At 36.9% G+C, this 72,089-nt stretch overlaps 5 protein-coding genes, 1 long non-coding RNA gene and 1 pseudogene across 7 annotated transcripts in view; 4 read left to right on the plus strand and 3 right to left on the minus strand.

The window, feature by feature from the left end:
* LOC149389377 (SEC7-like guanine nucleotide exchange family protein) overlaps positions 1-8,010 on the minus strand; it is an 8,705-nt gene extending 695 nt beyond the window's left edge. The window contains exons 1-11 of the mRNA XM_089621834.1: positions 6,799-8,010; positions 6,136-6,453; positions 4,990-5,323; positions 4,345-4,767; positions 3,743-4,035; positions 3,248-3,521; positions 2,476-2,984; positions 2,005-2,326; positions 1,458-1,815; positions 694-1,364; positions 1-218 (exon numbers count right to left, since the gene is read on the minus strand). The exon at positions 1-218 is cut by the window's left edge and continues 695 nt beyond it. Of these exons, the coding sequence (XP_089477960.1) occupies positions 1-218; positions 694-1,364; positions 1,458-1,815; positions 2,005-2,326; positions 2,476-2,984; positions 3,248-3,521; positions 3,743-4,035; positions 4,345-4,767; positions 4,990-5,323; positions 6,136-6,453; positions 6,799-7,802 (4,724 nt within the window). The 5' untranslated portion in view covers positions 7,803-8,010. The remainder of the gene's footprint in view (positions 219-693; positions 1,365-1,457; positions 1,816-2,004; positions 2,327-2,475; positions 2,985-3,247; positions 3,522-3,742; positions 4,036-4,344; positions 4,768-4,989; positions 5,324-6,135; positions 6,454-6,798) is intronic.
* Positions 8,011-14,841: 6,831 nt separating this feature from the next.
* ERS (glutamate tRNA synthetase) lies at positions 14,842-19,866 on the minus strand. 2 transcript variants are annotated; one of them, XM_089623682.1, is made up of 14 exons: positions 19,558-19,866; positions 19,357-19,475; positions 18,920-19,041; positions 18,636-18,815; positions 17,432-17,550; positions 17,303-17,351; positions 17,105-17,206; positions 16,826-16,928; positions 16,600-16,663; positions 16,265-16,379; positions 16,017-16,117; positions 15,738-15,894; positions 15,074-15,329; positions 14,842-14,953 (listed from the first exon to the last, which is right to left on the minus strand). In XM_089623682.1, exons 1-13 carry the CDS (start codon positions 19,797-19,799, stop codon positions 15,111-15,113), a joined length of 1,692 nt encoding a protein of 563 aa, XP_089479808.1. In that variant the 5' UTR covers positions 19,800-19,866; the 3' UTR covers positions 14,842-14,953; positions 15,074-15,110. The 2 variants fall into 2 exon arrangements, with proteins under 2 accessions (XP_089479808.1, XP_089479807.1); XM_089623681.1 differs by having other exon boundaries at positions 14,842-15,329.
* Positions 19,867-20,803: 937 nt separating this feature from the next.
* Positions 20,804-22,073, plus strand: LOC149389379 (uncharacterized). Its single transcript, XR_016301020.1, has 3 exons — positions 20,804-20,982; positions 21,073-21,159; positions 21,828-22,073. It is a non-coding gene; the product is annotated as an uncharacterized LOC149389379 (long non-coding RNA).
* Positions 22,074-23,208: 1,135 nt separating this feature from the next.
* Positions 23,209-24,369, plus strand: LOC149389380 (uncharacterized). Its single transcript, XM_089622613.1, has one exon. It carries the CDS (start codon positions 23,209-23,211, stop codon positions 24,367-24,369), a length of 1,161 nt encoding a protein of 386 aa, XP_089478739.1.
* A 576-nt stretch (positions 24,370-24,945) lies between these two features.
* On the plus strand, positions 24,946-27,230 carry LOC149389381 (uncharacterized; annotated as a pseudogene).
* A 15,992-nt stretch (positions 27,231-43,222) lies between these two features.
* LOC149389382 (pentatricopeptide repeat-containing protein At1g62350-like) lies at positions 43,223-44,283 on the plus strand. The gene is made up of 2 exons (XM_089624044.1): positions 43,223-43,557; positions 43,647-44,283. Exons 1-2 carry the CDS (start codon positions 43,234-43,236, stop codon positions 44,064-44,066), a joined length of 744 nt encoding a protein of 247 aa, XP_089480170.1. The 5' UTR covers positions 43,223-43,233; the 3' UTR covers positions 44,067-44,283.
* A 370-nt stretch (positions 44,284-44,653) lies between these two features.
* Positions 44,654-46,323, minus strand: EXPA20 (expansin A20). Its single transcript, XM_089624032.1, has 3 exons — positions 45,937-46,323; positions 45,551-45,869; positions 44,654-45,078 (listed from the first exon to the last, which is right to left on the minus strand). The coding sequence occupies exons 1-3, from the start codon at positions 46,085-46,087 to the stop codon at positions 44,775-44,777; spliced, it is 774 nt and encodes a 257-aa protein (XP_089480158.1). The 5' UTR covers positions 46,088-46,323; the 3' UTR covers positions 44,654-44,774.
* Positions 46,324-72,089: the final 25,766 nt, after the last annotated feature.

Consider the following 72,089-nt stretch of genomic DNA (forward strand, 5'->3'; position numbering starts at 1 on the left):
AAGTTGAGGTAATTCTGATGAGACTCGTTCTCAAAATGGACCATCGGCGGAGGAGTGAGTTCCAGGATAGTGCATACTCTCTGAAGCTTCTTCTGCAACAATATATCCGAATTCAATTGGTGGGCGTGCGAAGCGATGGAAGAGAATATTTCCAGAACGATCGACGTGTTCAACACCGACAGTGATTGTAGGTGTGTTCTTTGGAGATCCGTAACAACCTGAGAGATCAAAAACAACATTAAGTTACAGATCTGAGATGTCAGGACAGCTCAATATTTGTGGTCAATTCGGATAATAAAAGCTTAAGCTCAATTTTCTCTCGCCTTTTTTTGGAACCTGGTTTTTACTAAAGAGAATCAAAATGGTGAGGAAAAGTTCAGAATTAAAGTAGATATCACGAATCAAAGTAGGTTCCTTAATATTTTTCACTCTTGTTTGGATGTGTTTAGAAATTTTGAAGGAAATAATGGAAGTGTAAATTAAGAGAGAAATTACAGGTGTACAAAATAAGGAAAAAAAAAATCAAGTTTTTCTTCATAAGTATTCTCGATCAAATTTTTCATTAGTCCGAACAAAGACGAGAAAAATCTTACGGATTAATTTTTCCCCTTTTGTATTTTCGAGATTCCAAACATAATTTCAACGACGGAGTACGAATAGTATGCCTATTAAATGGTATTCGAGAAAGAGAACCTGTATGACGAGAAGCTGCGTAGAAATATGACTCTTTAACCTCGAAACTACATAAGCCGCCGTTTGCAGATTATCGTCTTCAACGTTTTCCAACTCGTTATCCGACATGTCCATGTCCACATATAATTGAGAAACTCCAGGCACAGCAATACTGTCCATATTCCTCAGGACCTTATTAAGTCCAGGCATTGCAGATGTGCTCGCCTCTTTAAGAGACAAAAAGATCTGCCTCCACTCTTCTTCTGAGAATCTGCTGCCCAAGTCGTCTGAAAGGCGAACAAGCGCAGCGTAGCCAGTGCCTGAAGGACCCTGAACAGGGCTACTGATGAAGCCAGTGAGAATTGAAACCACTCCCGGAAGTTGAGACCTCACAATATCGAAAAAATTGAAAAACAGATCTATGAGACATTCAGCCGCGACCGAGGTAGTCTCGGAATCCCACATGCTTCCCTCTGCGTGCGATGTCTTTGGTGAAGCTGAATATTGGTTGTCTTCTGCATTCTCTCTCTTATCGGTTTCCGATTCAAATATAGGGAAGATGACTGAACTAAAAACACCAACCCAGAACTGGGACGAGAAAAGATGACCGTGATCCTTTAGAATGTTGAAAAGGACTTCCAAGGAACTTTTCCTTATTGCTGATCTGGGATCGGATGTCAGTTTCGACAACCCTGAGATAGCATTGACAATATTGTGTGAATTTAGTATATCGGTCTGTATGATACTTTGGAATGAAGAATATAGATTTGGAAAAATTAAATTACCTATTAGCAACGGAACCCAAAAGGACATAGTACCCTCTTTATCACTGAAAGTGTCGGCATCTGAATCCTCTTGTTTTACTTCGGGAGCGGAATCATCACCTGTACTCTTCTCATTAGAAACGAGTCCTCCCTCTGCAAGTTTGACTGCGCAATACCGTAGAAATGCAATAGCATTGAGGCTAACATCACTGTTAAATTTGCTAGTGGTGAAGGCTAGGAGACATTTAACGCAATCCGTAAAAGTCAATATCTCTGTCTCGGTTATGTATGAGAAGTATTCTCGTACTATTTTCTCCATTGTTTCAAATGCTAATATGACAACATTTTTCCGCTCATCAGCAGCAGCGGCTGTGAAAATCTGAAAAATGAGATCCATAATGTGAGAGAGCTTATTTTACACAGCATTTTTTTTCTCAAAGCACAGACATTCAATAAAAATAAATTTGACATGTATTGACTTCAATAATGCAAGCTATAATATATTTGTTAAATGGGCTACAATAAAATTAACAAATCAAAAGTCCTGGATTCAAAGATTTGTGCTTACCATGAAAACACTTTTCCAGCCAGATTTCACACTACTGACACGACTAAGTATCATTTGTGAAACACATCGAATTATCAACTCCCTGATCTCCCCAGAGCTGCTTTTTTGCATAACAATCACAAATGGTCTCAGAAATTCATTCTGGAAATTGTAATTAGCAAGCTCTTCACGCTCCAAAAATTTCATAGCAAGTTGACGCAGTGAATCCATCACAAATATTGCAACAGAGAGATTTTCCGACAAGCCAACTGAAACAAAGAAGTCTGAGAGAACATTCCATATGCGAGACCAGACTAATCTGATGCGGTTCATATTATAATGCCTGCACAGATACACACATTACATATATAGTCAGATGTCATATAACTCTAAATAAATAAATTAAACTATATTCAGAAAGTTCGCACAACAACGGTGAAAAAGAATGATGATGAAATGGATATTAAGAACCACAGTGAGCTTGGAACTTACGCAATTTCAACAATTTTTGTAAGGCTAAATACACGAGGATCCATTGGAGACTGCAGCTCTGAAATGGCTACTTTGCATAAAGCCTTAACGAACGCCACAATTGCTTCACTATTCAACCTTTGGCTATTAGCAAATACGTGATTTAACTCAAAATTGCCAATTTGATCCAGCAAATTTAAGTTTAAGATGAAACTACTGATCTTTTCTGGTGTTATCGGTCCAGGCGATTTGCCTCCAGTACTAGTGCTATCATACGACCCCCCACGAACCACTGCTACTACAGCTGGGTTCTGATTCTGAAGAGCCCCTTTTCTCTTTAGAGATGGAAAACCCATTGACCTTGATATATATTCCTCTGTTTCAATATTTGATCCTGTCAAAAAGGAAGCATCGGTTGGCGCACCCTCTCCCAGCAGTTGAAGATGTTCGATTCGGGAAAGGCAAGTCAGTATGTGCTCCCATGCTTCCTCAAGATAGTTACCATCTTCAAGGGCAATTGCAATTATGGCCTGCAACAAGTGATATGTGAGTAATGCAGTACACAAACTACCAAGCAAATCATTGACCCAGCTAGTACACCTAAGAATTATAAAATAAAAAAATAACTTCAATTAAGCTTTGTTGGTACGGGAAGGAGAATAAAAAGGATGAACAAGTATGCAGCTAATTTGACCCTTTGGTCCTCCAGAGGAGCATCGATTTGCTCCATTATTTTGTCGAAAAAAACAATATTCACAATCGCAGCATTGTTATGCAATAAACATGCACTAACCTTTACTGCATCAACATTTTTTTGCTTCATATCGGCAGCACAATGAAGATTAGTAAACTTGGCCATGGATGTCACAAAAGCATCCCGCTGGGTCTGCATCCCCATTACTGCAGTTACGTGTACAGCATGTCTGAATCCCAGCAAGCAATGAGAAATGGAAAGTCTGTCATCACTTTGGTCGAGAGTCACACTTAGTGCAGCCAGCATCGGACCCCAACAAACCTCAACCATAAATCTTAATATAGCAACATCTGTAACAGCATGATACACAGACCTGTGACAGCACTAGGATTAAAAACTGTCCCAATACATAAATGAAAGGTTCATACAACAGGACTAAGATTGAATACATGGTAAAGATCCTGCCAGCACCTCCTCTCTCTATTGCTTAGAAAAGGTTTTGTGAATTTGCAGAAACACATTTACTTGACGAGAATAAAAAAAGTCATAGATCAAAACATCACAATTTCACACGTTTGAGTCTTCTTAGCTTACTCTGATTTTCCTGATTTTGCTTTAAATTGCTCCTGGATGTGCTTTATGAGAAGCCCATTTGCACCCAATGCCTTTTCTTCTGTCTGCTTCCCCGTCACTAAATTGAGTATACCATCTAAGCCTAGTAATTTATTAAAGCTGTTTGCCTGTTTGCTTGGTGGTTCCGAAGAGTCGGCACTCATCTTGATTTCGTTTTTAACAATATGATCGTAAAGTGAGCTAAGATACTCTTCAGGTAAATCCTTGCCATCATCGATTCCTCGATTGTTCCGGAAAAAGTCAGTCTTTGTCATCTGCAAGGACAATGAGTTTTTGAGAATTAATTTAAGAATAAAAGCTCGATTGTTTTTTTTTTTTTTAAAGATATATGAAGTATGATTTTTTCGAGAAGAAAGCAAAGTCTTCGAATATTTCTCACGAAACTAATACAAGTTTTTAAGAAAAAAAGAACAATATATAAAGTATTAATTATGTCTTTAAATTTCGTTACAGCAAATGAGTAGCAAGTCCATTTCCGCTGAAATAGTAAAAGTACACCCAGTCTTGCATCGAGTAAATTTGAAATACCACATTATACATTCAGAGTGACTTGGTCCATGTACCTTGTCTTTAACCATGTTATTATGTGCATCGGTATTGAGCATAATAACAGAGTAAGCAAGAACATAAGCTGTATCTGCACTGGTAAATGAATTCGGATTGCATTTACAATAGCGCTCAGCAAATTTCTCCATGATTCGGTCAATCTTTTGCGCCTCTCCAGGTAACCTAAAGCCCCGAAGAAAATACCTTATTGCTTCACCAAAATGCATTCCCTTGAAATTAAAGGAATCTACATAAGCATGCATTACTTTCAGAGGGAAATCGTCTCTTTCGCCTAAGTAGTCACCAATCATTGTCTCATTGAGACCATTTGTGTTCTTCAGGAACAAAGCCACAGCTTCAGCAGAGCTGCCTACTTTTTTAACATTTATCAAAAACTCAATGCCCTTAGAAGGTTTCCTGTTGAATAATGAGATACCTTTCTGCGCAAAACCAAAAAGAACGGAAAAAAAGATGTCAGTAAACAGAACAAGACAGATTTCCCTATAAATAGATAGAAGTAGGAAATATAACAAACATGCATAAAAAAATTATGAGGATAGCTATCATTTTGGCTAATCAATGGCCATTTGTAAACTTATTTGTTTGCAATGATTTTGAATAATTTAAAAGCATTATAAATGTGGCAAGAGTACAGTCGTAACCTGCATTTCAATTTTAAAAGCTCGACGCTGCTCAAGGGTAATCGTGTCTGAAGCTTCAGAATTTACATCCGCATGCAAATCATAATCCAAAGTAGGTACTTCTTCACCATTTTGAATTAACTGATTCTCAACTGAACTATCACTCTCATAACTCTTAGATGGGTATGAGTCGCCGAGTCTCAATTGTTGGTTCATCCAGGCTCCCATTGATTTAACAATGCAAACCAAGCACTTGACAGATTCAAGCCGAAAGGTAATATCCTGTGCAGGAGATAGAGAGGTAGAAGAACCAGTAGGTGGGCCCAGTGCAGTTTTCAGAAGGCCATTGACAATCCTGCAAGTATCTGGTTTATTTATAAGGGTTTTAATACAGTGCACATAGTGGATTCTAGTATATTTTACTGAAAACAATGCTCATATATATTGTATAGAAAAACAAGGCTTTGATCAGACTTAACACACTTTTAGCAATTTCAAGCTCCATTACAGATAACATGCTAGGAAGAGAGATTGGAAAATAAATATGAGTGAACTATGTTAAAGCTAAACGGACATGAGAAAAATTATTACTTTTCCAGTAGGTTATTTGGTATGATAGAACAGAGGAAAATATGTGACAAATGCAATTACTATTTTTCTCATTTATACAATTATATTAATTTTTTTTTTTTTTTGTGTGTTTATCTTAGTTATAAGATATAATCTTTTCCTCTTTACCAAACAGGTGAATTTACGTTTCCCATCTTATTATACTTCCAACAATTTTCTTCCACCCTCTTTTCAATCTTAATCAAAAAAAGTGTTAGTGTTAGAGGAAGATACGACAGAGATTGATGCATGTACTGGGTGCTGACTTCCAAGAAAAAAAATTGATACGTATTAGAGTGAAGTCATAACATTCACATTCAAATCTCAAAGAATGAGAGATTCGAACATAGTAAACAGCGGTATAATAGTTTCTCCTCCATGATATAAGATCAAAGGAAGCTCCTATCCAGGGCTCTTAAACGTTAAAGTCATTCACATGCAGACAATAAAACCACCCCAAAATATGGCAAAAACTTACCTATTGGGGAAATTCTAACTAAATACTCAGATTTGATGACTAGACACAAAATAAATAAATAAAACAGATCAGGGAAATACCTTTCAAAGATGTTTGGAGAATCTACATCACAGTCATAGTTAACAAAGATGTCGATCATTATCTGTGGATCTTGAGATATCTTCTCCAGTAAGTTCAGGACAGTCATCTTCTGTAGGAAACTAGGCTGGAGAACATTCTCAAGTACCCGGAGAACAAGCATGGGAAAAAAAATACCAATCTCAGCTTTTAAACCTGATCTGAATTTTGACAAGAAGTTGATGAAGATCGAGCATTGAAGCTGGAAAATAACCATAACCGATAACGCACTGTTCTTTAACAACGACAAGCAGAGCATCTGCTTGATAGCACTAAGAAACCTGCATCACCAAGTATAAAGAACGAATGAGTTATTGACACTAGTCTTAGAACTACTTGATATGCACAAGCTTAAATAAAACGGAGTTCAAAACCTATGGTGTCTTGAAATCAGTCCACCATAGATATCAGCTACACCCAATCTAAATTTCCATGAGCTTGTTCCTAGGCAAAGAAATTCCGGACATCACATAACCAAAATAACAGCTGGAGAGTCTCAAAAGTATGTGAAACTCTCATTACAACCACCGACTGAGCAAGGTCTAAACTATTTCTTTAAGAGATTGTCCATTAAGTTTGTAAAAGTTTCTAAGCTACTGGTTCAGCGAAAACAAGTAGAGCTATACCTCTCATTGGTGCGCCAAATGGGCCCGCCACTGTCCATAACGACTTTTAGCAATTCCAAGGACAAAATCTTTCCTCTCAATAGAATCTGATCATCCGGGTGATCTGGCGATGAGAATTTCATCGAGAGCTTGCACAAATTCTTGAACAATAGAAACCCGTCCTCCCTAATCTTCGACTCCCCATCCCCATATTTTCCATCCTTCTCATCACCTTTCCCGTTCTGAGATTCCTGTGGTAGAGGAACAGCGGCTGAAAGATCACTCGCCGGAACATCGTCGCTTCCGTCCATGGCCTCATTTACGAAATTCTGGCAGAACTGAATAGAACTTCCTTCGTTCAAAGTCTTGTCGGTGAATTCGAGCAGCTCGCTGACCGAGACCCTCTTGATCGTGACGTCCATAGAATCTTCCTCGACTCTGGTGAAGACGATCACCATGATCTGGGCGAGGACGGACTTCGCGCAGATCTGGTTGGTCCCGTTGAGCCCGCCGAGGTAGACATTGTAGCAAGTCCTCACCAAGCTCACCAGGCACTCCCCGCGGATCAGCACCGCGGGGGAGCGGATCGCGGCGAGCACCGCGCGGAGGACGCCGAGCTCCACGGCCTCTTCGCCGAGCCCCGCGCACCCGCACGCGGCCTCGAGGACGGCGGCGGCTCCTCCGCCGCCGGATTCGATCTCGCCGCGGAAGAGGCCGAGCGAGAAGAGCCTGGCGGCGCATTCGAGCGCGGGCTCGGCGACCTTGGCGTGGCCGGAGGCGAGGGCGAGGAGGACCGGGTGGAGCGCGGCGTCGGCGTCGGCGGCGGGGAGGCCGTGCAGCGGCGAGGCCTGATCGGCGGCCGACGAGTCGCCGGAGACGGAGTCGAGGCGATCGAGAGCGGATTTGCAGGCGGAGACGAGGTGCGAGTGCTTTCGCCACGCGGCGTTCTTGATGATCTTGTCCAGCGACGGCCCGATGACCCGCCCGCACCGCGACGGACCGCCTAGGGTTTGCGACGCCGACATTGGAGGCGAGATCTGCTTCGAGACGGTGTCGTTTAGGTGGTGCTATTCACATTTGTCGAAATGAGACAGATCATGAAAGAAGAAGAGAAAAGTAGTAATTTGTTTGCGTAATCGCAAAGTTTCTCCCTTCTTTCTACTTGGATTATTGGGAAATGGTTTGTCAGTTTGTCTTAATTATTATTGTGATTAAATCTCTTTTTCTTTTAATATATTTAGTATTATGGATCTATTACTATAATTTTAGTCAGCTGAGTATGCGCGTCCTGTCACGTGAGCTCTAAATGTCACACGATGTTTCATTGTTACTTCCGGCCAAGATAAAAAAATAAAATAAAAAAATTAAACAATAGCCCGATTTTAGTTCACTATTTTTTCACCCCGGAAATCCTTTACTGCCGCTTATGGCGGCCTTCTCAAAACCGGGGAGGAAAGAGGAGATCTCCATGGTGGGCCGGCACAAAGGATTATTTGAACTTAGGTAAGAATGAAAAAAGTTAGAATTTTTTAAATACATATAAAATATATATATTATAAAAAATTGGGCATTGTACATAATAATTCCATTTTTAAGACATGTTTTCCCGAAATTAAGGGTTTTTTTTTATAGTTGAGAAAAATATTTGAGCTTTTTTCACTAAAAATATGAGGCACTAAGCCATGGACTGAGTGGCCTAATGATCGGACCGGCCATGTCTCCATGGCATGAAATTCAGGCGAGCGCAGCTCTCCAAGTCTCGTACTTGCTTTTCTTGTGGATGATTATCTCAATTTCTTACAGATCTCCTTGTCCTTGAGAAATGTGATAGCCTTCAAAGCTATGTGGAAGCCTTGGCCTTTGGATAGCTCATCAACCAATCGAAGTCGGATGTTTGTCTTGACAAACAAGTGGATGGCATTTTAAAGGCCCAAATCAAGGGGACAGTTAACTAAGTGCCGTCAAAAATACTTGGGGCTCGATCCTAGCCTTCACGGGACGAGAGAAGTCGTAGTAAAGATGAAAAGGTTGAAAAGGAGTCTAGGTTTCTCAAGTGGGAAAAGAAGTCTTGATCAAAGCGGCCTCAAGAAGTGTTCAATTATACTCTTTTACATAAACTTTTAAAATTCTATGTATTCTTTGAATTTATAAAAATTAGTAAAGTACTAATTTTAATTTCATTAGATAAAAAGATCAATATAAAATACTATAGGTTATTAATACAAGTAAAAATAACTTAAAAGAATAGTACAAACAAAAGAAAATGGAGAGGGATCTCCACAACTATATTTATTAATGAATATTGTATATAGTTATATATATAAAATAACGAAAGTATTAAATATTAAACACACTACAAAATCTTGGAAGAATTTGGTTCAACTAGTCAATTCCCTAATTTTTTTAAAAATATTTTAGCAAAAGTTTTATTTTATTAAGAAAATAACACACTAGGCCGAAGTAAATTAAATTAATTAAAACAGTTCATTGAATTTACTTCGACTTAATGAGCTATTTTTTAATAAAATGAAATTTTGACTATTTTTTACAAAGAGAGTGGGGTATTGGACTACTGGCTTAATTGTCTCAAATCTTTCACCTATTATTGTTTTAATTTGGAAGATTTTTATTTTAATCATATAACCAAATATCTTATTTCTAAGATATCCTGACATTATTATTCCTTATACAAGGTATCTACAACTTATTATAAATATTTAATAATAATTAGTTGGAATTTAACATAATATATTTTAATACAAATATAATACTGATGTGGGAGAGGATACGAATAATCTAGAAAAGTCTAGCCAAGTCAGAAGTTGTAATTTCTTCACTGAGTGGCGTATTTGTAAATTTTATGTATTAGAAGAATAAAAATTAAATTTCACAATAAGGTGAATAACGAATTCTTATATTAATTTTTTATTATATATTAACTGAATATTATCATCGTTATAATTATTAGAATATATTTAAGCATTATTAGTTTTTTTTTGTTTGGCTGATGCTGCGCGAGAACAAACAAATTTCGTCATATCTCATAACAGAGAGAGAATGGTAGTCTTCAGTAGCGGAAGGTCCGCCTTCTTGGACGCCATTGTCAACATCTATCCATTGTCACAATTGGTAGGTGTTTTATTCTCCAACAGGCCTAGAAGCTTGGTTCACAACTCTCCTTTGCGTGATCTCGGCGCCCGGCTCTGCTCGGCGATGATGGAAGCTTCGGTTGTAGGATGGGGGGAGGGTCTTGTCGGCTACGGGATTTGCTTGGTGGTGGTCTCCACCTTCGTTGGGGCGTATGTGGGGGACGACGCTTGTGTCTTTTCTCAGTCCATTTTGGTGTCGAGAAGGGGGTCTTTTGCTTTGTTATTTAATTTTGTGTGATTTTTATTTTTTATGAGGGTTGTGTATCTTTTATGTTATTGTTTTGTGTTGGATGAATTAGTTTGGATTTGAGACGAATTAGTCGTCGTCCACTATCCTGTTTCAGGGTTTCTGATAGATTTTTACCTATACAGACTGAAAATCTATCTTCTTCATAGTCATCGAACTGCGGTTGAATATATCTTTCTATCAACCAATATGGGTGTATTGAAACAACCTTATGTGTGCTCAATTTATTTTGTGCTTTTCAGTATTTCCATTGTCAGAAACGTGCACAACATGAACAATTATTTGTATTTAATGTTTGATTCACTTCAACTTAGATTTGTGGTTTATCTTGTACTAGGAGTTTGCAAAGTCCAGTCTAAAACCGGCCTCCAAACCATACCTGACCGTTTTAAATGATTTGAAAAATTTTAGACCGGACCGTCGAAGAAAATAAACAAAACCAGACCAAATATTTTAGACCGATCCGGACCGTTTTAGGTAAAAAAAAAAAAAAAAAAAAAAAAAAAAAAAAAAAAAAAAAAAACTAAAAAAAATAATAATAATAAAAAAAAATCTTTTTGTATATATTTAATTAAAATAGAAAAAAATATATAAATAAATATAAAAATAACATATATTAATTAAGATTTCTAAATCAAATTATTTCATTATAAAATGATACAGTAAAATGTTTAATTAGTTTTAGCAAAAAAAAGTTACTAAAAAAATGTATTATAAAATGTATAATTAATGTTTAATTATTTTTAAGAATAAATTAATAACTTTTGTATATTAATGAAGAGAGATAAATTTATTTTTGAATTTTTTTATTAAAAACTATACAATTAATATTTAATTAGTTTTAAGAAGAAAAAAAAACATTAATTTTTCATTAAATTTGATGTTGTCACGTGTTTTTCTTGCCAACTTAACAGTCTAGGTACGTACGGTGCAACCAAAACATTACATTAGATATTTTTGCCGCTATTAAGTATAGTATATAATAGAAGACAAGGGCACATTTAATACATTAATTCTATATGCAAGATATATCTTAGTATTGGTCCTTGTTGCACTTTGTTTAGCTTAGAATATGGAATCCTGTATTCAACCCAGTTTACTCGTGTGGTGTTTCTCTGTACCCCCAACTGAGGCTTCTTTGAGCAGGATCGTCGGGGCTGTCTCAGTCCTGTTGCGCTTGCTATATGATGATGATGATGATCACTCTTTCTTTTGTTATCCACAAACTTTGGGACAGGGCAAGGCAAAGAGAAATGGTGTAAGACGGTGAAGGTGTTCGAGTGATACTCTTTTGAGAAGGTGCGAAAGGCATCGCGTGGGATGTGGTACCGACATACATCCTTGAGTTTGCACCTCACAAACACCTTATCGCCGTCGTTGGGATGGAAGCCGACCATCAAGAAGTGTGGCGGAGGAAAGGCCAGTTGTGCTCTGTGCAAGAGACACCAATCACCGTCGTCGTCTAGCTCCCATATCTTGAGAGAATACACTTTGGCTATCCACTTCCAATACATTTGCGAAAGGCAGAGGCATCCCAGCATGCTCGACATCTTCATCCTCCCCGAGATGCCATGGCAGTCGGGGGCAGCTTCACCAGCTCCGCCAAGCCGTCGAAAGGGTCGTGGGACAGTATATGCATCTGCACCTCGCGGGACCCTCGTCCAACCAGTATAGCCTCGTCCCGCTCTGCAGGCACATACTTTCTAAAATTTCCCTTTAAATTAAAAAATACTAATCTTTAAGCTCGATTGATTACCTTGTCACGTGGTAGTCTGGTCATCAGCATTTTTGTCTTCCTTTATCACCAGTTTTCTATGAACCCCTTTTGTGTGTCGCAAATGCAATGAGTTCGTTATTTTTTTACTTATTTAGGATTTTTTTTTGGTAAATATTTTTTAAAAAAATGTATTTCTAATTTGAAGCTTCACGACTCCGGCCGTTGTACTTACTGTGCAGTTCTCCAATAGTCGTTATGCTCAATGTATGATTTGAGGCATGTACCCACTCTTTTTAGCAGGATTACAACTAGTTAAAAATTTCATTATATCGTTTTGTTTGGTGTCTAAGGAATGCGAATACCGTTGCTAGGGCTGTACAAAACCGAACCGAAAATCGGATAAAACCGATATCCAAACCGAACCGAAACTGAAATCTGGAGCCACGTCAGATAACCGAAATTCGGATTCGGATAACCGATCCGGTTTCAAAAACTGGACCGGATATCGGATTTGATTTTAGACAAATTTGGATATCGGTTATATAACCGAATTTTTTTTATTTAAAAAATTAAATTAAAAATACTTAAACATTGGTCTTTTATAACCACTTAGACCATGATTTTGAAAAAAAAAAAAAAAAACAACAACAACAACTTCACAACATTTTTTACCTAACTTTTATTTTTTTACTTTTTAGACTATGGATTATTATTTTAGAGCTTTATATGACTCGTTTCGTACTCGTATTTAAATCATTGTAATAATTTTAGAACTAGATATGTATTATAAAAACTGGATAGCCGGTTTGTTGAAACCGGATATAAAACTGGATCCGAAATTTAAAGAATCGGATAACTGAATTTTGAATAACGGATACTGGATCGGATATTGGATTTAAGAAACCGGATAACCGAATTTCGGTTTTAGACTAAACTGGACCGGATATTGGACCGAACTTTAAAAAACCAAATATTCGGATTCGGATATAAAAAAATGTAAGAAACCGAACCAATCCGATCCAGTTTCAGCCCTAACCGTTGCTCATGAGAACTTTTAACATGGCTTATACAATCTCGTTTTTTGTTTTTGAGGTCTGGGGCACCTCTAAAGCTGTGAAATGAGCCGGGTCGAGCCGACCCAATCCATTTTAGAAACAGAAGGAAGGCCTGCACCCTTTTATTAGAGGGTCATGTTAGACCTTGGAAAGAGGACTTCAGGCCCTGACAAGGACAAAACACTTGACTATTGGGGTCGAGGTCTATCCTCAACTTTAAAAAAGTTCAAAACCAAGCCCTAACAAACTCAACCCGAACCCCTTTAAATAAGAAAAATTGATATTTTACTTACAAAAATTTATATTTTTTTTATCAAAACAACCATTCTTTTAATTAATAAAAATAATAATATCATTAATAATTCAATTTAATTGTGAAACCATTTTCGTATATAATTTTTTTACTTAGACGACGAGGCAGACAACCAAGTAGCGACAGGCGAGTGGCCGAAAAAATGAAGATAACGGAAACAAAGACGAAAAATGAGAGAAGAGGACAATGGAGGTGAATAAAGTACGATGAAGACAAAAAAGAGAGAAGAAGACAGAGGAGTAGAATGACGTGAGATGAAAGAAGGAAGTTTTGACGTCGCTCGACCTAAAAGCGATGTTAAAACTTTCTGTGAATCACGCAAGGTTTGAAATTTCGGGGAAATCGGACGGAAATCAGTCCGGAAATCATTTTTTTCAAAGTCCCGGTACCGGTTTCCGGTGTTTTCCGGGGAATCCTTCCACTTTCCGATTGTCTTTAGGCAAATTTTCACGCATTACGACGGAAACTTACCGGTACGTGGTCAAATACCGATAATTCTTAAAATCTGATGATATTTAGTGTTCTTCACGAAATTTGTCGTTAGTTTTTGATGATTTAGTTAAAATTCTTAGTTTCTAACTTCATTATCGTGTTTAATTGGAGTTAGTATCCATATTTTTTCAATTTTTTTGTTATATTAGAAAATAGGATTTAGATTTGAATGTGTTTTTTACTTTTTTTTTTTTTTTGTTAAATTAGTTGTAGAATATGAAATTTCATGTATAATTAGTTGATTTTTAACATGAATATAATCATTATTTTGATTTTGTACTTTGTATTGAACTATGTCATTAAGTTTGTGTGTTGAGCTATTATTGTAGATTTTTTCCATTTTTATCATATGTTATGTATGAATTTTTTAAAAATATTTATTCACTACATTTCTCTCGATAAGTACGGTATTTGAAGGTATTCCTAACAGTACTCTAACGGTACAATTTTCCTTTTCCTTTTCTGCTTTCCACGATATTCCTCTCGGATACCATTGATTACCAGTAAACTCTGAACCTCGGAACGATAACGGTAACGGTGTTTCGATCCTTGGAATCACGCTCTTACATCTCCCTCAAGGGACAAGCGAGGTAGAAAATTGCAGCTATAAGGTAAGTTTTTGTATATTCAATAATTTAATTGTCTAAAAGTCGCTTTTCTATTAAACAGAATAAAAACACCCTTTTCATATATGACATTGCGCCTTCTGGCTGGTTTTTCTTCGCTTAACCTACATAAATTAAGCAATTCATATTTCGGTATGTGTGGTAGTGTATCTTCTTTAAATTTAGTTTATTAAATTCTATTTGCAATAATATCAAGTTGGAATTGTCGTTTGTGAGTGATGATGCTCGAAGGAGAGTTCCCAGCCGGGAGCATATCAGCAGAACAACTTGAATTCACTCCACCGGTCTCACAGCTTTGATGCTTGGAATATTTACGGAACACCACAAAAATAAATAAATAAATTACAATAACTATGTTAATTAGTTAACGTCTGTGTTAGGAGATACCGATTCAATTCATACTCTTATTTTTTTGCTTACTCATATCGGTGAGTATATGAACTTGTCCATTTGCCGAACTCCACATACTTAAATCGGTGTTTTAAATCTTTCAGATTCTTATTTGCATCCCAGAAAACAATGTTCTCGTGTTCTTCTCTTCCAACTTTTCTCACCGTGATTCTCGGTTCAACAATGCCTATTTGTCAACGGAAAGGAAAACTCACACCATCAGAGCAACTCACATCATTTGTCTAAGTCTTTCAAGGAAACCATCTAGTGCCTAAAAAAGTACAAAACTGAAAGGAAAAAAAAAAACCTCAGATGGTCAAAATGCCATTTAAAACTGCAAGTTCTCAAGTCGATGCTGCCGCGACTGGCTGGTCCTTTTTTAATGCCTCCCAGTCAAGTTTCCTAAGAATTTCGAACCTCTCGCTCAGTGGGATGAACCCAGCTTGTGGGGCGACGATGTCAGTTGATCCAGCTTTGTGAAGCAAAGCGATGCTCATCGCCATTTCAGGGCCATGGAGTTTTCCTGTAAGCAACACTCGCAGGGGCATGAAAAGTGACTTCCCCTGTAAGATACATATATCGGTAAGAGTAACAATTATGTTAATGCTTTGTTTCGCAAGGAAAGGAAGTTCGAGAGGGAGAGAAATTGACTGTTTACATATTTGTTGTTTTGTAAGGGAAAACAAGGATATATGTTCTCTTTTCAGTGTTTTGGTATTAGAATAGTTTGATGGAAATTACTTTTGTAATAATTCTTTTACCACCCGTAAAATATATTAACTTTTTTTATACAAAGATGTGTAATTGTATTAGTATATGAGGGTACAATATTCGCTCCAATTTTCTTTTCGTTCTCTATTTATTTCAATTTTCCTCTCTAAATTTCCATTCACCTCTCTTTTGTTCTCTCCGACCGAACAACTAGTTGAGGATTTCTTAATAAATATGTGTGTGAGAGAGAGAGGGATGACCTTTCGCTTCTGCGATTTGCCAAAGCTTTTAACCCACTTTTGCCAGCCAGCAGGACCTTCTTCGAGGGCACTAAGGATTTCACCGCTGTCATACGCTGCAACGAGGCTGGCTGAAAATTCATCAAGCTTGTCTTCCAAGAAGGGTTTAGCTTCAGAACTGCAAAGAGAAAGAGCCACTGGAATTCTATCATCCATCCACTGACCTCACTAAACAACAATCCAAGTCTAATCATGTTCGAAGTTCGAACTAGATCAATATAGTCACAAAAGCGAGCTCACCTGGCTAAAGTAGAATGTAAAGGATAAGACAGCAAGTTAGACAGTAGTTTGTCTGAATCTGGTACCAAGTCTACCCCATCCTTGAGAAGTTGAAAAGCTTCCTATTGCACGAAACAGCAGTTTGTATTGGTGAGGTATAAATGTAGCTAAAATCTACCCAATACAACAATTTATACATCATTTCATCAAAGTTTATCAAACAGAAGTGCCATTGAGCGAGTATTATAAAACATGACTCTCTCACTCACTTCTACAAAAGTCCCTTCTGATTCAGTAAGGAGGCCGGTGTTTTTCCATTGCTCGCCTACAAGCTTTGAAACCTCTTCTGTGGGTATCACCCTCAAGTGTTGACCATTCATCCACCTTGGTTGCAGAAAGGAACAAACATTTAGCTAATTTTTCTTTTGGTTATATAACTAGTAACAAGAAATACAGCAGCAACATATGGTGATATGCTAACTTCTTGAGCAAATTTATAATACTAAAGAAATAAGATGAGGGTAAGCAAATAGGAACATAAAAACCCCCATCATTGCAAGTAATAGAAACTTTTTCCGCAATAAAAAGAGCATTGCATAATCACCTTAACTTCACATTGTCAAAAATGGCTCCGCTCTTGTTAACCCGACTAATTGAGAACTTTTCAACTGCAAAGACCAAGAGAGTGATCTATAAACAATCAGTAAGATATAAAATAAAATAAATAAATAAAATTAATAATTTATCCCAGGAATCGGAAGTCCATGAATCCGAGGAATGAAGAAGAGCTTAAGTAAAGGAATGAAAAACATGTCACTAAGAAGACTAACCAAGTTGATCAAGGGTGAAAAATTCGTTTTCAGTCCCATCACCCCAACCTAATAGTGCCAGGTAGTTCACCATTGCCTGGGGAAGGTATCCCATCTCCTTGAACTGTTAGGCAGCGTTGTCCATACGAGAGAGAGCAGGTACAAAAAAAAAAGAATTAACTCAATGTAGAAGAGGATATAGTTTCTAAACAAGTCTAGGATTGTGACCTATTTTAAAGCAAAATTTAGGAGTTAGGACCCACCCATAATGCATTGCATAAGCACAAGAAAACCCATTACCTGACCGACTGAAGTTGCACCGTGCCGTTTCGATAATTTACTTCTGTCTGGAGCAAGAATCAACGAAACATGGGCAAATTTCGGCATCCGGAATCCTAAAGCCTGTGTTGTTGAAAATTATGGTATTTAAAAGTCAACTCACCTCAAGTTGCTGGAAAAGAAATCATGTATTGAAATCCTTACAGGATTTGAACTTACCTTATATATCAATGCCTGTCTCAGTGTATTTGGCAAGTGCTCTTCGGCTCTGAAAGATTTAGACGCGCGGAAAACGGACCTCAGTCCAGACAGGAAGATAAAAAAAACATATAGAATGAGTAAGACTACCTAATGACATGTGAAATTGCCATGGTAGCATCGTCAATGGTGACACAAAAGTTGTACACGGGTTGTCCATTGCTTCGCATAACAACAAAATCTCCAAGAGTATCCAAATTCCAGCTAACCTTCACAACACTATGAACCAAAGTTAAAAGCTTGTACAACCATTTCAATGTCCGACATGATAATGAACCTTACAACACCAATAGTGCAATCAAACCTGGAAGCTAATCTCATGGTAAAACACACTCAAAATGCACTTTCAGGTACTGCAATTATCTTAGTTTCTAAATAAAAAAACAGACATCTGTTGAGTTCTTCTTTTATTCCTCAGTTCACCGAGGGGAAAGAAATGAGAGCTACTTTTAAGTTTTCAGACAAGTATAGTAATTAAAAGAAGAAAAAGTTGCACGAAAAAGATCAGACAAGCAACAAACTGGCCCAATCTTGCTAAGTCAGCAAAAGAAGAGGCCTGAAAGTTTTATAGCCGGAAAATAACCAAAAAGCTATGAGACTATTTTTAAAGAGAAACATATGATATATATTGAGAAAGTAAGCTTGACAAATACCCAAGACTTAAAATTACAAAAACCGCTGCTTTACAACTGTCGATTACACAACTGTTCCAGACAGAAACCATACAGGAGAGACGATTATGACAAAGACTACAGAGAGCTAGGCCAATCCCAAATCAAAACTGACAATGGAAATATTAACTCTGAACAAGATGTCTGAGAGCCAGAAGGTTGTAGTTTATTTTTTTCAAAAGCTCCCCTACAAAACATTACTTTTGATTTCTCACCAGTAATGCCATATTGGATTATAACACATTTGTTAAAATCCAAGAGAAAATAATGAAACTAACTGTTAAAAAAAACTTCTAAGCGAGAAAAGAACGAGCAATTTTTTTCATTTGTCTCCAATCATGACTTTTAGCTTTGAATATGATTTGAAAGTGTTTAATTGCGCAACACAAAATTAAAAATGTATGCATCTTGGTAAGTCAGTTAGCATATGAATAGCTACTTACTTGACATAAGAATGTTCACTTGACATGAGAATGTTGGTTAGTGACAAGACAACAGCTAATTTCATGATAAAATAAGCACATTAGCCGATCTATTTAGGAAAATCCGAGACGAAATCCTTAATAATTTTTTAAACAAGTTTTGGAAACAATTTATGAAATAGGAACAAAAATTGAAATTACCTCGCCTCGGATAAGGTCATTAATCTTTAGATTCCCCTTCGGCACACGAAACCTATATGTAAAAGGGGTTCCTTTTTCCAGTTCCTTTTGGACTTCATCCTCTGTTGCTCTTGGCCACTTTCCTGAGTATACAGGAGGTAGGTTCTTTAGTTTTGCAATCTCCTTCATCTTTTCTAATTCCTGGAATATAATGTTAAGAAAAAAAATACACCATTAGTAATGGAACAACGTCATTGAAACACACGCCTCAATCACCGGATTTCAAAGAAATTTATGTTTTTTACCTCGTTAGAGCAAAAGCAACGATACACATGACCGGTTTCCATAAGCTTCTCTGCATGTTCTTTGTACAAGGAATTTCTTTCTGATTGTCTATACGGACCATAGTCCCCACCAATATCAGGGCCTGAAAATGGTATCGTGAGGCACATAACATTTTCAAAACCGATTCAAATCACACACACAGACAAAAATTCAACTCTCTTGGTAAAAAACAAACTCAAAGGATACACAAAATCATTTCAGAACTAAACCAATCAAATGTCCAACCAAATTCGATATAACCCATTGAGGAATCAGCTCATCAAAACCATAAGATCCTATAGAGCGCTTGACAGCCAGATTTGTAATTCCGAGATTACGATATGAGTTATGTCTAACAGCCCTAACGAATCAAGTTAAAGTCAAAGTAATGAGAATCATATATGTGATTTATGTTTACCTTCGTCCCAATCAAGGCCAAGCCAAGACAAATCTCGTAACACAGCTTCCTCGGATTCTTTAGTAGACCTCTCCAAATCGGTGTCTTCGATTCTCAGAATAAACTTCCCTCCTTTCGACCTGAAACACCATCGCTCCAATACCATGAATAAAATAAACCCTAAATCGTTCCAGAGAGGGAGAGAGAAAGGGGAAATGGAACCTGGCAAAGAGGTAATTGAAAAGTGCGGTTCTGGCTCCGCCGACGTGGAGATTCCCTGTCGGAGAAGGAGCGAAGCGAACTCGAACATTTTCTTTGAAGGCGGCAGAAGCGGAGACCGAGAAAGTGCGTATGCGAGGGAAAGCATACGGTAACCTGGTTGCGTAGAGGAGGGAAGAATGACGCAGAAAAGGCGAAAGCTCGGGACAAACCCTCATCCATGGCGTTCCCACTAAGGCAGCCATTTTGAAAGAGAGAGAGAAGACAGTACAGAGGATAACGCTGACTCTACCCTCCTATTGGAAACTTAATAATAAAACCAAGTTTTTCTTACATTTTCATACGTAAAAAAACCAAAATGCCTTTCTCATGATCTCGATTCTCATCCATTTTTTTTTTAATAAAAAAATCTTTTAGAACTGTGCATAATATTAACTTCGAGTTTCCATGAAAAAGCTAAATTTGTTGCCAGATATAATATTAATTTGGACTTTTTACATCCCAAATGTATGATTTTTTGTTAAATAAGTCATAATGACATCATGTTCTGTAATATCGTGCAGTGTTTTCATGAATACACTTTGTATGTTGACATTATCAAGATTCAAACTAACATTTTTGTCTCGTATTTCTCATTTATACATTACTAAAAGAGAGTTTTTTATCTCTCACATAAATACTGTAGTTAGAACAGTATTTGTGCCTCCAATAGCATTTGTTCTTTTGGTCAATCGTCCAATACAATTTTTTCTCCTGGTCCCACATTCATTTCAAAACTATTATGTCTATCCTGTTTAGATAGCTCAAACTAAAAAAGTTGTTTTTAATTGTTTTTGTCATGCTATTGTGGTACAGACTTCAATATTCATCTTTTTATTTTTCTAATATTTTCTTGGTGTCTATCTTAATGACTGTCTATCTTCTACTACATATATATATTTTTATACTGTAACTCAAGCGGCATATTTGGTGGAGAATGATAACTCAAGCTAAAAAAAGCTTTTTAAATTGTTTTTGTCATACTATAGATCTTTGTGTAGTACAGACTTCAATGATTCAATATTTATCTTTTTATTTTTCTAAAAAAAAATTCATTTTAGAAACAACTGTGTGGTGTCTATCTCAATAACTATGTCTATCTTCTACGACATAGATATTTATTCTGTCTATAAATACGTATGTAAACTTTAATTTCTATTCACCATCTTATTCATCTTCATCTCTGCATATTTCTTTACTATACGCTTACCTTTATATTACAGCTATCATACTTTCCTATCAAACAATTATCTAAGTTAAGACTAATTACTTTTCTTACTCAATCTTGATCTTGAACGCCGGACTTAGTCCGTCGCACATAGTTTTCCCTTGCTTTTTAAACGGTTGGTCAAATACTTAAACATCTAAGGCGACACTATATTTGAAAAGGTATGTTAATCAGTTTACTGCAATCTTATATCCTTATTTTTTTCCCCTACTGACTTGCGCCATTTTTGTTGTCTAAAATATTATTTGTAGGGGCTGTGCTGACTTATTCTCTTTTGGACCTTTGCTCTCTAAATAAGTTGAAGTCTAAAAAAAATTGTGAAGTCTCATTGATCGAAGGTTGGTTTCTATACTTCCATTTTGACGCTATTTTTTATGCTTCTTATTTACACGATGTTTGGTCATTGCAAGTGTAATCTGAATTCATATCTGCGGAATTAATATTTTTTACTATTTACTCATAACCTTTTGTATGTCCGTCACGTATATTTGCCGTATTTGGAATAAATAAGCTGTTTTCGTTTCTTTTTTTAAACATGAATAAATAAGCTGTTGCCCAGATATGTTTTCCTCATATTTTATTAAACCTATATTTAAAGTATAAAGATTCATTGGAGTTATATACAACAACTTTAGAGATGAAAAAAATAGAATAAAACAGTGTACTTACGCATTGTATTTACTCAGAAATATTATATCATGCTGTTTAGATTCATTTATAAATCATAGTGTTATATTTCTTCACTTCAGTTAATTTGTTTTGTAGTTTTCAATTTATAAAACTTTCAATGTTCTGACCATCAACCGTCAGTTGGTATCTTTAGTTTATAGTATGAGCTAAAAAAAAAAAAAAAAAAAAAAAAAAAAAGTGCTCCCAAATTGTATCTTGCTTGCTTCTTTTAAATGCATATATTATTACTCTTTATTTTCTTTAGGTTTATATTTTGCTCCGTTGTTTTTTTTATATAATTTATTTATTAAATAATACATTTCTCTTATATTCTCAGGTTTGCACAAGGATTGTATTACACTTCGTAGTCTGAGAAATTTATTGCCAATTAAATCTTCCCTAAGCCTGGGATTATACTGTCGGCCTTAATATCATTGTTTCCTTCATATTGTGCAAGTAAGTCATTTCAGTTATGTGCTGCACAAAAGTTATCTAGCATAATGTTTTCTTATTAGTCACTTTTTTTTTCTTTCTGTAACATATATAGATATTCATCAAGTATAAAGAAAGTGTGTTAAATGTATTCTTTTGCAATTGATTTTTAGGACTGCGTCATATTTCATATTTTTTTACTAAAATATTAAATGACTACATATAGACATTCATAAAGTACAAAGAAAGTGTGTTCAATGTATTATTTTGCAATTGATATTTAGGACTGCATCATATTTCATATTATTTTTCCTAAAATATTAGTTGTATCATGATATGTTTCTAACTTCGTATTAGTACGCTTTAAAGTCCACTACAGAAAAGTAAATTCCGTTGGTAAAAGAAATAATAGTCGGTGAGCCTAAAATCATAACCGCTAAATCATTACATGGTAAATCCATTGAGCGAATTTTTTAATATATATTTTAGATCTTCAAATTTAATAATATTTAAATTAGCATTACAATTACTGACCAGTTTTCTATGCATGTAACTAAGTCTTTTTTTACCGTAATTAAAGGGATTTCTGTACTATTTCTTAAGAATACACCATGCTTACAGATTTTGCATTTGTAAATTCGTTTTTAAATATGTTAATACTTAATTAATCAGCGCTTTTTTAAATATAAATCTAAAATATCTGAAGAACTTAAATGTGATCTAATTAGTATTGCGATTGAATTAAATTTATAGCAAATACTTAATAAATTTTGCATCTATAATTTCATTCAATTCTATATTTTTAATATAACTTTACCATTATCCTCCTTTTTTTTTGTAGTTCCTTAAAAACATGGGAAAAAAAACGTGCACATCCATCTTCCAGTCAAGTAAAAAACAAACATGCTAAAACTAATAATATTAAAAAACGTATGACTGCACATAACGACAACTCAGATCTTGCTTATGAAATATCGAATTCTTCATGTCGCACTGCAGGAAGAGTTTCATTAATTTCTAATATGCAATTACTATCCCCATCAGTTATACCAACAATGAATACTTTATACATAGATATGGGAGACTGTAAATATTGCGGCGTTTTCTTCTGGGCCAACGAGAGTTCAACTGATACTGGTGAACCAACATATAATTTATGCTGTCAAAAAGGTAAAATAAAATTACCATTGCTGAAAGAAAGTCCACCTATACTAGATAATTTGTTGAACAGTCAATGTGGACCAGAGGCTGTATACTACAAAAAAAATATTTGTACGCTTAACTCGATGTTAGCTTTTACATCTTTTGGAGCAAATGTAGATTCAAACATTAATATTTCTCAAGGTCCATATGTTTTTAAAATAAGCGGTCAAGTACACCATCTATTGGGATCTCTACTACCCGTTGACAATGAACCACCACGATTTGCACAATTATATATATATGATACGGATAATGAGATCCAAAACAGATTATCAACATTTTCGTTCGATGACCCTTCAAGAGTCATGGCTGAAACAATTATTAAAAAATTAATTAACATGTTGGACGAAACGAATATATTAGTCGAGACTTTTAGAATGATACGAGATAGATACAGAGACACAAATGTTCCATACATAAAATTACGACTTTTAGGCCGAAGAAACTCTGATTCTAACCAATATGATTTACCAACATCAAATGATATTGGTGGCTTAATAGTTGGTGACATAGGAGAATATGAGAAAGGAAAAGACATAATAGTAGAAACAAAATCAAATAATCTACAAAGAATTACAAAATTACATCCCTCATATATGTCTTTGCAATACCCGTTATTGTTTCCTTACGGTGAAGATGGGTTTCGACCGGATCTAAAATTGAATACTGATCATTTAAGTAAAAAACCTATACGAAAAAGAATTCCAATGAGAGCTCTTTATTGTTACCAATTACAACAACGCTCCAATTTAAAAATTCCTTTACTAAGAAGTGGTCGATTATTTCAACAATATATAGTTGACGCTTATGCCTCTGTAGAAGAAGATCGATTGGATTTCGTTAGAAATAATCAAAAAAATTTAAGATCAGAAATATATCAAGGTATTCAAGATGCTATCAATAGAGGAGACACTGACGCTAACACAATAGGAAAAAAAATTATTCTTCCATCTAGCCGTACAGGAAACCCTAGATATATGATACAAAATTATCAAGATGCAATGGCAATTTGTAGAGAATATGGAAATCCTGATTTGTTTATAACTTTTACATGTAATCCAAAATGGCCTGAAATAATAAGAGCTTTATCTATAATTCCTGGTCAAAAATCTGAAGATAGACCTGATATAATAACAAGAATATTTAAAATGAAATTAGATCAAATTCTTTTAACCATAAAATCAGGAAATCTATTCGGACCAATCATTGCCGATTTATATGTTGTGGAATTTCAAAAAAGATGATTACCACATTGTCATTTTTTATTTTGGTTACATTCTGAAAATAAGATACACGATCCGTCACAAATAGATAAAATAATTTCCGCATAAATACCAGATCCTGCAATTGATTTGGTAGGATATAATATGGTGACTGAATTTATGATACACGAGCCATGTGGTCTTGCCAAAACAAATGCTCCATGTATGAAAATTAAGTATGTTCTAAAATGTTTCCCAAAAAAATTATAAATGAAACAACAATTGATGAAAATGGAATTATTAATTATAGACACAGAAGCACAAATCTTTATTCAGAAAAAGAACATATTAAACTAGATAATCGATTTGTTGTGCCTTATAATAGAGAATTGTGTTTAAAATTTTGTGCTCATATTAATACCGAAGTTTGCACTCAATCAATGCTAATTAAATATTTATTTAAATATTTAACAAAAGGACCAGACAGAATACGAGCAGTTTTTGAAGATAATATATGCTCAAACAATTTGGCAGAAGTAAATGTTACCGAAACAGATGAAATAAAAAATTATATTAACTGCCGTTACATTACACCTTATGAAACTATATGGAGATTATATGAATATCCTATACACCATAGAAAACCATCTATTCAACGACCTGCAGTACATTTACCACGTGCACAAAATATTACATATCATTCAAATCAACGTCTTGAAAATATTCTAAGTCAACCAGGTATTCAAAAAACAACATTAACAGAATGGATGGAAATAAATAAATTAGATGATGAAGCTAAAGAGCTTACGTATATACAGTTTCCAAAGAAATGGGTTTGGAACGACAGAGACAAAATATGGACTCGAAGACATCTCGGTCATGCAATTGGACGAACATATTACGTACATCCAAATTCTGGAGAATTATATTATTTAAGATTACTTCTTAATCACAAAAGAGGTTCTACTAGCTTTGAATCCCTACGAACAATTAATGACGTCAAATATCCAACATTCCAATCAGCATGTAATGCTCTTGGATTATTAGGTGATGATAAAGAATGGGATGACTCAATTTTGGAAGCTGCATTCATGTCATCATCAATTCAATTAAGACAATTATTTATTCTAATTCTTTTATTTTGTAATGTAAATGATCCAATAAAATTATTTGAGAAACATTGAAAACTCATGACAGATGATATCAAATATAAAATTTGTAAACTATTTAACAATAAATCTTTTATAATACCTGAACATGAATTATATGATTATGTACTATATGAAATAGAAAAACTATTAAATATGAATTCGTCAAGTTTGAAACACTACAATTTACCCTTACCAAAAGACTCATTGATTGATGATTTGAATAACAAGCTCTTAAGAGATGAATTAAATTATGATACAAATCAATTAAAAGAAGATAGTTTGAAATTAGCTTCTCGACTAAATGAAGAGCAAAAAGACATATATGAAATTTTTTTGGCTTCAGTTACAAACCACAACCAAAAATTATTCTTTATTTCTGGACATGGAGGAACAGGGAAAACATATTTATGGAACACTATAATTAGTAAACTAAGATCAGATAAGAAAATTGTTTTAGCTGTTGCGTCATCCGGTATAGCATCTTTATTACTTCCAAAAGGGAGAACCGCACATTCTAGATTTAAAATACCATTATCGGTGGATAAATTTTCTACATGTTATATAAAAAAACAAACACAATTAGCAAAATTAATTGAAAAAACATCGCTTATATTATGGGATGAAGCCCCAATGAATAACAAATATTGTTTTGAAGCCTTAGATAAAACATTGCAAGATTTGAAAAATAAATTTGACACACCATTTGGAGGAATGACTATAGTATTGGGTGGCGATTTTTGTCAGATTCTACCCATTATAACATCTGGATCTAAAGCACATATAATTGATGCAACCTTAACTAATTCTTACCTGTGGCCGCATTTTGATAACTTAACACTAACAAAAAATATGCGACTAACACGAAATAATATATCACCATTAGAAAAAGACGCAATTTCTGAATTTTCAACGTGGATTTCAAACATTGCTGACGGTAACATAGAAGGAATCAAAGATTTAGATAACGAAGATGCCACATGGATTGAAATTCCAGAAAAATTCCTATTACATTACCATTCGAACCCAATTCAAATGATTGTCAATTCAATCTACACTGATTTCAATACTTATTTCAATGACATTGAATATTTAAAACAACGCACTATTGTAGCCCCTAAAAATAAAACTGTTGATCAAATAAATTAGTACATATTATCGTTAGTACCATGTGATTCAAAAATTTACTATAGTTATGATACAATTTTGCCATCTTATGGAAATATTGAAGAATTAGATCTTTTGTATCCACAAGAATTTTTAAATACAATGAATTTCAATGGAATACCACCACATGAATTAAATTTGAAAGTAGGAACACCCATCATGTTACTACGCAATTTAAATCAATCTTAAGGATTGTGTAATGGAACAAGACTACTAATCACTCAATTAACTAACAAGATAATTGAAGGCCAAATAATCAACTCCGATCATTCTAATGAGAAAGTATATATTCCTAGAATAGAAATGACTATACATGAATCGAAATGGCCTTTCACTTTAAAAAGAAGACAATTTCCTGTCAAACTTTCGTACGCCATGACAATAAATAAAAGCCAAAGACAATCCCTTGATAAAATTGGTCTATATATAGAAAATGAAATTTTTACTCATGGTCAATTATACGTGGCTTTATCCAGAGTCAAATCACCAAATGGATTGTTCATATTGATTCATGAATCCATGGATAAATATCCAAATCATGTAAAAAATATTGTATATAAAGAAATTCTTCGTAATACCAAAAAATAAAAAAACCATATAGTTAATATTAAATGTTATATAAAAATAACATGCATTATTGTTTATAATTTAAAAAAATAAGAATTACTAATCAAATAAATATGGGCAATGAATGTTAAAATACGATGTTCACTAAATTCTTCTAGAGTGGTGTCAAGAAACGGTCGAGGACCTGCCGAATTATAGGACACCACTACGTTTTAATTGATGAAAATATCATGACGACGTTGACATTGAGAAAGATGTAAGTGCATGTAACACTATTAAAACGTCCAAGATTATATATTCTGTGTTATCATTGAATGTGAAATAGTATACTAATTTTTTTTTATTTATCTCTTATAATTACAGCATGAAACTATACATGTGGCAATCGAAGTTCCAGTTGCCGAAATTGTATTATTATCATAAGCGTAATGTCCATTTCCACAACTGTTGTTAGAAAAGCTTTATAACGACTCCACCACTCAGGTTTGATTTTTAAATACACCCATCTTTCATATACAATTCACAACTTTGATATTTTAGCTGTCCAATATCTTTTAATCAATATCATTATTTAATATATATTATTAATTATTTAATTTTTTACTTCATATTTTATTTTGCAGATTGCATTGTGTGGACGCCGCTTTATACGTGTTTTTCAATAGTCGAGACTTATTTTTCACCGTTATGATGTATAAAACCATATATATTTATGTACATCTTTTTTCTTCAACATACTTTGCAGATACAAATTTAATTTACCTGGTTGTAAATGCAATATTTTCATTCTCTTATGAAGTCCTTGGACATCTTTGATAAATATAAAAACAACACCCGATGCAATATTTAATCAAACAAAACCACATTTTGCCGCTACGGAGGATATTTCTAAATAAATTATTTTCATAGGTTTTAGATAAATTCAGGTACGTATATTGCGATAGACTAAAAGTTAAAACTAATAAATCGTTGTATTCCTATAATTACTTATCAAATTAAAAAAAAAAAAATTATTCAATTCGCTTGATTACATTTGTTTGGCTTCTTAAAATTTGGCACGTGAGACCATAAAGATAAATATACATTATGCTTAACTCTTAAACTTCAACTTTATCTATAATGGTTTCCAAATTCCCATTACAAAAGTTGTGTCAGAGCCAAATAATTAACTCTCATGCCTCAGCCAACTTTGTACGCAACCCATTTTTCTAAATACTTTTCATACTTATCTCTAACACTCTGTAACAAATTTCTTATTAATCTTTTCAGTCTCAGTCTCAGAAACACAAAAAAAAAACCATTACTCTACTGAACTACGCTTCAATCATCACAGGTTTGCATTATTATTTCTATTCAAGATTACTTCATTCAAATTCTTATATTCTAAAAAATTATCTACGAAAATAATTGAAACCTTCAATATTCTTTTATGAAAAATCTCAACTTTTGAAGATCTCTGTTTCTACTATTACATTATAATATGAATTCCACAAATCTACCCATGCAAACCTCTGAGTTGTTTATTTTAGCTTCGTTCCGAATTTCCATTTTGGTGTTATTTTAACAACAACAACAACAACAACAACAACAACAACAACAACAACAACAATAATAATAATAATTTAGTAACACAAATGAACCTATAAGATTTAGATGTAGCCACATTTTGATGAAGTTTTGTATGTCATGTTATGTTATGTATTTGCAGAACTACAAAGACCTCATAACACTAATATGAGGTATCGAATTGGACGACAACTTCATAACTATGTTACAGAGCTGTTTTTGGATAAACAATATAATATATATAGATATATGTATACACATATATAAGTTTATGTAAATAGGAAACATAACTAAAAACAGATGTTACCTTTTGTTAGCCGTGAACTTCCACTAAATAAGTAGTATCAACTACTACTCGCCAAATCTTCAAGGATCTGTATGCTTCATAATTATGTCTAATAAAGGTTTATATAAGAGTACAAGTAGCAGCAAAATAGAATGAATTTTGTAGGTAAAAACTAAACTATCATTGGTTTTGAATTTGAACGTATCATTATTTAATTCCATTATACTTATTATATATGTTTTATTTCTCATTTTCTACTGACTACACTTCTCAACCAAAAGGAAATGGGAAGTGTGAAGTGAATTACAAACGTTTATTCCATATATTTTTATACATTATAGTTAAATACTCAAATTAATTACAATGGATAACTGCACAACAATATTATAACACAAGATTGGGAAAAAAAAAACAAAACTCATTGATTATCTTAATATAATTTAGTAAACACAATAGAGTAGTAATAATATTACCCCAAAGCTCATGAAAAAAAAATGATACATCTGTATTTGTCAACATTGAAATTTCCTTGATTATTTAAGGATGAATGTGGAACGGTCAAAATATTTGGCCAACTAATTCAAAGTTTAAACATATGAGTTAAATTTAATTGAAATTCATATGTAGCCCGCGGCAACGCGCGGGTACATCAACTCGTGGGAACTATTGCTTCTCACACGTAAGTAAACCGGTAAAGCTATCTGCAAAAAAATAAATAAATAAATAAAATACACACATTGGAAACATTCACTCTGAGTTCAACAGCGACAGTCTCTCTTGACCGTCGGATTGTAAGATTTCTGACGACACTCCACTACTCCATCAGTATCAACTAGTTTGGACTAAAATACACGTACTTCAACCTCTAATCAATGGTATGAAGTCATTTCCACACTTATTCAACCAAAGAAAAAAAGATTGAACACATCACCTCTTTTTTTAAATAAAAACCGCAAGTAAGAAAATCATTATTTTTAAAAACCCACTTAAGAAACATATTTATTTACACAAAGAATATATTAGTCGCAGATAGCTTTACCGGTTTACTTACGTGTGAGAAGCAATAGTTCCCACGAGTTGATGTACCCGCGCGTTGCCGCGGGCTACATATGAATTTCAATTAAATTTAACTCATATGTTTAAACTTTGAATTAGTTGGCCAAATATTTTGACCGTTCCACATTCATCCTTAAATAATCAAGGAAATTTCATTTTAACAACAACAACAACAACAACAACAACAACAACAACAACAACAACAACAACAACAACAACAACAACAACAACAATAATAATAATAATAATAATTTAGTAACACAAATGAACCTATAAGATTTAGATGTAGCCACATTTTGATGAAGTTTTGTATGTCATGTTATGTTATGTATTTGCAGAACTACAAAGACCTCATAACACTAATATGAGGTATCGAATTGGACGACAACTTCATAACTATGTTACAGAGCTGTTTTTGGATAAACAGTATAATATATATAGATATATGTATACACATATATAAGTTTATGTAAATAGGAAACATAACTAAAAACAGATGTTACCTTTTGTTAGCCGTGAACTTCCACTAAATAAGTAGTATCAACTACTACTCGCCAAATCTTCAAGGATCTGTATGCTTCATAATTATGTCTAATAAAGGTTTATATAAGAGTACAAGTAGCAGCAAAATAGAATGAATTTTGTAGGTAAAAACTAAACTATCATTGGTTTTGAATTTGAACGTATCATTATTTAATTCCATTATACTTATTATATATGTTTTATTTCTCATTTTCTACTGACTACACTTCTCAACCAAAAGGAAATGGGAAGTGTGAAGTGAATTACAAACGTTTATTCCATATATTTTTATACATTATAGTTAAATACTCAAATTAATTACAATGGATAACTGCACAACAATATTATAACACAAGATTGGGAAAAAAAAACAAAACTCATTGATTATCTTAATATAATTTAGTAAACACAATAGAGTAGTAATAATATTACCCCAAAGCTCATGAAAAAAAATGATACATCTGTATTTGTCAACATTGAAATTTCCTTGATTATTTAAGGATGAATGTGGAACGGTCAAAATATTTGGCCAACTAATTCAAAGTTTAAACATATGAGTTAAATTTAATTGAAATTCATATGTAGCCCGCGGCAACGCGCGGGTACATCAACTCGTGGGAACTATTGCTTCTCACACGTAAGTAAACCGGTAAAGCTATCTGCGACTAATATATTCTTTGTGTAAATAAATATGTTTCTTAAGTGGGTTTTTAAAAATAATGATTTGCTTACTTGCGGTTTTTATTTAAAAAAAGAGGTGATGTGTTCAATCTTTTTTTCTTTGGTTGAATAAGTGTGGAAATGACTTCATACCATTGATTAGAGGTTGAAGTACGTGTATTTTAGTCCAAACTAGTTGATACTGATGGAGTAGTGGAGTGTCGTCAGAAATCTTACAATCCGACGGTCAAGAGAGACTGTCGCTGTTGAACTCAGAGTGAATGTTTCCAATGTGTGTATTTTATTTATTTATTTATTTTTTTGCAGATAGCTTTACCGGTTTACTTACGTGTGAGAAGCAATAGTTCCCACGAGTTGATGTACCCGCGCGTTGCCGCGGGCTACATATGAATTTCAATTAAATTTAACTCATATGTTTAAACTTTGAATTAGTTGGCCAAATATTTTGACCGTTCCACATTCATCCTTAAATAATCAAGGAAATTTCAATGTTGACAAATACAGATGTATCATTTTTTTTTCATGAGCTTTGGGGTAATATTATTACTACTCTATTGTGTTTACTAAATTATATTAAGATAATCAATGAGTTTTGTTTTTTATTTCCCAATCTTGTGTTATAATATTGTTGTGCAGTTATCCATTGTAATTAATTTGAGTATTTAACTATAATGTATAAAAATATATGGAATAAACGTTTGTAATTCACTTCACACTTCTCATTTCCTTTTGGTTGAGAAGTGTAGTCAGTACAAAATGAGAAATAAAACATATATAATAAGTATAATGGAATTAAATAATGATACGTTCAAATTCAAAACCAATGATAGTTTAGTTTTTACCTACAAAATTCATTCTATTTTGCTGCTACTTGTACTCTTATATAAACATTTATTAGACATAATTATGAAGCATACAGATCCTTGAAGATTTGGCGAGTAGTAGTTGATACTACTTATTTAGTGGAAGTTCACGGCTAACAAAAGGTAACATCTGTTTTTAGTTATGTTTCCTATTTACATAAACTTATATATGTGTATACATATATCTATATATATTATACTGTTTATCCAAAAACAGCTCTGTAACATAGTTATGCAGTTGTCGTCCAATTTGATACCTCATATTAGTGTTATGAGGTCTTTGTAGTTCTGCAAATACATAACATAACATGACATACAAAACTTCATCAAAATGTGGCTACATCTAAATCTTATAGGTTCATTTGTGTTACTAAATTATTATTATTATTATTATTATTATTATTGTTGTTGTTGTTGTTGTTGTTGTTGTTAAAATGAAATTTCCTTGATTATTTAAGGATGAATGTGGAACGGTCAAAATATTTGGCCAACTAATTCAAAGTTTAAACATATGAGTTAAATTTAATTGAAATTCATATGTAGCCCGCGGCAACGCGCGGGTACATCAACTCATGGGAACTATTGCTTCTCACGTAAGTAAACCGGTAAAGCTATCTGCAAAAAAAAAAAAAAAATAAATAAATAAAATACACACATTGGAAACATTCACTCTGAGTTCAACATCGACAGTCTCTCTTGACCGTCGGATTGTAAGATTTCTGACGACACTCCACTACTCCATCAGTATCAACTAGTTTGGACTAAAATACACGTACTTCAACCTCTAAACAATGGTATGAAGTCATTTCCACACTTATTCAACCAAAGAAAAAAAGATTGAACACATCACCTCTTTTTTTAAATAAAAACCGCAAGTAAGCAAATCATTATTTTTAAAAACCCACTTAAGAAACATATTTATTTACACAAAGAATATATTAGTCAGTAATGCAAGTAAAAGCCAATAATAACATATTTGGACAATGAAAGGAAGATTTGAAACCCTGACGAAAAACCAATATTCCCCGATGTTGTAAAACTCAACGGAATACTAAACGACGTTGTACGTTACGTGTCATGTTAGTCGTGTAATATAGTGGATACTTCAAAATTTGGAGAAATTTGTTTAGTTTCATATTCGACCAACTTTTGAACACATCACAAATTTAATCTACTGTTTCAATCAACTAAAGCACCATCCAACACATACAAAAGTTTGAAGATAAAAAACACATTCAAATTCATGCACTACTACAAATACAGTTTTCCGGTGCGGATGACTTTTGGGTGCGACTTTTCGCACCTAAAAGTCGCACCAAAAAGACTTTCAGGTGCGAATAGTCGGACCCAAAAATCAATTAAGCGCTGGAAAATTTTCGCGAATTTTTTTGAATTTGGGTGCGACCAATAGTGTGTTACTACTATTGGGTGCGACTTAGTCGCACCCAATACTTTCTCCAAAGTTATAGATGCGACTAAGTCGCACCTAAATGACCTAAAATTTTTGGTGGCCAAAACTTCCCCCTTTTTTTACAAATGTCATTGGGTGCGACATTCTCGCACTCGAAACCACTGACACAAGTCAGTGGGTGCGACTTTGTCGCACCCAAAGGTGAAAGTCGCACCCAAATTCAAAAGTCTTTATAAAGCAGCAGCTCGATCGGGTTTTCATTCAAACACCAAAAAAAAAACCTCTGCGATTTCTCTCTGTCTCCCAGTCTCTCCTGCTCTCCCACCCCGTCGCCGCCACCACTCCGACCGCCACCACTCCGACCGCCACCACTACCACTCTCTCTCAGCCTCCGACCGCCACCACTACGCTCCTCCGACCGCCGCCACGACCCTCTCTCTCTCAGCCTCCGTCACGAGGACCGCCGCCACTACCCTCTCTCTCTCCCACCCCGTCGCAGCCACCACTCCGACCGCCACCACTACCACTCTCTCTCAGCCTCCGACCGCCACCACTACGCTCATCCGACCGCCGCCACGACCCTCTCTCTCTCAGCCTCTGTCACGAGGATCGCCGCCACTACCCTCTCTTTCTCCCACCCCGTCGCAGCCACCACTACGACCGCCACCACTACCACTCTCTCTCAGCCTCCGACCGCCACCACTACGCTCCTCCGACCGCCGCCACTACCATATGTCTCTCTCAGCCTCCGTCACGAGGACCGCCGCCACTACCCTCTCTCTCTCCCACCCCGTCGCAGCCACCACTCCGACCGCCACCACTACCACAAGGTGAGTTGATTTTGGATTTTTGAGCTCCGAAATTCAAATTTGGGGTTTCGGATTTCAAAGATGATTTTTGTGAAATTGATTGGTTTTGGTTGCTCATTGAACTCGATTAGTGATGGTTATAGCTTGAATTTGTGGATTGAGTTCGGATTTCCTTGGTTTGTTAGTGATTTGGCCGAAATTTGATGAACTAGGGTTTGAAGTTTCGAATTTTAGGGCTTTTGATTTCTGCGTGTTGATTGATTCCGACGAGCCCCTCCGCTGCTGCCTCTCCGACCAGCTCCTCCGACTTGTCCCGAGCCTCCGACCAGCCCCTCCGCTTCATTAGGTATTTTTCATAATTTGATTAGTATTTTGATTACTAGTTTAGTTTGATTAGTAGTTTAGTTTATAATTAGTTAGTTAGTTTGTAATTGATTTGTAATGAATTAGTTAATTAGTTTGTAATTAATTTATGAAATGAAAATTGGTTCTAATTAGTTTTAGGTTTTTTAGTTTAATACTTACATGTTTAGTTTGTTTAGTTTTGATTAGTTTAGGTTAATTGAAATTGTCAAATTGAAATTGTAATTAGTTTAATAATATGTTTAAGTTGTTTAGTTTAAATTTGTTTAGGTTAATTGAAGTTGTTAAATTGAAATTGTAATTAGTTTAATAATATGTTTAGGTTGTTTAGTTTTGATTAGTTTAGGTTAATTGATAGAAATTGTCAAATTGAAATTGTAATTAGTTTAATAATATGTTTAAGTTGTTTAATTTTAATTTGTTTATGTTAATTAAAATTGTCAAATTGAAATTGTAATTAGTTTAATAATATGTTTAAGTTGTTTAGTTTTGATTAGTTTAGGTTAATTGAAATTGTCAAATTGAAATTGTAATTAGTTTAATTAATAATATGTGTTAAATTGTTAATCATGAAATTAAAATTAGTTAAGTTATTGTATAAATGAGTTGAGAATATTGTATTTTTGTTGTAAACGAGCCACGGAGGTTCTGTTTAGGGTTTAGTTGATTATTAGGATAGTTTTAGATGATTTGTATATGCTTTTAAATGAGTTTGCAGGTTTTTGGTTTGTTAGTATTATAGGGGAAACTCTGCCGAATTTTAGATTGAGTTTCTAGCCTATTATTCTCAAATAACATAAAATTCATAATCTCATCTTCATTCATTGATCTTCGTCCCGTAGCAATAAGTAATCGACTTCATTCGTCTTCGTCACTTAGCAACAACTCTTAATAATTGTTCTTTTTCCCTTTCGTTTAGCGAAATCAATGTCCAATCCAAGTAGAGATTGGATCACCGAGAACAATCGGTTGTCCTTGCAGTATAAAATCGGAGTTAATGAATTTATCCGCGCTGCAAGAAGATTTCCGAACGAAAATTACGAATATCGATGTCCATGCAAGCCTTGCAACAACGTGAGATGGCACGACATTGGAGTTGTAAGGCATCATCTGCTAAACAAAGGGTTTACCCCGGGCTACACAGAATGGTATCATCATGGCGAGGTCGTGCGTTCCGTCGGTCATCTTGAAGAAGTCCCCATCGGAGAAACAGCCCAGAGAGGAGTAGGAGGAATACATGCTGCTGTGGAGGATATAAGAGATCACGAGGATTTCGATGGTGTTACGGAGCCGGCTCCGAGCGATGTGCGTGCGGAAGAGCAAGTGGAAGACTTGTTTGCTGAGTTGGAAGCGGAATTGTACCCTGGATGCAAGGAGTTTTCGTCGTTGTCATTCTTGGTTCAGTTGATGCACCTTAAAGTCACGAACCATTGGACGAACAAGTCGTTCACAGAACTGCTGCAGCTTTTGAGGAAGTCTCATCCAGTCGGTAATCGAATACCGGAGAAGCACTACGAGGCAAAAGCGAAGCTGAAGCGTTTTGGCATGGGATACGAGATGATCGACGCGTGCATTAATGACTGTGTCCTATTCCGAAAACATCTCGCGAACGTCGACGTGTGCCCGATATGTAACGAGAGTAGATGGAAGCCAACTGGTAAGAAGATACCGCAGAAGATATTGCGATATTTTCCCTTGAAAGATCGATTGAAGCGACTGTACGCATCTCGACACACGGCGCTTCATATGCAGTGGCACGAAAGAGATCGCGTCAGGGAAGCTGGCGTTCTACGACATCCTGCTGATGGTACAGCGTGGAAGAATTTGGACGAGAGATACCCAGGTTTTGCTGCAGAGCCTCGGAACGTGCGGCTTGGGCTAGCTGCGGATGGATTCAACCCGTTTGGGGATATGAGCCTATCATACAGCATGTGGCCTGTAGTATTTACGGCGTACAACTTGCCGCCTTGGTTGTGCATGAAGAAAGAGTACCTGATGCTCACGCTTCTGATCCCGGGGCCCCATTCACCAGGAAAAGATATGGACGTTTTTTTGCAGCCTGTGGTTGAAGAGCTGAAAGAACTGTGGGAGAATGGAGTCCGCGTTCGTGATGGAGCCAGAGATGAAGTGTTTCGGTTGCGTGTCGCGTTACTTTGGACGATAAACGATATCGTATTTATCGGGATGGAGCGGCCAGGGGTATCTCGCTTGCCCTACGTGCAACTTTGACACGCCGTCCCTAAAAGTCAGAAACAGGATCGTCTACTACGACCATCGTCGGTTCTTAAAAAGGCGTCACCGATTGAGGAAAAGCAACGATCACTATAAAGATAAGCACGAGAAACGAAATAAACCCGAGAAGTTGGCTTCGCAAGACATACTCGCTCAGTTGGCTGGTGTTTCTTGCACGACTACTGGCAAACACGCTGCCTCTGTAGGCAAAAAACGAAAGCGAGCTGAGTGCGAATTGAATTGGACCAAGAAAAACATCTTTTACGAGTTGCCGTACTGGTCTGAGTCGCAGTTGAAACACAACATGGACGTGATGCACGTAGAGAAGAACGTGTGTGAGAATCTTCTCGGGACGATGCTCAGCTTGGAAAAGAAGAACTATGACACCGAGAAGGCGAGGCTTGACTTGATGGACTTGGGCATCAAGACCGCTTTGCACTTGGAACCAAATGGGAGTGGGTATTACAAACCACGAGCGTCGTACGTTTTGACCCTTGAGCAGAGACAGCGATTTACAGAGTACTTAAAATCTGTCAAATTTCCCGATGGTCTCGCTGGGAATTTAAAAAAAAATGTGACAACTGATGGGAAGCTCACAGGTTTGAAGTCGCATGATTGCCACGTGATCTTGCAAAGATTGTTGGCTGTTGGTATTCGTCCTTTTGTGCCACAAACCAAAGCACCGAGGCGGTTGTTAAATAGTCCAACCTTTTTATTTTCTTTCCTTACCTCTTGATAGAATGTTTGGTTTATTGGGTCCCACTTGACCACCTTCGCACCCGGTACACCCTGTGTTGCTCGCGCCGACGTCGAGCCGGTTGTTGGTCCCCTTGATTTCTTAGGACCTTGGGAATCAGGTTCCTGTGGCGGACCTTGAGAATCCGGTCTCTGTGGCGAATCTCCACCAGAACCTGAAGCGGTCGACATCCTATAAAATGAAAAGAACATTTGTAAATTGACATCGTATAAAATAAAGAAACAACATTTGTGAACATACATCACAAAACAAAAGGAAACAACATCATACAAAAACGTGGTTGACACCACGGATATATTTTATTATAAAACCTCACATATGGCGGAGGAAAACCGTGGTTACATAGATAGTTCTCATTCATCGTCATCACTACCTATATCAACATCAACATCAACATCTTCTCCCTCAAAAACGATGCATTCCTCATGATCATCATCGTCTTCCTCACCATCGTCAACGATATTTACTAGCTCAGCATCTTCAATTTCATGTCGATGATTCAGACGATCGATGTTTGACAATTCTATTGTCAACGGAATCGAGGCTGAGGTGGTGGGGTCGACTTCAGGAACGTCCCAAATCCCTCGATGATTGCATTCCTGAACGATTTCCCAGTTACCACCTAAAACAAGATCTTTGATGTAAAAGACTTGTTTCGCTTGAATTGCGAGTATGTACGGCTCCTCTGTAAACCACTGTTTCGCGGTAAAAGCACTCGTTTCTCCAGTAGTCTTATCGTTGTGAACTAGTCGCCGAGAATCGTGCTTGTCACCGTACCATATACATTTAAATAATACAACACGACAGTCGTACCTATAATTCAGCACTATGACGTCTTCCATACGACCGTAGTAAGTGAAATCATCCGGAGGCACACATACACCGCTATTTTGAGTGACTCGTTGATTATCGCGACGATGAGTAATGAACTTCACGCCGTTAACAAAGCAGCATGGATATTGATAAGCGACTAGAAGGGAACCGATAGAAAGCAAATAGATCTCGTCAGACACGTTAGAGCCACTAGCTTTCATTTCAAAAATCTGGTTATTACGAAACAAAGTATTGGTTATCACTTGTGTGTTTATAAAAAAACGGGTTATTGTGTTATTACCTTGTTCGCAAACCAATCTTTGAATCCCTTTCTATGCTCCGCTTCAATATCGCAAACTCCAGATTCGTTCAGGAAATCCAAATGCTCGTTGTTGCATGTTTAAAACATTGCTTAAAGAAAATTCAACAATGAAATAAGTTAGAGAAGCAAGTGGATCGATTACTTACACCAAATACGGATCCACTTCAGGACAGTTGGTATAGATGTACCACTCCGCTTTTTCTCTTTGCTCATCGTCTAATACTATCGCGTTCATCGTCCCATAAGGCACACACATCTCGGATCGAAAAACGGAGAGCTCTCGCACTTGAACTTCTTCAACTACTTTCTTATCTTCAATATACCTTGCAATGAACGTTAGAGCTTCTTCTACAACATAAGCTTCTGCAATAGAGCCTTCTGGTCTAGCTCTATTTTTGACAAAATGTTTTAACGTCCCAAGGTATCTCTCAAAAGGGTACATCCACCGCATATGCACCGGGCCGCCGTGCAACGCTTCCTCTGGTAGATGCATCGCCACGTGAACCATGATCGTGAAAAAAGCAGGTGGAAATATCATCTCAAGCTTACATAAGATCTCGACGATAGACTCTTGCGCTCTTTTAAGATCTTCGGCTCTTAATGTTCTCGAACTTATCAACTTGAAAAAGTTGCAAAGCTCAGTGATCGTATCATGTAAGCACATATCCCGCCTACGACTCGTGATTGGAGTGAAGTGACGCCCCAGATGTTGGCTGCTATTTTGAGCGCACTTCATTCCGAGTTCAGATTTGTGTACACGGATCTTGACACCGGCGAGGATCTGCCTGCGGATTGCTATCAGAATACGATTGATCAGACTATCATTCGGAATGCCAAGGTCAGGCGACGCAACCAGAAGTCCAAGCTATCAGAGAAGTTCAGGTTGGAGTTTTGTGGGAGCACAGATTACGCTAAGGCGGAAACACCACCGGGATATAAGAAAGAGGATTGGGAGGCGGTGGTAGACGAGTTCACAACTGACGATTAGAAGGTACGTAATGTATGATTGTAATAAATCACAATATCTTTATCAGATTGAATAATGACAAAATTAATTATTTGCATAAAAAATCTAATCGCAACAAGGAGAATTCGAAGAAGAAGAAGACGAGGTCGACTCAAGGATCTCTTTCTTTCTTGGCTCATCGTCATTTGAACGTAAGTTATTCTAATTTTGAAATACTTAATTTGAAATAAATTCAGTACTTATATTTTCATAACAATTGCAGAGTAAGGATGATGGGACTTTGGGCTCAGCGTTAACGACGTGGGAGCAAAAACACCATAATAGAAAAGGTGAATGGACGACAGATTGGGCGAGACGAGCACATGTAAGTCATATGTGATAATTAAGAGTACGTTACTTACATAATAATTAATTTTTAATAATTTTTTTATGTGTAAAGGCGCGGATAGTTACTCTACTGGCGGATCTTCAGCGGCAAGCAGAAGAGCAAGGCGTAGTCTTTAACCAGGACGCCGCAGAGGAGCACGCGATGCTAGAGATTCTCGGGAACCGTCAAGATTGGTACGTTGGAATAGGTCCAACGGTCCCGCGATCATCTTGGGCTATTGCTCAGGCTCAGGACGAAAGCTGGTCGTCAGGCTCAGGCTCGTCGCGGCGCCGCGTTCCAGATCCAGTGGTTAGCGAGCTCCAAGCTCAGGTGGCGGCACAACAACTCGCTATGGATGAGATGAGGCGAGCCAACCAACAACAGATGGAGGAGGTGCAGCGACAACTGTTCGCGTTCAGTCAGCAGTTTTCGCCCTTGCCTCAGATGTCGCCCGGCACGATGCCACAGATGCCTCAGACGACACCGTCGCCTCAGATGCCACAGATGCCTCAGACAACGCCGCCATCAGTTTCAATGGCAGATGCTCAGACGACGCCGCCAGCTTCAGCAGATTACCACCGAGAGCGTACGAGCGGCAGTGAGCGTACGAGCGGCAGTGGACGAGGAGGTAGCAGCAGTTCTGGAGGAAGATTTGGCGGAAGAGGGAGTAAAATGTTCAAGGAGTGGTTTACAAACCGAGGAAAAGGAAAGGGAAAAGAATGAATATTTATTTTAATTATTTGTCGTACATTATAATAATTATTGTAATCGAACAACAAATGGTTAGTTTTTATTATTATTATAAATATTAATTAATGAGTTTTCTAATTAATAAACTATTTAGTTATTTGATTACAATTATAGAATTCATAAAAATAATAAATAAATAAAAAATCTTAAAAACAACTATCGGGTGCGACTAGTTGCACCCATAAATTTGGCGGGTAGGCCAACGGGTGCGACTAGTCGCACCCAAAAACTTGGCGGGAAGACCATTGGGTGCGACTAGTCGCACCCATAAATTCCGCTGGAAGGCCATTGGGTGCGACTAGTCGCACCCAAAAACTTGGCGGGAATGCCATTGGGTGCGACTAGTCGCATCCGTTGGTCTACCCGCCAAATTTTGGGTGCGACTAGTCGCACCCAATGGCCTTCCCGCGGACTTTTTCGCACATATTTTCTGACTTATGGGTGTGAATATGGGTGCGAAAATCCGCACCTAAAAGTCGCACCTAAAATTCATGACCATCGGGTGCGACTAGTCGCACCCATGACCTTTAGGTGCGAACTTTCTGGTGCGACTTTGTCGCACCTAAAGGTATCATTGGGTGCGACTTTCGACCTTTAGGGGCGAAAAAAGTCGCACCCAATGCTGTTTTTTGTACTAGTGATGTACGTAATTTCAATGGTGGTTTCTGCTTGCTAGATCTATTTTCGCTCACCACAGAATATGAACTTAGCAGCGGTGGAGGATGAGTGCATAGCTCACACGTCGTCGTTCATCGCCATTGACGAATCAATGGTCTCTGACCGTCTATTGTCATAACAAATTGATCATCGTTGTCCGTTGTGTTGAGGACCTATTGGTATTAGAGGAAGTGTTGTCGTTTACCTTCAAAATTTCCTCAACGTTTGGATTTTTAAAAGAACTTGTGTATTTGTGGTGGTACTTTCGTGTGTTTGTGTGTATACGTGTTTGTTGGACTATATATACTGCCTTGGATTTTCATGCCTTCAATTATGTTTCCCATGACATCCATGTCTTAGACTATGGAATAACATCGTAGACCTCTATGTCTTAGACTATGGATTAAGGTTGTGGATCATTATGCTTAGAGAACTGCTATTTAGCATCCAGTACATCGTAACAGCGCTAGTGTGAATGTGAGTAACGTGTTGAAAATAATTAAGGACCACAAAAACACATAAATAAATAAATATAGCGTTGTTGCGCTTACAAAAATTATTTCCCACTTTAATTATCACAACATAACCTGTATTCATCTATTACTTACTGTAGACCTTGTGCGTATGGTACACATATGGTGAATTTAACATTTTTCAATATGCAATGAACGTTTGATATGCTATTAAAAAATGACGTTGTATACACACTGTTCGCACACAAACCAAGGATCGTTGTATCGTTACCATTACCGTATCGGGACCCCAATTTTGGGGGGATACCGCTTACCGAAGAGGAAACCGAGGAGGATTCAGGAAAAAAAAAAGAAACCGATACCGGTAGGAAACCGTTTACCGTAGAGGAACCCGACAAAAAATGTAGGAACCCGATGGGGATTCAGACAAATATTTTACAATAATAAAAATAGTTTTCATAGTTCAAACTTTAAACAAAAGTTCATTCCAAACATATACTGAGTTCTTAAACAAAATACAATATCATCACAATAATCATCTATTCATATGACAAAAATCAACATAACCATCACAATAATCATCAAATTAATTGTAATCAACATTTTAATTCAACTTTATCATGACAATAATCAACTAATCTCGAAATTAATTAAAATTCAACAATATCATCACAATAATCATCAATTCATAAGAAAAAATTGAAAAAAAATCCTAAAAAATGAAAAACTCAAATGATACCTCTCGGGTTCCCCGGGATCTAGACAAAAATGGCTTCCACTGAGCGGGATCCGGCGGGACGCACACCAAAAACATCGGGATTCGCGGTATCTGGCCGGGATTCGACCGGGTTCAGTTCACGGGACCGGTTTCTGCAAGTCCCGTCCCGGTCCCCTCCGGTTCAGGGGATCCCGACCGGAACCCGACCGGAACCCCCGGATGTCGAACCTTGACACAAACATAAAGAGATTCTTTTCGAATTTAGATCACCATACAAACGACAAGTCGTTATATTTGTGTATACAAAGTCAGTCGTCTCCAAAACCAAATTCACTGCCATACATAAAAAAAAAATAAATAAAAAAAAAAAAAAAAAAAAAAAAAAACGGCCTTTCGGAACCAGAAATAGAGATGAGTTTTTACTCAACAACTCAATCTCTCACTTTCGCTGCCATCTTCGCCCAGCCTCAGTCTCTGCGACGAAGCTCGACCTCACGAAAATGGAGGTCCGTCGTGACGATGAAGGGCCGAAGTAACAACCCGAGGCCTTTGCAGAAGGGAAGAAATCTCAGCATTGAAGCGATTCAGGCCGTGCAATCCCTGAAGCGAGCGAAGAGTCACAGTATCGAATTGGAACCAGCTCTCGATTCCAAATTCCGGAGACTGTTGAAGCTCGACATGATCGCCGTCCTCAACGAACTCCTCCGCCAGGACGAGTGTCTCCTAGCCCTCAAGGTTTCGCTTCTCGCTTCGATTTTGAACGAAAAATGAAGTTTTTAGGGTTTTTATTAAGTATCCGTGGATTTCCTCGTCTTTTGTTACAGGTTTTTGAAGACATTCGCGGGGAATATTGGTATAAGCCTCAGGTTTCTCTATATGCCGCTATGATTGAAGTATTTGGAAGAAATGGATTGGTTGAGGAGGTTGAGCTTGTTTGCTCTTACTTGACAAGAGAGACCGAATTGAGGCCCAAAATTGAGGAGTTTAATGCCTTGCTTAGGATTCTGATTGGTTTGAACTTGGTTGATCTAACAAAGGACTGCTATCATTTGATGACTCGGGTTGGTTGTGATCCAGATCGGTCGAGTTTTAGGATTCTAATCAACGGTTTGGAATCAATTGGAGAGACGGTTTTTTCGGATAGTTTAAGGTTACACGCTCAGAAATATTATGGTGAATCTTTGGACTTTTTGGAAGAAGAAGAAGAAGATCTTGGTAAAAACTACACAAGCAAGTACATATAATTGGTCTAACGACTCTCTCTAATCAAGAACATGAAATTGAAATGTCTGTATTGAATCACCTGGTTTCCCTATCTTAACTTGTAGAAAAATGTACAATTAACTCTGTGTAATAAGTATGACGAATTATTTTCACCTAGACGCTTAGTCATTCAATGTGCTTATGCCCTGTTTATCTGAAAGATCTAAATACTTACCATGGGTGGTTAGTAATTTTTTATTACCAGCCAATACTATAATCATGCTTAGCTGGATTAATGCCTATTTTATGCAGGATCAGAATAAATTGTCATTTATAATTTTGATTAATCTGAATTATTGTTGGTGCAGTGCAGCATTGGGACAAATCATGCTCTCGAGTCTTGAGCTTCTCAATTGGGAAAGAGGTGTAAATATAATAAACCTTAATTAAAAGATGTTAGACACTATTTGATAGTGAAACAAATAAAAAAAAAGAAAGAACAAACCAAACCAAACCCAAGCTTAACAAAGCCTTGCTTTTCCACTCAAGTGCCAGATTCCATCCACATTGCACTAGAGACAAAACTGGGTCCTCACATTGCCACTTTTTCCAACTTTCTTCTTCAAAGTTCAAACTTTCTTTATTTCCGACTATCACCTTGTCTCATTGGGATTGATGAGGCTTTAAGACTGCAAAATCTATGTAATATGTTCAACAAGCAAACAGGGCATCCATGACATTGTGATTATCTAGAACTGCTTCCCTTCGAATGACTGACCGAATCGCCACTCTCTCGGGGCGACATTGTAAGATGCGAGCGTTGTTTTAGTGCTCGAAGTGATCTCGAAAGACAGAGGTTGTCCTTTGAGGTTGACATTGGTTTGCCAGTTCTGTCCCCAGTTTCTTGCCATGGGAATCCAACTAGTTCTCGACCCCTTCACTTTCACCGCCACGACTTCGCCGTCTAAGCCCACATTGGTGATCAACACTTGGTAGAAATGAGAGCTCCCACTCATTGTGAATCTAACCCCACCTTGCCTAGCACATTTCACCCTATCCCAAACACAGAACTCAGTAAATCATAGCCAGTTAGTTAAATCAAAGGGAAAACAAATACAGTGAACCAAACCACTGAAAATCTAATTTCTCTATAGAGAGAGAGAGAGAGAGAAAAATAGATATCTTATTTTTTCTATTTTTTAATATAATCTCATTCTTGTTTGAGTGAGTTTTAAATTTGAAAATGACAACTATTACAAGATTTTCCATCACTATATGTAGGCATGTGAATCTTCTTGTATTTCGGATTCCATCACTATTTTACTCAGGTTTCAGTTACAAGTTTGCTTCAAATTTTCCTGTATCTCTCTCTCTTTTTTTTTTTTTTTTGTCTCTCAACTTTTTTTCAATCCAAAACAGCCAAAAATATTTCTTTCAGGGTCCAAACATAGAGCGTTAAAACAAGCCAAATAGTAAATTTCATGTTTTTGTAAAGATTTTCTGTACCAATGTTCCAATAAATTACCTCCTGTATTGAACGGGGACGATATCGGCTTTCCTCTCAGCGATCTCGGCGAAAGCGGCCTCGGACATCTCAAAGTGCTCTTGGGGGAAATTGCACCAGCCGCCATAATCGGCGGAGAGCCCGAAATTGGGTGGACAGAAATCAGTGGCAGTGAGAACAATGGAAGGGCTTCCTTGGAGACACCACAAGATGTGGTCAACACATCTCAGCTCATAACAAGCCCCACAGGCACTTCCTCTGTTGAACAATATGCTGCTCAGCCCTGCACTGTGTCTCCCATATGTCATCTTGTGAAGATCACCATACCCACAAGCTCCTTCTGTTATAATATATTTAAAAAGGAATTAGAAGTCTGGGACTTGAAGCAAGACATGTAAAAGTGTTACCATTTATTATAGAGCCGTCTGTTTCCTGGGTATATGTTGCAGTGGCGGTTTTCCATTCTTCGCTGGTGTTTGAAGCAGCAATACATGGTTTCCATAGAACCAAGCAGAGAAGGGTAAGGGTGGCTTTGAAGATACCCATTTGAGCTGACATTAAAGCTCCTACTTTAATGCAAATAGGGTTTTAGTTTTTTTTTTTTTTTTGGGATGAAAACTGTTGGAGGGTTCAAAGACAAGAAAAAGCTTCCTTTTTTTTTTTCTTCTTCTTCTTTCTTTCTTTCTTTCTTTCTTTCTGCAAGAAGGATGCTGGGAAGAGGTAACCAAGAGTTTATATGTGTCAAGGAGCCAAAACCAGTGTGTAGTAAAGTAAAGGTGGTAGCAAAGACACAGCAGCAACAAATTAAGAGTTCTCATTACTGTGGGCACATATCGCGAGGGAAAATTTAAAGAAGGCGCGTATAGACTATAGGGTCATGGAAATGATAGGAGTCTTTGGTAGGGTATGCCATCTTTCCGCAGAGGCAGGGTATAATCGAACGCCGATTAATTACATGTGATTTTACTTCTAAGTCAAACAGCGAGTGGACAAACATTGAGCGGGGTACATTATTGATTATTTGGCCTCGTTATGCAACAAAATTTTACATATTCCAATTATAATACCAATTGTTTGTCACTTGTCAAAAATCAACCAAAATTTAAATATTGACATGTTTAGTACCAAATTGATCACGAACTGAGTTGATTTCGTGACACATTGGTCACGAACTAGTTGCAGTTCGTGACCGATTTCGTACTAAATATGTTAATATTTGAGTTTTGATTAATTTTTTATAAGTGACAAATAATTGACATTATTGCTGTCAATTTTCCATCTAGAATAATGATTTGAAACTAATTAATTAGTAAAATAGACAAAATTTTGAGTATTTAACAAATTAGTCTAAGTTATCTTGTCAATAAAATTTAACAATATAGTTTAAGTTATCTTGTCAATAAAATTATTGATAGACAAGCAATTTTGTCTCTAATACTTACATTTTTTTTTTTTTGGTAAATTTTAGTTATTTCACTAATTTTCAAACCTTAACAATTATGAAGTCCTTTTAGTTTCAATTGATTATTTATCTAGAAATATGAGTAGGGCAATAATAAGAGAGAGAGAGAGAGAGAGAGAGAGAGAGAGAGAGAGAGAGAGAGAGAGAGAGATAACTACCGATAAATATTAATGGGTATTTCGAAGAACTTAATTCTTATGTCAAACATAATTTTTAAAACTATGCTAAGTTACTAATAATCGATGAGAAGAATTGTATAGACTTACTGACGTATTATTAGCTTGTAATAAATAACCACATGTGTAGTTTAAGCTATTGGTCTACAACTCAGAATTTTAGTTGTAAGTGTAACTAATTCGATCAAATTGTAAGTGTTGGATCTTTAATCCAATATGTTGGATCCTTAATCCAACGTTGGGCTTATATGTTAAATAATTATGTGTTGTGAACGATCAATAAAGATGGCTCGTTAAAAGTGATCTAATTTGGTGTACGGTTATTGGGCTTTAATAATGTATCTAACAGGTTATGAGCCTTTAATGTGTAGAGTCATTATGGGCTTCCATTTCAGTGATGGGTTGAAATAGGAAACCCACTAGGGTAACCTGGGGTTTCTCTATAAATACGGCTGGTCACCAGGTCACACGAAACATTCTTGTCATTCCTGATATCCCGTCGTCAGAGTGAGCCAGAGAGAACTAAAGGGACTCTCAGATAAATACGTGTTGATCTGGAAGACCAACCGTCATGGATTCATCAGGTACGCTTCCGCTATTGTTTTATGCTTTCTTAATTATTCAACATGATTCGGTCATGGAATTAGGTGATGGATTTCACCCGTGATATTCGGATCTAACAATTGGTATGAGAGCCAATCATGTTTGAATTTTTGAGAATTTTGGCTTTTATTATTTCTAGTAACTTGCGTTTGGTATGTTTGGGATACATATATATATATATATATATATATATTTTTTTTCTTTTCGGTTTGTTATGATTCTCGAAAAAAAAAAAAAGGGTTGCTTGTCTTCGGATTTGCTTTTTTGATCAATAAGGTTTGTGTATATCTTCTTATTATGAAGTTTTGTGCGCTTGTGTCTTCTCTAGAAAATCGTGCATAAAGTATTCTGTTTATTCATTAGAGACTGTATTGAATTTTCTTTTGTTTGGTCATGCGATTATGGTTTCATCAAGCTATTATTTTTTTTTGTCTTATTCGTAAGGTTTGATATCAGTTTCTATTGAATATACATATATACACCAGATTCATGTTTATCAGTTTTGGGTATATCATCAATTTCAATCGCATGTATATATTCATTCGTTTACATCTAATCAGTTTGAATGCATATTCAGCTATGCATATTAAAATATTTAATTAAGTTTGGTATATGGATTCTTAAGCATCAGTCAGTGACGGCCTGCGGGGTAGCTGCTTGCTTACCCTAATTTTTTTTTTTTTTTTTTTAATGCCTAATGGGCCTTGGTTATTTAAAGTGGTGGGTTTAGCCCATATTAAAAAAAAAAAAAAATTAAATTCAAATATTGGTATTATTTAGTATATATGTATTTTAAAATAAGTTAATTGAAGCAACATGTCATCAAAGTGACCTCTGTTGTGAAAATTTATTTATTTTAAAATATAAAAGGTATTGTACGTGTAATTTTTTGTGAATATTTATCGGCCCAAAGGAAGGTAAATGTTTAACTTGATTGCCTGTATGTTTGTGCTAATAAATACGTGATGATTCTTCGGTTTTACATGTGAATAGTAAATCGGCCCAAAGGAAGATTTATTATTTGATATGTTCATTATTATCAGTATTTGATTAGTGCACCAAGATATCACTTACAAGTCATTATTCTTGTCCAAAGACATAATATTGATGGAGTGCACGGTATCTTGAGATGAGTTTTACCATATTTGAATTTGAATTTTTGAGTTTCGGATTAGGTTTTATCTGAGCTTGTTTGTTTATTTGTTTATTGTTCTTTGTATCAGTTACGACTCCTGGAAATATTTCTGCCAACATCAATTCAATTCATTTGCTGAATGGCTCTAACTTCAAGTCATGGAAGGAGAACTTGCTGATTGTTCTCGGGGTCATGGATCTTGACCTGGCGATACGAACTGAATCTCCTCCGGCACGTACGGACCAGAGTACCTCTGATGACAAGAGGGAGATGGAAAAGTGGGAGAGATCGAATCGCATGTGCATGATGATTATGAAGAAGGCCATTCCAGAAGCATTCAGGGGCACAATGTCCGATAGTATCAAAACCGCTATGGCGTTCCTTGCTGATATTGAGAAAAGGTTTGTCAAGAACGAAAAGTCTGAAATTGGTACGCTCTTGACAAGTCTGATTTCAATGAAGTATAAGGGTAAAGGCAATATCAGGGAGTACATACTAGAGATGTCTCATCTTGCTTCAAAGCTGAAAGAACTTAAGCTTGAACTCTCTGAGGACTTGCTAGTGCATCTAGTTCTGATATCTCTTCCAACACAATTTAGCCAGTTTAAGGTGAGCTACAATTGTCAGAAAGAGACTTGGTCTCTTAATGAGCTCATCTCATATTGTGTTCAGGAAGAAGAAAGGTTGCAGCAAGATAAGACAGAAAGTGCTCACCTAACCTCAACATCTAAGAGCGGGGACAAGGGAAAGAAAAGAAATAAGGATAAGGAAGCTGCGAATACAGCACCTCGAAAGAAACACCAAAAGCAACCAGATAACCCTGAGGAGACTGGTTGCTTCTTCTGTCGAGCTGAAGGGCATGTAAAGAAGCACTGTGCTAATTATCACGCTTGGCGTGCTAAGAAAGGTATGCTTCTTAATTTGGTTTGTTCTGAGGTTAATTTAGCTTCGGTACCTAAGGACACCTGGTGGATGGATTCTGGTGCAACCACTCACATCAGTGTGTCTATGCAGGGTTGCCTCCATTGCCGAAAGCCAAATGATGCTGAAAGATACATCTATGTGGGCGATGGCAAGAAGGTTGAAGTTGAAGCAATTGGAAAATTTAGATTATTGTTAAAGACTGGATTTTATTTGGATCTTGATGAAACTTTTGTGGTACCGTCTTTTAGACGGAACTTGATTTCTGTTTCTTGTTTGGACAAATGTGGTTATTCTTGTTCATTTGAGAATGGAAAATTTAGTTTGTTTCACAGTTCAAATATGGTTGGTTCCGGTTCTTTATCAGGATACGATAATCTATATTCCGTTGAGATAAATGTTTCATTTAATGAATCCTTGCATTTAAGTACTCGAGGTGTAAAGAGAAAATTAACTAGCGAGAATTCGGGCGCGTTATGGCACAAACGATTAGGTCACATCTCTCAAAGGAGAATAGAGAGAATTGTGTCATGCGAAATTCTAGATCCCTTAGATTTCACGGATTTCAACATCTGTGTAAATTGCATAAAAGGAAAACAAACCAATAAAAGGAGATTTGAAGCCAACAGGACTTTGGACGTCTTAGAACTTATTCATACAGACATTTGTGGACCTTTTCCAACATCTGCTTGGAATGGTCAACAGTATTTTATAACGTTCATAGACGATTTTTCAAGATATGGCTACATATATCTCATTCATGAAAAGTCACAGTCACTAGACGTGTTCAAGAAGTTCAAAGTTGAAGTTGAAAATCAACTCAATAAAAGAATTAAAACCGTCATATCTGATCGTGGTGGTGAGTACTACGGTAGATATGATGGTTCAGGTGAACAACGTCCAGGACCGTTTGCTAAATTCCTAGAGGAATGCGGTATCGGCCCACAGTACACTATGCCGGGTTCGCCCACTATGAACGGTGTTGCTGAAAGACGAAACAGAACGCTTAAAGACATGGTAAGAAGTATGATTTGTCATTCTACTTTACCTGAATCGCTCTGGGGAGAAGCATTAAAGACTGCAGCATATATCCTTAACAGGGTTCCAACTAAGGCAGCGAGCAAAACACCTTTCGAACTTTGGACGGGCAAAAAGCCTAGTCTAAAACATATGCACGTTTGGGGATGTCCAGCTGAGGCAAGGCCTTATAAGCCTAATGAAAAGAAACTGGACTCAAAGACTGTGAGCTGCTATTTTGTTGGATACGCTGAGAGATCCCGGGGGTACAAGTTTTATGATCCCACAATTAGGTCAATTTTCGAGACAGGAAATGCTCAATTCTTTGAGGATGTTGAGTTTGCAGGGGGAGATACGGTAAGAAAATTTGTCTTGGAAGAGGAATATGTTAATATTCCCATAGGTGACATTGACAATGATCAGGACTTTACTCCTGACATTGTTCAAGACTCAATTCAAGACAATATTAGGGAACCCCTTGCGCAACAAATTGTTCCAGAAGAACAAACTCTACCACCTCAAGAACATATGCCATTAAGAAGATCCACCAGAGAAAGAAGAAGTGCAATACCAGATGATTATGTTGTATTTCTTCAAGAACATGAGGATGACATTGGAGTGAACGAAGATGATCCTATCAACTTCCTTCAAGCCATGAAAAGTTCTGATTCTCAAATGTGGATCGATGCCATGAATGAAGAGATTAAATCTATGAAAGATAATGACGTTTGGGACCTTGTACCATTACCAGAAGGTGCGGAACCCATTGGTTGCAAATGGATATTTAAGACCAAAAGGGATTCGAAAGGTGATGTGGAAAGGTACAAAGCTCGTCTTGTTGCAAAAGGTTTCACACAGAAAGAAGGCATCGACTATAAAGAGACTTTCTCTCCGGTTTCCACGAAAGACTCTTTTAGAATTATAATGGCATTAGTGGCGCATTTTGATCTTGAGTTACATCAGATAGATGTGAAGACTGCGTTCCTCAATGGTGACATCGAGGAAACGATCTATATGGTGCAACCAGAAAATTATGTGTCCAAAGACGCAAATGATTTGGTCTGCAAACTTAAGAAATCCATCTATGGACTCAAACAAGCATCTCGACAATGGTATTTCAAATTTCATCAAGTGATTATTTCGTTCGGTTTTGAAATGAATTTGGTGGATGAATGTATATACCATAAGTTCTGTGGGAGTAAGTGTATTTTTCTGGTTTTATATGTTGATGACATTTTGCTTGCCAGCAACGATATAGGCTTATTGCACGAAACCAAGAGATTTCTAGCTAAGAATTTTGAGATGAAAGATCTTGGTGACGCCTCTTTTGTATTAGGAATCCAGATATCTCGAGATCGCTCTCAGGGGATTCTTGGATTATCACAAAAGAGCTATATCGAAAAGGTTCTAAAAAGATATGGCATGCAGGAATGTAAACCAGGTGATACCCCTGTGGCTAAGGGAGACAAATTCAGTCTCAATCAGTGCCCTAAGAATGATTTTGAAGAGAAGGAAATGCAGACGATTCCCTATGCTTCGGCAGTAGGAAGTCTAATGTATGCTCAGGTTTGTACGCGTCCGGATATTGCGTACATTACAGGGATGTTAGGCAGATATTTAAGCAACCCAGGGATGGACCATTGGAAAGCAGCTAAACGGGTCCTGCGATACTTACAAAGAACAAAAGACTACGTGCTCACATATCGGAGGTCAGATCAGATCGAGATCATCGGGTATACTGACTCTGATTTTGCTGGATGCCAAGACAGTATGAAATCTACATCGGGCTACATTTACTTGCTAGCTGGAGGCGCTATATCCTGGAAGAGTGCTAAACAGTCACTTATAGCATCTTCCACTATGGCAGCGGAATTTGTAGCTTGTTATGAGGCGTCCAATCAGGGGATATGGTTGCGGAATTTTGTCACTGGGTTGCGCATAGTAGATGGTGTTGATAGACCACTCAAGTTATATTGTGACAACAAATCCGCTGTACTGTACTCCAACAACAACAGGAGCTCCACGAAGTCGAAACACATCGACATCAAGTTTCTGGTTGTGAAAGAAAGAATTCAGAGTAGACAGTTGTCTATCGAGCACATCGGAACAAACTCCATGATTGCGGATCCGCTTACTAAGGGACTACCACCCAAAGTGTTTCACGAGCACACTGCTCATATGGGTATTATTTCAGCTCAGGATATTCAGTTCTAGTGGGAGTTTGTTGTTTTGCTATTTTTAGTGCTTTAATGTTATAGACATGTTTGGTTTTATTTATGATTATTGAGGTTTTCTGCAGAAATTAAGTTTTTTGTTTATTTAGACTCTGTTTTTCTAGTATATGGTTTGATCTCACTAAGGTTTAAGGAGGACCAAATGGAAATAGACATGTTGAGGTCACATAACATGAAATTTCCATACTACACATCCACTTCATGATCCATGTCGTTCAGTTGTATCGATATACGTGACCATTGATGGGTATAACTACGATAGATGTAGTGAATGCCGCTTTGATCCTATGTTGATATGGTTGATGGACCGGATTGGTTATGAGATACATTTTGGTAATGACAGTAAAGTTGAGCTCTTTCGGTTATTTTTTGCGATACATAATTATAAGGTTAAACATATAGCCCAAGTGGGAGATTGTTGGATCTTTAATCCAATATGTTGGATCCTTAATCCAACGTTGGGCTTATATCTTAAATAATTATGTGTTTTGAACTGTCAATAAAGATGGCTCGTTAAAAGTGATCTAATTTGGTGTATGGTTATTGGGCTTTAATAATGTATCTAACAGGTTATGGGCCTTTAATGTGTAGAGTCATTATGGGCTTCTATTTCAGTGATGGGTTGAAATAGGAAGCCCACTAGGGTAACCTAGGGTTTCTCTATAAATACGGCTGGGTATAACTACGATAGATGTAGTGAATGCCGCTTTGATCCTATGTTGATATGGTTGATGGACCGGATTGGTTATGAGATACATTTTGGTAATGACAGTAAAGTTGAGCTCTTTCGGTTATTTTTTGCGATACATAATTATAAGGTTAAACATATAGCCCAAGTGGGAGATTGTTGGATCTTTAATCCAATATGTTGGATCCTTAATCCAACGTTGGGCTTATATCTTAAATAATTATGTGTTTTGAACTGTCAATAAAGATGGCTCGTTAAAAGTGATCTAATTTGGTGTATGGTTATTGGGCTTTAATAATGTATCTAACAGGTTATGGGCCTTTAATGTGTAGAGTCATTATGGGCTTCTATTTCAGTGATGGGTTGAAATAGGAAGCCCACTAGGGTAACCTAGGGTTTCTCTATAAATACGGCTGGTCCCCAGGTCACACGAAACATTCTTGTCATTCCTGATATCCCGTCGTCAGAGTGAGCCAGAGAGAACTAAAGGGACTCTCAGATAAATACGTGTTGATCTGGAAGACCAACCGTCATGGATTCATCAAGTACGCTTCCGCTATTGTTTTATGCTTTCTTAATTATTCAACATGATTCGGTCATGGAATTAGGTGATGGATTTCACCTGTGATATTCGGATCTAACAGTAAGGTCATCATGTATACATACAACTTGATAATCATCAAGAACGCCTGATGAGAATTTAGTTGTTCAAACAGTCAACCAGATTTTGAACTCTTGTTTTTCTTTCTAAACACTGTTCTATTTCTTCTCTTGTTATCAAACCAATCAACACGCGGCAATGGCTTCTTATTATTTGATATACGGAAATGTTCTTCTGCATGCCGCCAATATTGTCCAAAAACTTTGAAGCTTAATCATCATGGAAGAGAGAGGGATGGATTTTTTTTTAGAGGGATGGATTTTTTTTTATTGATATGACATGTGTTATTGTTTGCTACAGAGGAGAGAGAAAAAATGGGTAGAATTTAGAGAGATTCAGGGCCTGATTGTTTTTCAACTTGAAAATTGTTTTTCACTTTTCTAACTTGAACAGAAAAAACTGAATTCACTGTTTGTTTGATGATTCTCAGAATACAACTCAAAAAGTTTTCAAACTGTTTTCTGTTTTAATGAAGAAAATCAGAAAACAGTTTTTAGGTGTTTTCCAATTTTTTCACTCAATTTTTTTTTAATATCTCCTCTTGACATCTTCTTCTCTCCTATCAACATCATTTCATTTTCCTTACTTTTGATTATCGAATTTATTTTCGTTCCCTGAAAAACTCAAGTTTTACAATTATGACAAACTTTAAACAATCGAAACTTCATTTTACAAACTGTTAATTGATCGTGATCTTCTCGTCGAGCACATAACTTTTCACTATTTTTAGTCAACATTAGGTATAAAAAATTGATATTTGTTGTATTGACTACAAAGACAAACGGTGTTTTCTGATGAACTTGTGAACAATCATTATAACTAAAGGTACAACCATTATATTCGCAACAAAGACTTTCAATTAGTATATATCTCGACGCTTAATTCTTATGTGAATTATTACACTACAATTACAAAAAGTGAATAAAAAAACTGAAATCCTTACCAAACAGTTATTTGAAAACAACTGCAAAAATTTTTTACACTACAACTATATTGAAAATTCTGATTAGTCACAAAGACAAGATGTCGCACACAATGTGTTGACAATGTGTCCGACAACTTGCTTGAACACAGATATGGATAAACAACAAAACAGTGCAGAAAACAAAGTACACACGTTATGGTTACCCAGTTCGGTGAAACACACCTACATCTGGGGGCACGCTGCCAGTGGAAAGGATTTTCACTATCTTGTAGTCAATAGTACACACAAGGTTTATATCTGATTATAATCAACAAATCAATAAAACCTAGAGACTATTACTACCAGTGATCACCTAGACAGGGACTCCCCCTGAATTTGAGCTCCGTCTCAATTCCACTCTTCGAGCAACCTCCTGGCTCGGATGACCTTTAGTCTTCAGCAGTACGTGAACCTTCAATCACGACAACACAAAACCCAACTCTCACATACACTCAATCTTTGTGGAATAGTGTTTGAGAGAATACACCACTTATAACCAAAACACACAGCCTCCCAGTCCGCCGGTCTTGCACGTCTAAGAGCTCTGAGTGTTTGATCAAAAGTGTCAAGGCTGCTAAGGGGGAGCGCATGGCTTTTATAGCAGCTTTACAATCCTGGAAGGTATCTCGGGTTTCCTTACCCGGCCTCAAGCGAATATCACAAAGTAAAGACTCCATCAAGGCGAATATCGTGCAATGAAGACAACAGCGAAAAATATCTTGCAATGAAGGCTCCAGCGAGGCAGATATCTTGTAATGAAGACAGCAGCGAGGCATAAGTCACCAGCGAAGCAATCTGTCAAAACTGGAAACTTGCCAGAAAAACTGTCTGCACACATGAGGAAAGATGTCATACCAGAAGCAAAAACATAACAGCCGACATCTTTCCACACAACTTGCACTAAAAAATAAAGCCAACAAAACAACGTATCAACAAACTCCCCCTTTGGCTATTTTTTAGGCAAGCACTTCCAGGACCAGTTCTCATACAAGCGTCATGACCAGAGAAGAGAGTCAAAATAAATGACCTCGTGACGCATCTCCCCCTGATTGCCTCAAAATAATACCAAAGGCAAGGATCGACCAACACAGAGGGAGGAACAACAGCCTGTAAAGGAATGAGAACTAAAAACAGCATATCATTCATCAGAAAAAGTATGAGAAAGCTGTCTTACAAACCATCCAGGGAGAAAACATCAGTCTGAAACACAGTAGAAGCAGTAGCAAAAGATGTCTTAAAAGGAGAATATTACAGACCAGAGAAAAAGAATTAAGCAGAATCACCAACAGTATCCTGGTCACTTCCAGAGACATCTTCACCGTCGTCAGCCCTGTCAGTACTCTCAGATTCGTCAGTAGCTTTAGAGACAGAGGCTTGACCCGGCTGAGATGAGGTAGCAGAGCTGGGGGCAGTAAGATCCTTGATAAGAGCTTCACACTTGGTCTTCCTGGATGAGAAAGTCTCGATGGTCTTTTTAAGAGTCTCAATCTCTTCAAGAAGTTCCTTCACCACTTTTCTCTGAACATCTTCTGTCATAGTCCCCAAGAGAAGTTTGCTCGCAGGGGTGTCAGATGTCTCGACAGAAGGTTTGACAAGATCCTGAACATGTTTCCCTTCAAATAATTTGGGGCTGAAAGTGAGAGCACCAGGACGTTTACCCACCACATCTGAACTCCTCAAGATGTTCTTGTTTTGATCAAGCAGGATCCTAGTGATAAGAGAGGGAAAGCCTATGGGAAGCTTTACTGAAAAAGACTTGACATGCTTTGGCAAGTGATCAAACACAAAATCACCAAAATCAAAAGAGGAGCGGGTACTTATCTGGAAGATGAGACGTGCCAGATCAGCCGTGATACTCGAGCCATGAGAGGAGGGAGCCCAATTGGCGATCCCAATGCGATAAAGAACGGAGTATTTGGCAGTAAGCTCGGCAGAGGGCAAAGTCCCCTTTGAAGGCCAGACCTTGGTTTCGTTGCCTGTGATCTCTTGCGCGATGATGTCCAGAGAGGGAACACGATCGGCTGTGATGATCTTCCCTCGACCCATGAACTTGTTGATCACTTCGGGTGAAAACTCAAAGCAATGACCTCTGACAAAGACCTTCCTGAACTCTGGGTCTTCTGGAGAATCGAAGGATGGGGAGAGATTCACAATAAATTCCTTCACCAGAGCCGGATAGAACACTCCAATATCAGTGACAGCCCTGAGCATCTCGGCGTCGTGAAGGAGCTCCATGATGGCATCAATCTTGAGCGCCTCAGCAGACAATTCCTTTTCAGGAAAAATGGCTCGATGATACACGTACCTCCACTTGAGAACACCATCTTCTCTATGGAAGGAGACATTGTCCATGGGAGCAGCAGGGACATTCTTCGGGAGCTTTTGACCTCCCACCGATCTCTTGTTACCCAAACCAAGAGAGATTACAGGTTCTTCTTCTTCAGCCACCTGGTCTTCAGCAACAGGAGACAAATGAGTCTGAGCCGACTTCTTTAAACGCTTCTTAATCAAGCCCACCTTCTCTTTCTTCTTTTTCTTGGCAGGGATGAGAGTGGGAGCAGCTTCTTCCACATGCTTTCTTTTCTTCTTTCTCTTCTCAGATAGAAGAGTGGCTAGACACACGTCGTCATCTTTCTGAACCTTCTCTTTCAGAGAAGCAAGGATATCCTCTCTAGCATCCTGGACAGGGTCAGACGTTCTTTCTTGCCCCTGAGAAGATGTAGGCACATCTTTCGCGACTTCTTTACTCAGGCCCAACATGCCTCCAATGGCATCCTCAGGAGTAGGCTCTTGAGTATGGGGCATCGAATCCCTATCCCTAGGATTGACAATAGGTGAGGTAGAGGCAACAGGATTACCTAGCACAACCTTGTGAGGGCTTTCGATGGGGGATTCACCGGTGATGGTTTCTTCTTCTGGAGCATCGTCACCTTTTCTTTCTTCCTCAGACGAACTGCTGGAACTTGCTTCTCCTGTGATATCAGTGATGGAAAGAGCAGCTTTCTTGAGGATTGCGCTTCTGGCGGTGGAAAGAGATGGATTCTCAGGAGTAACCGATGACCCAGCGATCGCACCTCCGGCCTGACCATCGGCGCGTACACTGGGTCGAAGACCTCGAACCCTAACTCCGTGCATGTTGCTTTCAGCGCCAGGCTTTCTTGTCGCGACATTTTTCTTCTTCATTGTGGCTTTCACCTTTTCAGAGGGAGTGGTGGTACTGATCCCGCTTCTTATGCCAACCATTTTGAAAAGGATTTTAAGGAAACTGCTACACAGGTAACTGTCAAAGAGGGTAAGCGAGCAAATATGGGAAACAAAGCTTAAGAACACCGAAGAAAAACAGGAAATTTCAAAGTTCAAACAAGAAGTAACTTCCCCTTCTTTCTCGAGAATGTAACCGTCTGCATGAATGAGAGCATGGCAGGGAGTAAAACGACGTCGTGACTTGAAGTAGGCCTTGATCGTTCTTAGGCCCAGAGACACAATAATTGGCATTTTAGCCCAGCAAACCAATCGAATGGGCTAACCAGATACATGGGCCCATGAGAGAAAACTCACAACAGTAATGCGAACAAGAATCAGCGAAGGATTAGCACAGAAGTTAAGACCAAAGAATCCTCCGATAAACAGTAATTGCTATTGATCAATAACGCATAAACCAAGAGAGGATCTGAGATTTTCAAACCGGTTAGCATCCAAAGCCTTGGTGAAAATATCTGCAAGTTGTTTCTCGGTGTGAATGTATTCGAGTTTGATCTTCTTTTCTTCTACAAGATCTCGAATGAAATGATGTCTGATCTCAATGTGCTTGGTCTTACTGTGTTGAACAAGATTCTTTGAGATGTTGATTGCGCTAATGTTGTCGCAGAACAATGTCATGACATCTTGTGCAACATCATATTCAGCGAGCATCTGCTTCATCCAGAGGAGCTGAGTGCAACTACTCCCGGCGGCGATATATTCAGCCTCAGCTGTGGACAAGGATACACAGTTCTGTTTCTTGCTGAACCAGGAGATGAGATTGTTTCCAAGATAGAAACATCCACCAGAAGTACTTTTTCTATCAACCGTGCTACCTGCCCAGTCAGCATGACAGTATCCCACAAGCGTAGAGGAAGTATCATAGGTATACAATGAACCAAAATCAGCAGTTCCTGAGATGTACCTTATGATTCGCTTAGCTTGAGCCAGATGGCTAGCTTTGGGATTGGCTTGATAGCGCGCACATACACCTACCGAGTAGGCTATGTCTGGTCGGCTGGCAGTGAGGTAAAGAAGACTGCCAATAATACTCATGTAGAGGCTTTGATCAACAGATTCTCCATGCTCATCCTTAGTGAGTTTGATGTGAGTAGCGGCAGGGGTCCGCTTATGAGAAGATTTTTCCAAGCCAAACTTCTTCACCAAATTTTTGGCATACTTACTTTGAGAGATAAAGATACCATCACTCATTTGTTTGATCTGAAAGCCCAGAAAATAGTTTAACTCACCGACCATACTCATCTCAAATTCAGACTGCATTTGTCGAACAAAAAGATCAACCATCTTGTTTGACATTCCTCCAAAGACGATATCGTCAACATAGATCTGAGCTATCATGAGATTTCCATTCTCCTTTTTCACGAACAAGGTCTTGTCAACTCCACCTCGGGTATAACCATTCTGCACAAGAAACTGGGTCAGTCTCTCATACCATGCATGAGGAGCCTGCTTAAGGCCGTAGAGAGCTTTTCTGAGTTTGTAGACATGCTGTGGAGAGCTAAGATCTGTAAACCCTTTTGGTTGTGGTACATAGACTTCCTCATTTAGGTACCCATTGAGAAAAGCACTCTTAACATCCATCTGGTAGAGCTTGAATTGCAGGTGACAAGAGATTCCAAGCAGGAGTCTGATGGCTTCAAGTCTCGCAACAAGGGCAAAGGTTTCATCAAAGTCTACGCCTTCCACCTGTGAATAGCCCTGCGCCACAAGTCTAGCTTTGTTCCGAGTTATATTACCATGTTCATCAGATTTATTCTTAAAAATCCACTTAGTTCCAATGACATTCACATTGTCAGGTTTAGGAACCAGCTCCCAAACTTCATTTCTTTCAAACTGAACCAGTTCTTCTTGCATAGCATTAACCCAGTATTCATCATCAATAGCCTCATTAACATTCTTAGGTTGAATCTTAGAGACAAAGCAGAGATTACCAATCATCTCCCGGTAGTTAACAGGAGGTTTTGGACGAGTCTTTATTCCTTCACTGATTTCGCCAATCACCTCATGAGCCAGATGATTTTTCTGAACTCTTCGGGAAGGAATTCTCTATTCAGTCTCAGGAGGAGATCCTTCATGTGGAACAATGTCGCTTACTTTGTCATCAGCATCAGTCCTGACATTTGGATTTCCAGTAGAGATGTCGTCCAAAGAGTTTTCAGCATCTGTCCTGACATCTGTGTTACTAGGAAAAACTTCATCTTCATCATTAGAACTGTTAGTAACATCATGATCATAATTTACCACCACATTTATGGATTCCATCATAGTCTTAGTGCGTTTGTTAAAAACACGGTAGGCACGACTATTTCTAGAATATCCAAGAAATATACCTTCATCACTTTTCGGGTCAAATTTACGCCGAGGATCTCTGTCAGCAAGAATATAACAAACAGAACCAAAGACATGAAAGTATTTCACATTCGGCTTTCTCCCCCTCCATATTTCATAATGAGTGCTGGAAGTACCTGGACGAATAGTAACTCTATTGTGAATATGGCAGGCAGTATTGAGAGCTTCAGCCCAGAAATGTGGTGGAATATCTTTGGCCAACATCATCACTCTAGCCATCTCTTGGAGGGTTCGATTTTTTCTTTCAACAATTCCATTTTTTTGTGGTGTGATTGGAGCAGAGAACTCATGGGCTATTCCTTCTTCAGTACAAACTTAGCAAAGCTCATGTTCTCAAATTCCCTCCCATGATCACTCCGGATTCTGATCACTTTGCCTATACTCTCTCCTTTTTCTCTCCGAACCTTCTTACATAGAGCTTCAAAAACAGCAAAAGTGTCAGATTTCTCACGAATAAAATCAACCCAAGTGTACCTGGAGTAGTCATCCACACACACGAACACGTATCTCTTCCCTCCAAGACTCTCGACCTGCATCGGTCCCATCAGGTCCATGTGAAGAAGTTCCAGAACACGAGATGTGGTAAGATGTTGCACCATCTTGTGAGACTTCTTGACCTGTTTCCCAATCTGGCACTCACCACAAATTTTTCCTTCTATAATCTTCAGGTTTGGGACATCGATGATGGCTTTCTCAGAGACAATTTTCTGCATGCTTCTGAGATTCAGGTGACCAAGCTTTTGGTGTCACAGTTTGGTTTCGTCAACTTTGGTCAAGAGGCAATTGCTGTTTGGTACGGGAGACCACATATAGCAGTTGTCACGAGATCTGTTTCCTCGCATAAGTTCATCCTGTTCCTCATTAATCACCACACACTTATCACGAGTAAAGTTGAAAAGCAAATTCAGGTCACAAAGCTGACTAATACTGATAAGGTTAGCAGTAAGTCCTTCTACCAACAAAGCCTCAGTCAAGCAAGACATACCAGGATAGTTTAATTGACCTTTCCCCACAATTTTGGCTTTTACTCCATCTCCAAAGGTAACATGACAGTTAGAATAAGGTTTCACGTTGGTCAGGAAGGTGTGATCACCAGTCATGTGGCGAGAGCAACCACTGTCGAAATACCAGTCATTCCCGGTGGATGCACTCAGAGATGTGTAGGCAATATTGGCACGATAAGAGGCATTTTTCACTCTCCATTCCAGCCGAGTAGTAGGTTGTTGACGAGATGAGACATTCCTGTGAATGGACCTTTGCTAACGGACATTTCTCTCATACAATCGATAGCAAAAAGGTCGGATATGACCATTCCTACCACAATAATGGCATACCCAACGAGGTCTGTTGACAGGAGACCTGTTTGATCCAGAGAGATGATGCCGAGAAAGATCATGAGAATTGTTGTTACCAGATGGTTGAGGCATGTTTCGCGACATCTGGCTAGTCTGCTTTTGGGGAACGAACGTAGTCTGGGATGATGAAGCTCCATGGGTATATCCAAGCCTCTTCATGTTCTTCGCAGGTTTGCCAATGGTGAGGATTTTGTCAAGGCTGTCACTCCCAGAGTTCAGCATTCTGACAGTTTTAGTCATGTGATCGAGTTTGCCATTCAGCCGACTGACTTCCTTCTTCAGATCCTTATCTTCAGTCAGAGAAAGAATAAGAGCACTCTGTTTGTCTAGAATCTGGGATTCCTCAACCCATTTGGTGTGCAAGGTATTGTATGCTTCGTTCATAGCATCGTCAGATAGTTCTTCATCTAGAACATATTTCCGAGAGCATTCACCAAATTCATTAATAGACTCATGAGTATGGACAGAGGCAGTAAAGGCTACAAAGTTACTTATCTGATCTGAGTCGCTATCTTCATCTTCTTCATCTGAAATAGTAGCGTTGTATCCCTTTTTCTGTTTCTTGAGGAAGTTGGGACACTCCTTTTGAATATGTCCAAAACCTTCACATTCGTGGCACTGAATGCCTTTGTCTTTCCCAGATCGTTCACCACTTTTACTATTCATGTGAGGATTAGTATTCTTCTGGAATCGTTGTTGGAAATTGTCCTTGACATCTTGCGGGACATTTTTCCCATTCATCTGGTTGAGTCTTTTCATGACCCTGCCATAGTTTTTTGCAAGCATAGCTATAGTATCGTCAATATCATTATCAGAGTCTGAATATACCTATTCCCTTTGTTCATGAACAGAGCTTTTGAGGGCCATCCCTCTGTGTTTCTTTTCCACCTTAGGAATGGAGAGCTCAAAAGTCATGAGGGATCCCATTAGCTCGTCGAACTTCAACGTCTTTAGGTCATGAACTTCCTCAATGGCCGTGATTTTCATTTTGAACCTAGAGCTCAAGGCTCTCAGGGTTTTTCGAACAAGATCTTCATCTGTCATTGGTTTCCCGAGAGAATATGATTCATTGGCGAGATCACGAATGCGAACGTTGAACTCAGCAACTGATTCATCCTCGAGCATCGTGAGGGCTTCAAAGTTGGTTGTGAGATATTGAAGCTTCTGTTCACGGACCTTTGTAGTTCCCTCATACGCAACAGCGAGGATTTCCCAGGCCTCTTTGGCAGTAGTGCATGTATTTATCAACCTGAAAACATCTTTATCGACTCCGTTAAATATAGCATTAAGAGCACGGGAGTTACCAAGGGCCGCCTCATCTTCAGTGGAGGTCCAGTCCTTTTCGGGTTTTGTGCCAGTACGGGCTCCTTTGTCATCAGTCGTCGTAGGAGCTTCCCACCCGTGTATCACTGCTTTCCATGTTCGGCTATCAAGAGAATTCAAGAAAGCGATCATGCGTGCCTTCCAATATCCATAGTTGGTTCCGTCGAGTACTGGAGGGCGATTGGAAGAACCTCCCTCTCGGGAACTATCCATAATAGGCAATCAGAAAAAAATCCAGGAAACCACCTAAAGATCAAGGTACCTGTTCTGATACCAATTGAAAATTCTGATTAGTTGCAAAGACAAGATGTCGCACACAATGTGTTGACAATGTGTCCGACAACTTGCTTGAACACAGATATGGATAAACAACAAAATAGTGCAGAAAACAAAGTACACACGATATGGTTACCCAGTTCGGTGAAACACACCTACATCTGGGGGCACTTTGCCAGTGGAAATGATTTTCACTATCTTGTAGTCAATAGTACACATAAGGTTTATATCTGATTACAATCAACAAATCAATAAAACCTAGAGACTATTACTACCAGTGATCACCTAGACAGGGACTCCCCCTGAATTTGAGCTTCGTCTCAATTCCACTCTTCGAGCAACCTCCTGGCTCGGATGACCTTTAGTCTTCAGCAGTACGTGAACCTTCAATCACGACAACACAAAACCCAACTCTCACATACACTCAATCTTTGTGGAATAGTGTTTGAGAGAATACACCACTTATAACCAAAACACACAGCCTCCCAGTCCGCCGGTCTTGCACGTCTAAGAGCTCTGAGTGTTTGATCAAAAGTGTCAAGGCTGCTAAGGGGGATCGCATGGCTTTTATAGGAGTTGTACAATCCTGGAAGGTATCTCGGGTTTCCTTACCCGGCCTCAAGCGAATATCACAAAGTAAAGACTCCATCAAGGCGAATATCGTGCAATGAAGACAACAGCGAAAGATATCTTGCAATGAAGGCTCCAGCGAGGCAGATATCTTGTAATGAAGACAACAGCGAGGCAATAACTCAGCAATAAGTCACCAGCGAAGCAATCTGTCAAAACTGGAAACTTGCCAGAAAAACTGTCTGCACACAAGAGGAAAGATGTCATACCAGAAGCGAAAACATAACAGCCGACATCTTTCCACACAACTTGCACTAAAAAATAAAGCCAACAAAACAACGTATCAACATATATGAAAAAAAAAACAGAAAACAAAAACAGTTTGAGTGAACATTTCATACAGTTTAATTCTTTCAATTTTGAAGAAAAAGAGATGAAGATAATAAATTATTATAAAAAATTCAAATACCCTCTAAACATTTCATACATCCATCATTCTTTCATTTATATCAAGCATACCTAATAAATTATTTAATCATTTTTTTATTTTCCCTTCTTTATCTTTGTAAAAGATTCCATCCATTCTCTCTTAATTCTTCATGCAAAACAAGGCATGCGATTCGCGATCACGTCCTATCAAGTTTCATCGATGGCTTAAGGCCATTGCCCTCTGATATTCATCGAGCTTGGAGGAAGCTCTTTGTTTGAATTGATGGAGGCTAGAAATCCAAATTCTGATCAACCTTTTTTGTTGCAATTTCTTGTGCCATACCCAATCGCGACTTCTCAATCGCAATGATCAATCCACCGCTTTTTTCCTCAATCTTTGAGTCAATGTTAGGGCACATTGCTAGATGTGAGAATGTCTTTCAGATATGGACTTGTTTTCACCAGCTCTTTGCTGGAAGTTCAAAATCACGTCTACTTTTGTTAAGGATGCAATGGCAGACAATAAAGAAATGAGTGCTCTCAATCAACAATTTCATCGTGAAGATTTGAGTTCTTAGTGAAAATTTTGCTATTGCTTGTCACAATATACCCGATGAGGAATCACCATTCTGTGTCATTGGCGGACTTGATTTCGACTACTATTCAGTGGTCACTATGATCACTGCAAGATCGGGCTCCATTCCTCTCGCCAAAGCACAATTTATCATCTAATGTTAGAAAACTTGCCTTGAATAGCAAAACGCTGCAATGACAATTGATATCTCTCATGGCTCTGCTCATGTGGTTGGGAATCGAGATCGATGCGGTCACGACAATGAACATTAGAACTTCATAGGTTGCGAATGTGGATGCAGAGAATATGGTGGCTGTCGAAATCGAGCGATATGCATAAGATAAGGTCATTTCTATGATATTATTTAAAATTTAATTAAGATATAGGTGTAATATTTCACTAAAACTCGGGAATAATATTATTACTTTTCTCGTGTAATAAAATCCCTACAAAAGTTATGAAGAGAATTTCCATATGCCAAAAAATTAAAGTAAATAATAAAAAAGAATTTGTTGCAACTAGTCAACCCCTTAGCCATTGTTTTAAGATTTTAGTCCAAATTTCATTTTATTAAGAATATAGTTTATCAGACCAAAGTAAATTAAATCAATTGTTTATAGTTAATTGAATTTAGGAAAAATAACACATATATATCATGTATTTCAATGAAATATCAAGTTTGTACCTTTGTTTACTTAAAAAGACGAAATTATACTCTAAAACAGATAACAGCGCCACAAATCTACCTTTTATTGATTTTTCATTGATGTCAACTCTGATATAAGAAACCAAACTAAACCCCAAACCAGTATTCTAACTTTCAAATTTCCAATTTTGAAATAAAAAATAGCCTCTAAATCGAAATAGACTAATAAATTCATACATCCCAAGAGATGACTTCCTTCTGTGTTCGGATTGCAACTCTAAGTCCTGGATGTCATGCTCGAATCAGTGATTTTGATGACTATCGACTATCAATTTTTACCCATTTTATCTGTCTGCATTCTCCACGATTCAGAGATTCTTGTTTGTCTTTTTGTTTTTAAATAAATTACATATAAGTCGCGAATGAATAAGGGTAAAATGAGGTTTACACATGTCAACATCAATGAAAAGTTCAACAAAAAGAAGATTTGTGGCAATATTATCGATTTTATGATATAATCTCGTCATTTTAGTTAAACACAAGGACTTTTCGGGGAAACCGACCGGAAACCGCCTTACCAGAGAGTACTGGTACCGGTTCGACTTTTACCATTTTCGTTCCAATTTACCGGTGTTTTTCCGATGGTTTTCTGTGCTATCCGGTGGTTTTCGATACTTTCCGGTGCTTTCCGGGGGTTTTCGTTTGTCGCAACTTTTTTGTCAACTTTACTTGGTTTTCGGTATGTAAGATTCGGGGGTTTCTCAAATTTTGGGATTTTTCATTTTTTTTTTATCATTTTTTTGTTTAATCCATGATTTCAAGGGTTTGAGCAATAAATATGAGTTTATTGGTTGTTTTGTATGGTTTTCTATGTATTTTTAGGTTTAATCCGAATTAAAATATTGATTTTTAATCTGAATCTAAGTTTTTTTATGTTGTAGATGATGATTTGATGATGAATATGATGATTATGATGTTCTTGAGTGGATGTTCTTGAAATGAATATGATGCTTATGATGATTAATGATGTTCTTGAGTTGAATATGATGATTTGATTATGTATATGATGATTTGTGATGATGAATTGATATCAAGTATTCGTTGTTGTATGAACTATGAAGTTTGAACTATTAAAAAGTATGTTTATTTTTGCAAAATATTTGTCTGAATATCCCTCGGTTTCCTACATTTTTTGTCGGTTTCCTCTACGGTAAGCGGTTTTCTGCCGCTACCGATTTCCTTTTTTTTTTTTTTTTTTTCTGAATATCCTTCGGTTTCACCTCCGATAAGCGGTTTACCCCTAAAATTGAAGTCCCGGTACGGTAACGATAACGGTATGGCGAACCTTAAACATAGGATACAAACTCACAATTTTTTAAAATAAAATGTTAAACTTGATATTTCACTAAAACACAGAGTAGATATGTGTCATTTTTCCCTTGAATTTACTTCGGTCAATTCAATTAACTAGCTATAAATAATTAATTTAATTTACTCTTGATGGATTATTTTCTTCATAAAATAAAACTTTGACTATTATTTAAAACGAGCGTGAGTTATTGGACTACTTATATAATTGTCCCAATAAGAAACCCTAAGACTATGCACAGTACTGAAACAACATCTTAAGATTTATATTACATTAATTGTATATCTTCCAGCCATCGGATTATATCCGATGATGGTCGTTTAACCTCCCATCGGTGGGGAAATTAACCTTTTCACAGTATAGACTCTCATAAAGTGCGTTTCTATATTGCTTCTGTGAATGGGAAAGAGAATTTTCGCGGCAGTGGTATAATTTATGATTAAGGATTTTTAGGCTTGTCAATTTATTTATTAGTCTTTATGTTGTTGGTGGAAGACACATTATTCATAAAGCCCAAAAACAAGTAACTAAATTAAGTTTGAAGCATTTGATTGACTTATATTATTTTGCAGTTAATTTGTCATGATTTTGGAAGAGTTTCTAGGAAAAGGTTGTTTTTGTATTAGCTCGTCTTTTAATAAAGCCAAGATAAGTTCTGTAGTGATTTAAATAGTTTACTCGTTCTAATTTTACACCTTTTTTTTTTCTTTTTGCAAAATCGTTCACAGTAGTAGTTTGATTTTTTTTTTTTAAGGCAATTTTACCGTCAATGGGATTGAACCCACAATCTTTATCTTAAGGGTCGGTTAGGTATCTAGCCCAAATTGACCACCTCTATTAAAATTCTAGCCCAACTATTACTTAAATTAGGTAACTAGCTCAATTCACTACCAAACAATATTATATTCCTATCTTACCCCTCATCAAATACACACCAAAATTTTCGGATCCGACTCCAAATTCTTCAATCCTCCGATATTGCCTCCAAACTCTCCGTCGATTTCGAATCACTCAATCCTCCGATATTGCGTCTGACCTCCTTTTCCGCCACCAATTTTCTGATTTTACCACTTCCGAAGCCGACGAAGCGTCTCCGTTCTCAGACTTGGAAAAAATGGTAAGTATATATTATTTCCAATTCGATTAACTCATAGAACACCATAATCGAAACCCTCCCCCGCATCTCCGATCAATTCTCTGTTAGATTAACTATAAAATATGCTTTTTCGAATGGTAAATAATATTTACTATCTGACCATCCGCTAGTAAATAATATTTACTATCGGAGCATCCAATAGTAAATATTATTTACTATTCGAAAAAACAAAATACTTGTCTCCGATTTGACGAACGATTCCATGATTCAAATCTGATGATGAATAACTGGAAAAAAATTGGAATTAACAACCAAATAAGAACGAAGTTGTAAGAAACTAAAGAACCTAAACACCTACACTAGACAAACATAAACTAAGAAGGATTAAATGACTAACCTAAACGAACAGATAATATAAGAACAATAGAAGAACATCTACGAAATCGATGATCTTACTATTCCAAATGAGTTGTCGAATATCCTGGTTGCAAATCGCATGATAATTTTAATGGTAAATAATATTTACAGTCGGGCCATCCGATAGTAAATATTATTTACCATTCGAAAAAACAAAATACATGTCTCGGATTTGGCGAACGATTCCATGATTCAAATCCGATGATGAATAACTGGAAAAAATCTAGAATTAACAAACAAATAAGAACGAAGTTTTATGAAACTAAGGGCAATTTTGGAAGTATGAGAAATATAGACTATTTCCCTAAATAAATAGATAGTTAGGCTATAATTTAAAAGTCTCCTCTATAAATAAGCTAGTTGTTTATAAATCTCTTATTTTAAAAATGGTGTGGAATAATTACTAAATAAGTTATGCTAGGTATGACTAGTTATTTGATCTCTTCCATCAAATAATTAACGTTAAATATAGTAATGTGATTTAACAAAAAAAAAAAAATTGTAATGTGCAAGTCACGTGAATGAAAAAAAATTACAAAAAGAATGGTTTAAAACTAATTGTTTAATAAAAAAAAAACTAAATTTTAATTCTTTAACAAAATAGTTAAAAAAAATAAAAATTAAAAATTTAATATAAATTTGATGTTGCATATATAAGCAGCCGATCAAGTTGAAAAAAAAAAAAAAAAAAAAAACTTCAATGTTACAATTGCACATTTTTATAAACTTTGAATATATTATTTATTTATTAAAATAGCATTTTATATATCCAATAATCTTAAAAATTGATCCGCCAATGCACTTTTATATACAAGAAAAAAAGTTATTTTTAACTTCAATGTGTCTCTCTTAAATATATATTTTTTTAGTTTTATCTCCCAAAATTTGTTATTGTCACTCGGTCCCTTCCCCCCCTGAATTCAATTGATAGCTCCGCCTTTGCTTAAGTCCTAATAACTATAATATGGAGTATAAATTGAGGAAGAAATAATTAGTACGTAGAGAGAGAGAGGGAGAGAGAGAATTAAAAATAAAACGAAAATAAGGAGGAGGAGAGAGACATTAATTTTTTTATTTATAAATAAACTAGAATGCGCTAAATATTTAACATGTTAATGTTACAGAGATATTGTTTGATATAAATTAAAAAATATCAATATAATCAATGTTAGTTAAAATAGAGAGAAAGATTGGAATGAGTACTGGCAAAATGATTTACTAAAACTTATTTTTACTTACTTAAATAATAATTTGACTAAACATGGCCCTACCGGTTTGGTGATTGGTTCCGGTCAGAGCTTCTATCAGAGCGTCTACAACAATGGTGGAGGTGGCGTTGCCATACATGATCTTTCGATGGCTAGGCCTCCTACGGCGGCCCTGGTCCAGTCTTCGTCCTGGGCTTTGCTGCTCCGGCCTAGTGGGCTGCGTTTGGAACCATGGTTTGTCTTTTCAAGATTTTGGATCTTCGGAGAGGTTTGTCGACGAAAACCACGGAGGCTGCTCTATTTCTCCCCGCTATTGGGGGCCCCCGTTTCTGCGACCGTCGACCTCTATTGGCTCACGGTAGCGATGTCTCTCGGCTTCGGGTGTTTTGCAAAGGCGTTGGTTCTTGCCTTCGTCCGTGTTAGCATTTGTTTTTATTTTCTTTTTTTCCTTATTTCATTCATAATTACTTTTTGTATTAAAAACTTAATTTGGTGTTGTCTTATATTTTTGGATTGGAGACGAGTACCCGTGGTCCACCTTTCCGCTCGGAAAACTCTGTTAGACGTTTTGTCCATACAACTTGAAGACATATGTTTATCCGGGTCAGCCAAAGAAAGACTTCAAAAGTCTTCAACGCAGAACTAATAGTCTGTCAAAAAATTAGGTCTATTCTTGGGAGGGCGAGGGAGCAATCTCGTCAGATGCATCTCAGTATCTCTGTTGTTGTTTACTTCCTAGGAGTCATAGTTCTCTTTGTAGTTTACTTTGTGCTCTTTCAGTGAACAATCTCATCTATTATGTAAAAGTTTATCTCCGCTGCAAATTTTATATTTTTGCTATTTATCATTATCATCAATAATACATATATCATTCCAAAAAAAAAAAAAAAATTGGCTAAAATATAACTATGTGGCTGAAATTACTCACAAAAGATATATTTGGGTTTAATTAAAAAAAAAAGAAGATATATTTGTGCCAATAAAATATTGTGATATATAATTGATAAACATCGAGTTAGATTTGATATTTCTAAAATTGATTTTTTTTTTCATGCAGTGAGATGATTTGAGAAGGGAGGTCGGATAGTGGGATCAAGGTTAAAATATCGATACCGATACCCATACCGAGGTTCCATATCGAGTATCGACGGATATTCTATAAGAATTTTAATATCGACTACCAATTATAACGGTGATATATCGATTACCGACGGATATATCGACATGTCTTAGATATTTTTAAACAACTAAAAAAATATATATGTCTTGGAATCCAAATTATGAAAGTACAAAATCAAATACTACAAAGTTTATGATAAGAAGTAAACTTAAAGTGGACATTACAAAACATAGGAAACTGTTCTCAAATGCTTCAAATGAAAGAAGTGTAGAAGACTACAACCTTTGAAAGTCCGAATCAGTTGTGAGTTGAGTGTCGAGGAGGTTGAAACGTATTCGGGTTGCACCAGCTGAAGGAAACTGTTCTCAAATGCTTCATATGAAAGAAGTGTAGAAGATAACAACCTTTGAAAGTCTGAATCAGTTGTGGGTTGAGTGTCGAGAAGGTTGAAACGTATGGGATTGCACCAGCTGACCTTGACATTATACGGGCCACGACATGTATGATTAATAGTATTCCATGTAGGTTTTGATGTGTATTTTGTAGTTGTACTGATCCAGACCGATGAATAGGTTGAGGATAGGAAACTGTTCGTACTGAGTTTGAATGTGGCTCGTTGATAGTTGAGCTTGAGTCTCAGATCCCGAGATTGACATCGAATCAAATTGAGAAGAAATTTGATCAATATCAGTAGTCGACGAACGAG

Source organism: Urtica dioica, chromosome 8, assembly GCF_054948205.1.
Source record: "Urtica dioica subsp. dioica isolate 48M chromosome 8, U.dioica_male_clone48M_v1_H2, whole genome shotgun sequence".
Taxonomy (NCBI): domain Eukaryota; kingdom Viridiplantae; phylum Streptophyta; class Magnoliopsida; order Rosales; family Urticaceae; genus Urtica; species Urtica dioica.

Bases quoted from the DNA above. Each gene is read 5' to 3' on its own strand.
- LOC149389382 (XM_089624044.1), top strand. From the start codon at position 43,234: ATGAGTTTTTACTCAACAACTCAATCTCTCACTTTCGCTGCCATCTTC. The intron at 43,558-43,646 runs GTTTCGCTTCTC...CTTTTGTTACAG, and splicing joins AGTGTCTCCTAGCCCTCAAG to GTTTTTGAAGACATTCGCGG.
- ERS (XM_089623682.1), bottom strand. From the start codon at position 19,799: ATGGCTGCCTTAGTGGGAACGCCATGGATGAGGGTTTGTCCCGAGCTT. The intron at 16,929-17,104 runs GTAATGGGTTTT...GCTGCCTAACAG, and splicing joins GTGCAACTTCAGTCGGTCAG to TTCAAGGAGATGGGATACCT. The intron at 16,664-16,825 runs GTTAGTCTTCTT...TGGTCTTTGCAG, and splicing joins TTTCACCCTTGATCAACTTG to TTGAAAAGTTCTCAATTAGT.
- EXPA20 (XM_089624032.1), bottom strand. From the start codon at position 46,087: ATGTCAGCTCAAATGGGTATCTTCAAAGCCACCCTTACCCTTCTCTGC. The intron at 45,870-45,936 runs GTAACACTTTTA...ATATTATAACAG, and splicing joins AGACGGCTCTATAATAAATG to AAGGAGCTTGTGGGTATGGT. The intron at 45,079-45,550 runs GTAATTTATTGG...TGTTTGGGATAG, and splicing joins GTCCCCGTTCAATACAGGAG to GGTGAAATGTGCTAGGCAAG.
- LOC149389380 (XM_089622613.1), top strand. From the start codon at position 23,209: ATGTTAGCTTTTACATCTTTTGGAGCAAATGTAGATTCAAACATTAAT.